Here is a 72,089-nt window from a genome sequence, read left to right as displayed (position 1 = left end):
AGAATGAATGTGAGCTTTGGGGTGGAGCAAGCATGTGGCTGGAGTGGAAAGATGTGGAAGTATTTGCCACTCCTCAAGGGATAACACTGTATCCCTTTTTCTTGAGGTTTTCTTTGTTCTTGCTGTTGTGATAATTCATGGCACATGGAGAATAAGCCATGACTTGACTCTTTTTTCATTAGAGTAGGAAACTTTATTATAGTAAATGCTGAGTTAAGAGTCCAGGCATTGGAGAAACTGGAATCCTGGTTTTACCTCTTGCTAACTGTGCAAATCCAGGCAAGTTCTTAACCTTATAAGCCTCAGTCTCTGCATCTGGGAAATGAGACTGCTCAGTATCTACATATAGAGAGCAAATAAAATGATGCCCTAAAATTCCTTTGTACAAGTACCAGACACTAAAGAAGGACTTAATAAATGTGAGTTGTCTATTTTATTTTAATAATTTTTATAAATTCTTTAAACTTTTTTAAGTTTAATTTAATTTGTTTTATTTTACTTTATTATTTTTTTCTTTTTTGAGACAGAGTCTTGCTCTGCCACCCAGGCTGGAGTGCAGTGGCACAACCTCGGCTCACTGCAACCTCCACCTCCCAGGTTCAAGCGATTTCTCCTCCCTCAGCCTCCCAAGTAGCTGGGACTACAGGCACGTGCCATCATGCCTGGCTCTTTTTTTGTTTTGTTTTGTTTTTGTATTTTTAGTAGAGACAGGGTTTCGCCATTTTAGCCAGGCTGGTCTCAACCTCCTGACCTCAGGTGATCTACCTTCCTTGGCCCCCAAAGTGCTGAGATTACAGGCGTGAGCCACTGTGCCTGGCCATTTTTTTTTTAAATTATGATATACCAAGTTTTTTCAGGTTTTTGCTCAGATATCTTTTCAGAGAGCCTTTTCCTGGCAGTAAAGACAGAGCTTAGGCAATGCCGACTGCATGCCTTCATTGGAGCTCAAAACATGTTGCTTTGCAATTTGTCTGTTTTCCTGTCTGTCATTTTTCAGTACCCTGAATTCTCTTGACCAGAGGGAATATTGTGAGTGTTGTTCATCTTGGTATGTGACTGACAAGTACCTAGCCCAATACCTACACATATTGTTTCTACTTGTTCCTGAGATATTTACTGAGTGCTTGCCATGACCAGATATTGTGCTAGAACCAGGCATACAATGGCATATAGACCCTATCTTTAAGCAGCTCACAGTCTAGTGATGGATATGGATAAACAGCCAATAAAAATATAGTGTAATAAAAGAGAAGTTTACTTACTTTTTTTATACTTAGAAGAGGTCAGAGAAGGCTTCCTGGAGGAAAAGCTAATATTTAAAACTATACATGGGTATCTATGAGAACTTGGGGGATATTGCTTTAAGTTTTTCCAAAAACAGAACCTGAGAAAAGGATTTGGGTATAAGTAATCTATTTAGGAGGTGCTCCCAGGAAGCAGAATTAAGAGAGTGAGGAGAGTAGGGAGGAAAGGAAGAAAAGCCAGGAAAAGGTGCATTGTTGATCTGGGTACTTTTGTTGTCAAATGGAAAGTAGAGCACCCTTTAAATGTTCCCTCTGAAACTCCAGAGACAGGGGCATTTATCTATTGACTGACTCTTCTATTGGAGGAGAGTTACTTGCAGCAGTATTAACCCTCTTACGTTCCTGGCTCTGCACAGAGGCTGAGCAAGCTGCCTTGGCTTCAGAAACAATTTAAGGCAGAAAGTAGGGGAATATGTGTGAAAGGAAAGAGGACGCCGTGGGAACTGTCCAGCAGAGCTTTGGCTGAAATCACTTCAAGCTGACCATGTACAACGTTGAGAGCCTTGGCCATCTCCCCATTAAGTTAAAAGAAATAAAGTGCCTCGCCCCTAAAACTCATGGGCAGACTTCTTGGATTCAAGACGTCTTAAGAGCCATGAAAACCATCTTAGAAATTCCTGCAGGCTCCCACAACTGCGTATTGTCAGGGCTCAGTGTGGTTTCCTTCTGTAATTACCTAACAATTATAATTGGGAAATAAAGCATCAGTAAAATAAATGTGTAATATATTCATTGAATGTGTTTCATTTAAAATTTTTCAGAATAAATTCTAGGACTTTGAAACTAAAACGTGTTTTATATTCTCTCAAAGCCTGATTTGTCTCTGCCTCTTACCATGCCTTATCAAATCATCAGCCCCCTGAGGAAGCAACTGATATTGCTTCCTGTAAAAATAACCGCTCTTTTCTTAGCAGGAGAGCAAGTAGTCTAAGGGAAAAAGGAATAAAATGCATATAAATTATGTGAAGCATGCACAATATTTGACGGCCACAGTTTCCTCCTGGAGATGCGGAGGGAAGGAAGTGTGCCTCTAAGATCCCTCCTGCTTAGGTGTCAGAAGAGATTGAACAAAATCCTCAGTTCCACAAATAATTATTTTCAAAAGAATGGCTAGCATTTATTTTTTTAGATGGACTCTCGCTCTGTCGCCCAGGCTGGTGTGCAATGGTGCGATCTTGGTTCACTGCAACCTCTGCCTCCCAGGTTCAAGCGATGCTCCTGTCTCAGCCTCCTGATAGCTGGGATTATGGGCATGTGCCACCACACCCAGCTTTTTTTTTTTTTTTTTGGTATTTTTAGTAGAGATAGGGTTTTGCCATTTTGGTCAGACTGGTCTTCAACTCCTGGCCTCGGGTGACCTGCCTGTTTCTGCCTCCCAAAGTGCTGGGATTACAGGCATGAGCCACTGCCCCTGGCCTATTCCTGTTAAGGTTTATAAACTTCCCCAAATAGGAATCTTCTCTTCAAACTACTTTATCCATAAGAATTGTGATTCTCTTGTGTGGTAGAAAGTGCCTGTGTTTTGGTGACAGGCAAACCTCCAAATTCTGGCTCTGTTAATTTGAAGCTCCTTGACCTCAGGCTAGACATTTAATCTCATCCTCAAAGAGAAAAAGGGAAATAATACATGTTTTCCTGTTTCATTGCAAGGATTAAATGAGGTAATATCTGTTAAATTCCAGTTGAACGGTAAATATTTACTAATGTCAGTTCCTTCCTTCTTCCCTTAGCTAAGGGGTCATGAAGCAGTGCTGAATTCCCCTTGCAAGCTGAGTGCACATCCTTTGGGGATAGCTCTCACCTATAGTATAGTCATCATGGTGGAGTCTCCAAAGCTTTGAGAAGGGGCATAAATTCATTTTATTTATTTACTGGGTTTTAAAAGTTATTTTACCTGCTAGACAATTTATTATTGACATATTAGACTTTTGTTAGTTAAATGTTCAATGGACTGTCCTCTCCTAAAATAAGTAAAACATGGGGCTGGGTGTGGTGGCTCATGCCTATAATCGCAGCACTTTGGGAGGCTGATGTGGGTGAATCACTTGAGGTCAGGAGTTTGAGACCAGCCTGGCCAACGTGGTGAAACCCTGTCTCTATTAAAATACAAAAATTAGCCAGGCATGATGGGGCATGCCTGTAATCCCAGCTACTCAGGAGGCTGAGGCAGGAGAATCACATGAACCTGAGAGGCAGAGGTTACAGTGAGCTGAGATTGCACCACTGCACTACAGCCTGGGCAACAAAGTAAAACTCTGTCTCAAAAAAAAAAAAAAAAAAAGAATATGGAAATAATTAGAAACAGAGCCTCCTAATGGTCACCCAGAAGAAAAGGAAACAAAGGTCTATGGACACACAACTGATGGAAGATAAAAGCCAAATGGTCAATAAATATATGAAAAGATGCTCAATTTTATAAGGAAAGAGGCTAGTGAAAATAAATATTAGGAGATATCACTTGAGATCCATCAATTTGCAAAATCTTATATAAGACTGACCATATTGAGAGATCAGAGGCAGAAGAGCAATGGAGTTCCCCATGCACTGCTGGTGGTTGTGCAAATCAGCACAACTGGAGAGCAGTTAGGCAGTGTGTGGAAAGTTGGAGGCACACCCACCATTTCATTGAGCGGTCATGATTTTAGATACATTCTCTGGAGAAACTCACATGTGTCCAAGGACACCTGTGAGCCTGTTGTTAGCAACACAAAATCAAGGGAGGGGCAATCTAAATGTCCAGCAAGAAACTCGGTTCAATAAATTTTAGTTCTTTTTCAAGCCAGAATACTGTTCAAATGTTAAAAGAATGAACTATAACAACATGTACCAGCATAAAAAATCTCTAAGGTGTACTGTTTTATTAAAAGCATGTCACAACATTTTCATGTGTATACAAGGACACAAGTCCAAGGATGTTCACGGATGTTTACTGCACCAGTATTACAATTGTGCAAAACTGGAGACAACTTAAATATCTGCCAACAGGAGAATTGATCCATAATTGTGGCAGATTCATAACACAGATTATTAAATGGCAGCTGAATTAAATTAGGACCGTTACATCCATACGGTTAAATATCAAATGCAGAAAGAAATACGTACATTTTTACAAAGTTAAGAGATGTAAAATAATACTAGGTATTGTTTAGCATATATATATGTATTTATATTAATGATATCTATCTATCTATGTAACTAATGGATAAGGAGAAACATTGATGAGTAAAACCAACATGGATTCTTTGTCTTGGAGAATGTAGAAAGGGAAGGGAATATAATGGGATTAGGACAGAAGCGTTTTACCTATCTGAAATATTTCTTACTGAAAAATGGAAAATAAGGGTCCTAATGTGAGAGAAATATAACTCTTCCAATTTAGATAGCATTTTATTTATAACATAAAATTACCATTTAAAAAGTAACTTTTCTTATATTTTTTCTTCCATTAGCTTGGCAAGAAATGTCAAACCTGGTGTTTCTTCACCTTGGACTTTTCTCGGTATCTCTGTGCCTGTTTCAGTCATGAGCAAAGTTCAATGACAAACCAAGGAAACAGGACAAGCTGGTCTGAAGACTGATGCTCCAAACAGCTGCCAGCACACATACCTCTCCTGTCTGCTCCAGTCACTCGATTCTCATTTCCCCATAAGCGCCTTCACCTCCCTCGGCAGCCCCAGGACTCCTCGTGACTCTGTGATCTCTACAATCACTAGTGAAGGCTAGGACAACAACAAGTTGTTCTCATCATATTCACCCGCTGTCAGCAAAGCTGAATGGTGCCGAATTCTTTGAAACTTCCTTTTAGTCCTTGATGCTGTGATGAATGAGCCTTCTCATCATGTGCTTTGTTTTAGGCTACAACGGATCCAAACACTAGTCTCCGCAGATGGAAAAAGACAGGGGCAAATATATTTACTTTATGGGGTTGTTCACAGTCCATAAAAGATTCAGTTGAAAAAGGATTTTTTTTTTTTTTTTCCAGACAGAGTCTTGCTCTGTCACCCAGGCTGGAGTGTAGTGGCACAATCTCGGCTGACTGCAACATCCACCTCCCAGGTTCAAGCAATTCTCCTGCCTCAGCCTCCTGTGCAGCTGAGATTACAGGTGCCTGCCACCACACCTGGCTAATTTTTGTATTTTTAGTAGAGATGGGGTTTTGCCATGTTGGCCAGGTTAGTCTCGAACTCCTGACCTCAGGCAATCCACCCACCTCAGCCTCCCAAAGTGCTGGGATTACAGGCATGAGCCACTGTGTTTGGCCATGAAGGATGTTTTTAATGAACGGAGACTCACTCCTCCACTGTGATGAATCCTCCTCATTCCTGGAATGAACCCTGATATGGGAGGTTTTCCTTTTATCTGCAGGGACTTCTCTCCACTGGGGAAAATACAGAATTCTAGACAAGATGCTGGGTAGGATCTTGTTTTTTGTTTCCTTGACAGTCTAAATTATGATTGATTTGGATGCATCCCACTGTGTTGACATCCTGCCCAACTGAGCACATGTTGAGGCCAAAGGAGAGCAGGTTGCATGAGTGGGTGCAAGAGAGACTTGCAGAGTTAGTCAATTCCCCAGGAGAGTAGAGTCCAATCCATGTCCAGAAGTGTTTTTTAACCTTGAATGGAAGCCATGGTTTCAGGCATGGAATCCTGGGTGAGTATAGTGTGGCTTGTTTGGACAGGTGAGTTTTCTGTCTTCACAGGCAGAGAATATAGAAGGCCAGATGAGGAAGTTTGTTTCAGATGGATCTGGACACAGATCTCCAGGCTCTTGGTTCTAATCGGGGAGGATTCCAGGTTCTGGATGCTTTTTCTTCTGGCTGGTACAATTTTTTTCTATTGCATATTAAAGCTGAAGGAAAGCTATCAGGAGGAAGACAAACTCTGCTGAGTGTGATTTGTCAGTTTGCTTGATGAAGTGATCCTGCTGTGGAATTAGTTTAACTCTGTGAGGTCTGGCCATTCATATGCGGGACTCTGGCTTTATAATTCAATCGACTGCTTAAATATCTAGAATAAGATGGAGTTTGGAACAGGAGAAAAACTCCAACTCTACTAACAACTGCATAATAAGCCTAATATATTCAATATATCCTTCCACACATCCTTCAAATCAGCATGACATTCTATGCTACAGGAAGGCTGCCTTATTCTTGGGGCAGAGGATATTAGCCCAGGGAATTAAGGCCATGGTGCTTGAACTTTCAGCTTGAACTTCTTGATGGAACAATGATCTATAATAAACCTTTAGGAAGTAGGATCATCAGTATGCCTACGGAGAGGTCTCATTGTTTATAACTGCCACGTGGTTTGCCACTCATGACTGACAGATGCTGTTACAGGCATGATGGATGTTCTACAGCAGACTTCTGTTCTTATCGGTTGTGTGCATTCTGATTTGTTTGTGACACTTTCATGCAGGTTGTTAAGTATAGTTAATTGTTACCCAAATTCCATTGTTCCATGAATATATCATTATTTATTTGATCTGTTCTATATTCATTAACAGTATTTTCCCAGTTGCATGCCCTTATGGGTAACACATCAATAAATATCACTGTACATATAGAATTTCACACATGTGCAAGAATATTCATTAGGCAAATCTCTACAATTAAAAGTTCTTGGTTAAGGGCATTTTTAATTTTGAAAGGTAGTGCTAAATCTCTCTCTGTGGAGGTTGCACTAAAGTCATGAGGCGGAAGGAGCAAAAGCGGGTGGGGAGCCCCTGTGTGTAGCCGACCCTTTTGTTGCTGTTCTTCCCATCCTCGAGATTTATCTCTGGCCTCAGCTGCAGCTGTGCTGTATAGCACAACTATCCAACACTTGGAGTGGTGGATGCTGCCTCCTATTTCTCATGCACTGAGAGACTCTTTGAGTTTCTGCTGCAGAACTTCTTTTGAGGATGTTTGAGCTGGCTCAGCTTGTATACAGTAGCATCCTCAAAGTGGGGTTGGGGTCAGCTAAGTGGGGTTGGCGATATCCGGCAGGGCAGCCCTGTGAGGGGAGAGAGGAGGCAGTGGACAAATGCCCTAGGGCTCAGTTGTGGGAGTATTCTGTAGATCCACAGGCAGTCTGCAGAGCACAATCTTCTTGCTTTCTGCAGCAACTTTGAAAATGTGCCCTCTACTGGCCTTTCCTCTTTCCTCTCTCATTCTGCTCCTTCACTCATGCACAGTCACGACCTCCCAAATTCCTCACTCAGGCTCTCTTTATGGGGAAATCCAAAATAAGGCAGTATGTAAGGTGCTAACCACTTGGCCACATGCAAAACATGATAGGTATTATTAGGTTTAAAATTTAAAAGTTATGCTGGATGAATAACCTCAACAATTGGCAAATCCATTCTGTTGCCCTGTACTTTGCATTCTCGCTTTGTGTGCCCTTACAACCTAGGACCTTTCTTGTCATTAACCAGCATTCACAATTCCATGTAGAAAACACTAATTTTGGAGATAATAAAAGGGCCATCCTTCTCCCTCTGAAAACCCCAGGCTCATGAAGGAGTAAGATCAGGGGAGGAGCTTGAAGGGGAGGAGAAAATCTCTACTTGCAATAATTTGGAAGGAAGAATTAATCCTTTATTTACTAAATCTCCTCAATTAAGTCTTCACTTCCCTTTTATCTCAGGAATGCCTGCTTGTCTCCACATATTCTAAGCTCTGGGGCTGATCCTTGTTTTTCAACATGGGAGTAAACCACATAGCCTGGGCAACTGAGACCTTTCCAGAACAATCATAAAATTTGAGACTCATCAAGTTGCATATTTCCTTTTGAATATTCTGCTATGGGAAGTCTTGGAGTTAGAGGCTGTTCCCCCCATGACAGGAAACTACTATAATATATAGGATTAATATTAATATATTCTATACACCCTTGCAATTCCTTGGCAAGGAAATGGATGATAGGTTAAAAATAACTTCAAATCAAAGTTAATAGCAGAAGATGAAGAGGAGAAGTTGGATATACTCTTCAAAGAAGCTCCTGGGATAAGGATTTTGGATTCAAAACTCTGTGCCTCTAGTGTTTTTCAAAATAGTAGACTTCCTTTTCTTAAATTATTCTTTGTTTTTACTTTCTTAAATTATTTCACCATTTTCCCCTCTAAAAAATAAGAATTGTAAAGAATGGAAAGAAAAGAGTCAAGAATAAGGAGAGTATGTCACATAGTAAGCCTGTATCAAAACATCTCATGTACCCCATAAATATGTATACCTGCTATGTACCCACAAAAATAAAAGTAAAATAAAATATAAAGAAAAAAAAAGGAGTGGAAGTAGAAATAAAACAAGCAGGAGAAATTAATTACCAACTTGGGATAAAATAGAAACCATGTGTAGAAGCAAGTTTCATGTTTGCCTTACTTGGTTTTCTTCTGTGGGAACAAGACAAATGTTGAAAAAGTTCCAGAGAATTCACCCTGGAAGTGAACATTCCCATCTTCTCTGAGAATTTATCTACAAATGGCTTTTACAGCCTTTTCCTGAGAATGTGGAGATCAATACTCCCAGAGGTAAGACCACGTTAGCAATGGAAGGGTAGGGGGAGTCACAGTGTTTAAAAAGTCCTTCTCTTACATTGATAGCACTTCAGTCCATTCTTAACCCTGCTTTTGCTTTGTCGGTGATGCTTTGGTTCTATGACCAAATGTAAATGTCCCCTCCAACCCCTTGCCTTCTGTTTGTAACATTCGTTCTCCAGCTGTTAGTGACAGACCTTGCTTTAATAGGAAGCAAGGGGTAGGGCAGGAATTTCTTATCACACTGAGGGTGCATATCTTGTGTGCATACGTGCAGAAGTATGTGCTTTGTTTGCTTCTGAGATTTTTGAGGGTGAGCCTATGATCAAAAGCCAGACATAAAAGTGTTAAAGTAAGTTGCCTGTGATTTTGAATTATCTCATGTCAGCTTTTCTCAAGGTACTGAAAGAAGACACGTTTCACTGCTTTCTAAAGAATTTCTGATTGGGCATGAAGGAGTGAACCAACTGATCAGGAAACTGCCAGTCTTCAAAGGGTCTCGTTGCCAGTGGAAAGAGGAGAAACAGAAAAAAATGACCCTGCAGAAAGCGAATGCTCTGATGATTTCATGCATTATTTGCAATTTTTTTGAAGAAGAACTAAAAACTAAACACTGCTTGAGGCTGGGAATTTCTCTGGGGGAAAGAATAAAGAGTTATTTCCCTCTCAGGACAACACCTAATATTTGCACAGCATGGTAAAGTAAATTTCACAAGTATTATTTTGTTTTTCTATTTTCATCCTCAGTCTGAATTAAGCCTCAGTTTTCGTTTTTGATCAAATCTGTCTTTGCTGACAGAAGTTTTCTGGGTGACCCTGACAGTCCTCAGTATGAGATAATCTGATGGAGGATGCAGTGAATCAATCGTGTCTCTGCTGGAATTGCTTTCTGGAGACTTTGAGATGTCAGGGTTGGAATGTCACACAGGAGGTCACTGGGCTGGTAGATAACTGGAGATATGACTCCATGAAGGCATTACTTATCCCTGTTCCAAGCATATCTGGCTGCTTTTGAGAAGTAAATAGGGATGGATGAAGAGGGGGAGAGTTTGTCCTGAATTGTACCCTTACTCTGCCACTTACCAGCTCTGCTGCTCTTGCTAGGGAGATCACGTTAACATATTAACACTAATAATAATCACTGAAGGTTATGAGTCCTATAAAGTAAGTAGCATTTGCCCCATTTTATAGAAGAGGATACAGCATCAGAAAAGTTAGTTGCTTTCCCTAAGTTCCCTGGGCACATTTATTTTTTTATTTTTATTTTTTATTATACTTTAAGTTCTGCTATGGGAAGTCTTGGAGTTAGAGGCTGTTCCCCCCATGACAGGAAACTACTACATGTGCACAACATGCAGGTTTGTTAAATATGTATACATGTGCCATGTTGGTGTGCTGCACCCATTAACTCATCATTTACATTAGGTATATCTCCTAATGCTGTCTCTCCCCACTCCCCCCACCCTGCAACAGGCCCCAGTGTGTGATGTTCCCCACCCTGTGTCCAAATGTTCTCATTGTTCAATTCCCACCTACGAGTGAGAACATGTGGTGTTTGGTTCTCTGTCCTTGCGATAGTTTGTTCAGAATGATGGTTTCCAGCTTCATCCATGTCCCTACAAAAGACATGAACTCATCCTTTTTTATGACTGCATAGTATTCCATGGTGTATATGTGCCACATTTTCTTAATCCAGTCTGTCATTGATGGACATTTGGGTTGCTGCCAAGTCTTTGCTATTGTCAATAGTGCCGTAATAAACATATGTGTGCATGTGTCTTTATAGCAGCATGATTTATAATCCTTTGGGTATATACCCAAAGGATATGTCAAATGGTATTTCTAGTTCTAGATCCTTGAGGAATCACCACACTGTCTTCCACAATGGTTGAACTAGTTTACAGTCCCACCAACAGTGTAAAAGTGTTCCATTTCTCCACATCATCTCCAGCATCTGTTGTTTCCTCACTTTTTAATGATCGCCATTCTAACTGGTGTGAGATGGTATCTCATTGTGGTTTTGATTTGCATTTCTCTGATGGTTGGTGATGATGAGCATTTTTTCATATGTCTGTTGGCTGCATAAATGTCTTCTTTTGAGAAGTGTTTGTTCATATCCTTCGCCCACTTTTTGTTGGTGTTATTCGATTTTTTCTTGTACATTTGTTTACGTTCTTTGTAGATTCTGGATATTAGCCCTTTGTCAGATAGGTAAATTGCAAAAATTTTCTCCCATTCTGTAGGTTGCCTGTTCACTCTGATGGTAGTTTCTTTTGCTGTGCAGAAGCTCTTTAGTTTAATTAGATCCCATTTGTCAATTTTGGCTTTTGTTGCCATTGCTTTTGGTGTTTTAGTCATGGAGTCATTGTTCCTGGGCACATTTATTACCTGGATGCAAACCCACATTTTGTGACGCCATGCCCTGTGAGGACTCCATCACATCATCACTGTCTTCCCCAAATGGGTGTGGCCATATAATTGAACGTGAGAGAGACACATTATTAAGGAATGATAGCCACATCAAGAAGTGGTTTGAACTCTCAGCATACTGCCCACAGGTAAAGCTCACAAGTATTCTGTTGAGTGGTTTGTATAACTAAAAAAGACTGGGTAATAGTGCTTTGATGCTGGCCAGTAACAAGACCTTCTGTTCTCTTTTGTCTTATGTTCCATCTCAGATTCTATACTCTGATGAATGACTGAATCTCTCATTTCTACCAAATGATTTAATTCATGTAAACAAGCATATTTGTATGTAGCATTGCCTCTGCCTATGAAAACTTAGGGAAGTAACATCATTCCAATTATTGATAAAAAAAAGTAGACCAGAGCCATCTCCCATAAGATTATTGGCGAGATTACTGTGACAATGTGTTTATAGTGCTTAACACAGTGCCTGGTAAAGAATAGCACCTGTTTTCAGTCATAACTATTATTAGTGCAGTTTTAAACTAGCTGTGCTTGCAAGTATATCACTTGGCCTCAAACTAGCTGCCGATGTATCTGCAGCAACATCCAGCTCCAATGCACACAATTTCTACAGTGTCTGATGTCAGGGTTTTGTATGTGAGGATTGCTCACTTCTTTCTCTTTCTCAGAATGGTCTCTGCTTTCTTTTCCCATGACTACTGATATTTTTAAGATAAACTAATTTAAAAATGCAAAGCACTCTTACCTCAAAAGTACTGTAAGTATAAAATAATAATGCCAGACTCATCTTGGGAACCTTATCATACCCTCTCTAAATCCAAATATCTGCTTATTCAGGTCCAACCCTCCACTGAGAGGCAATGAGAGTTAAGCCCCATGCCCATGTCTTGGGCCTGTTCAATCTTAGAAAACAACTTCTTCCCTGTGATTCCCAGGGCAGACAGTGCTTAATTAATTCTAATGAACATGGAACAGTCAGCCCCTGCTTGTCCCTGAGATGTGGCCCAGGGAGTTAATCTCCCATCTCCTAGTTAATTGCCTTCATCCTCAGGCTGAGTTAAGCCTCAATTTTCAATTTTGATTGAGTCAGTCTTTGTTGACAGAAGTTTTCTGGGTGACCCAGCAAGTCCTCAGTATGAGATAATATGATGGAAGATGCAGTGAATCCATGTCTCTGCTGGACTTTTGGAGACTTTGAGATGTCAGGGTCGAAATATCACAGGAAGTCACTGGGCAGGTAGATAACTGAAGAAATGGCTTCATGAAAGCATTGCTTATCTCTGTTCCAAATATATTTGGCTCCTTTTGAGAGATAAATAAGGATGGAGGAAGAGGAGGAGAGTTAGTCCTGAATTTATACCCTGGCTCTGCCACTTACTAGCTCTGCTGCTCTTGCTAGGGATATCATGTTAACATATTAACACCGATAATAATCACTGAAGGTTATGAGTTTTTTATATCCTCACTACCCAAAATGTGGTCCTTGGGCCAGCAGCATCGGTATTTCCTGGATGCTTGCAAGAAATGTAGACTCTCAGGCCACACCCCAAATTACTTAGAGATTCTGATTAAATGAACAAGAATATGCATTTAATCAAATTCTCTGAGTAATTTGTATGCTGTGGACAGTTTGAGAAGCACTTGCAATTATCTCATTTCTTCCTCAGTATGATACTGAAGATATTAGTTTTGTAAACTCTGTCTCCTGGTAGTACTAATCACTAACTTGCTTTACATGGAAGGAAAATGAGACTCAGAGAGGTCAAATGGCTTGCTCAATGTCATACAACCAGAAGAGAGTTTGAAGCTAGGCTCCTGCCAAAGCAGATGCAGTTGGAAGATTTAAATAAGATACTAAGTGTCTATCACTCAGCAGAATACCTGGCCCACCATAGATGGATGGTACATGCTGGTAACCTTCTCTGTTCCTTGTATTCTCTTTCTCTGTTCTGATTATTTTCAGACTTCCAGATGTTCCCTTGCCATGGCATATATGTTGGTCCACCCTAGATAGGATGGGACCTGTCTAAATTCCTGGCTCCCCCTTGACTAGTGCAGTGGTTCTTGATTGTACCTTGGAGGGAGTAATGTCTGTTTTCCCTCAGCATCCTAGAGTGTCTCCTGGAGGGTGTTGCCAGCCCCTCTTCTTCTTCATCTCCACTGCAAAGAACTTGATGATGTTTGCTCCTAGCCATGAAGCCTGGATAGAAAGCAATTCCCTGATAGGCTGGCTGGCATCTTTCCCTTCTTCTTGACAGGTATCATGGGTTTTCCTAGGGCCGGCATGGGATGAGTTCAGGATTTTTATCCCTTATTCCTTTTGGTCCAGGGAGTTGCATAAATGGACTAGTCTTTGGCAGGGGTGACTTGTGGTTTCACAATTTTATTTTGAAAAATAAAGGGTTCTGATTTATAGATACATTATTTCTAAAAAGGATGAGCACGTTTATAGTTAACCAGTTTCTATGGTTTTGGTTTCTCAGTAATAAGAATGTTAAATCATAGAGGAGAATGGTAGAAGGATTTAAAAAGAAAAACATGGAATCTGGATTAAATGAACAAGAGTATAATTGAGTTCCATGATCCCATCATTTCTAGATTCAATTTTTCAGCCAGATGTATCTCAGATCTTATTAGGAGTTCCTTAAAGGACAGAGCAGATATAGAGCCTGTGACATTCACACCACCTAGTCAAACCTTATCTCAGGCTTTCAACATCAGTATATGGTGAGAAAATTGCTTTGGGACAAGATGGAAAACTTCGGGGGCAGCTGGGTGAAGACCATAGTGAATCAGATTATTGAAGTAACTTCTCTCATTTGATTATTATCCTTGGCAATGAGTTTAGGGAACTGATGACAAGTGGATTTGTGACTATATTTAGCGAAAGAAACCTGAAATCAGGAGGAGAAAGGAGAATGCATGTATACCCTGGAGAGCCTACTGGCCATAACAGAAAATATGTTAGTTATTTATTGTTACATGACAAATCACCTCAAAAACTAAGTGACTTAAACAGCAACAAATGCTGATTATGACACCGTTTCTGTGTGTCAGGAATTCAGGAGTGATTTAGCTGAGTGGTTCAGGAGTGATTTAGCAGGGTGGTTCTGGCTCAGGGTCTGTCACAGAGTTATAGTCAAGATATTGGCAAGGACTGCAATCTCTGAAGGGTTAAATGAGATTTCTAATGGGACCGGAGGACCCATTGCTCATTCACATAGCTGGAAAGGTGGTACTGTCTCTTGGGAAGATGTCTCTGTTCCCTGGACACTGAAGAGCCCTTTGGAGTGTCTTGAGTGTCCTCATAATCATATGTCTGCCTTCCCTCAAAGCACATCTTTCAAGAGAGCAAGACAACAGCCGCAATGTCTTTTATGACCTAGCCTCAGAAGTCACAGATTGTCATTGCCACAATATCCTGTTGGTTATACAAGTCAGTCCACTTCAGTGTGAGAGGAAATTATACAAGAGTGTGAATACCGGTAGGTGGGGATCGCCGGGGGCCATCTTTGTGGATGGATATCACAAAATATAGTGTATAATCATCTAGGGACTGGGGCAAGTGGGGTGTTCTGGGTTCCTAACATTCTCCTTAATTGTGTAATCTTAGATCATTTGGAATCTCTTGCTCTCAGCTTCTTAACCTCTAAAGACATTAGAATGATCTCAAATATTCTAATGCAATGGGCTTTTGGTATGATGGAAAAATAGAAAATTTGCAGCTGAGGACCTCAATTTGAAGTCCAACTTCCTCTCACTTGCTGGAAGGTCTAAGGCAAGTCACTCCTGGCTCTGAAGAATGGATTTTTGATCTGCAAAGTGGGGATGGTCTTGAGGATTAAAAGAGATAATGGATGTGGAAGTGTTTTAAAAAATCTAAGTTCCATGCACTTGTAAGATGTTTTATTTCCTCATAAAAAAGCTGAAGTAGAGGAAGCCAGAAGGCGGTATCATTATCATGAAAATAAAATTACCTTCTACTCTTCAATGCATTATGAGCCCTGGAAACAGGCTCTTCTATCTTCCAGGGTAGGCTGTGATCTTTTGAGCTATGCCAGGTGGTTATTATAATAGAAGCTAAAAGCCATATTATTTCACATGTATGCTTTACAACTTATAAAGAGCTTTTACTGACATTATGTTATTTAGGCCTCATTTTTTTTTTTTGCCAGTACAAAATATCTTTTTTATGAAGGTACTTTTTAAACTAGTGTTTTTTAGAAATGTGAATGTATGATCTTAGAAAATTCATGCCGATCGTTAGTTTTAGGATTGCTTATCCCCCTCACCCACGAAGCAGCTAAAGTTGGTCAAGTGGGTCTCCTCCATATCTTTTAACACATGGGGAATTTGCATCTCAGAAAAGTTAAGTGGCTTATCAAAGACTCAGAGTCACTCAGAATGAATCTGTAAAGACACATTTATGTCTATGGCTTTTTTTTTACGTTAAAAACTGTGATTTAAACCACTGAGATGAAAATGACAATCAAACTAATCAAAATTAATATTATTATTAAATTCTACGAACCCATCTTATATTCTTTCCTCATGCCAAGTACTGGAGTCATAAAGATGCAGAAAATGTGGTTTCTAACCTTGTGTAGCCCACTCACTGGTGGAGATTGTGGGTCAGGCTAGACGTGCAGGTGAATGATTTCAATATAGTATGATACGTCTCACCATAGAAGTTTATTGAAAAGTATGTGCTGTGGGGAAAAAACTGGTGATCAAAACATGATCTTCTCATTAAGGTAGTAAGAAAGTGGAGGAGGTCTTAAGCTGTATGCTAGAGGCAGGAAGGGAGTTGCTGAGTAGATGAAGATGAAGGACATGGCACAGTGTGGGGAGCAGAGCTTCAGGAGGCTTGCTCCACAAGAGATGGGCACACGGGGGCTAGGTGTGAATGCTCTGGTATGCATATCACAACTATTGTGACTTTATTCTATGAATGACAGAGAAACATTGGTGTATTAAAAATATGTTTTTCTCTGATTATGAAAGTACAGTCATCCCTCAATATCCTTGGGGGATTTGTTCCAAGCCTCCCACAAATGCCAAAATTCATGGATGCTCAAGTCCCTGATATAAATGGCACAATATCTGCATGTAACCTATGTATATCTTCCTGTATGCTTTAAATCATCTCTAGATTACTTATAATACTTAATACAGTATAAATGCTATGGAAATAGTTGTTATACTGTATTGTTTAGGGAATAATGACAAGAATACTATACATGTTCTGTATACACACAATATTTTTGAATATTTTCTATTCACAGTTGGTTAAATCCACAGTGCAGAACCCACAGATATGGAGCCAATTGTATTTAGAAGGCTTTTGAACAGGGAGATGGCATGAAGACAGTTATAAATACATTTAGAAAATAGGCAGGAATGAGGCAATAAATTTGAAGGAGACTAAGGAGGTGTGTCAGGCTGGAATGAAAAGGAGTTTAGTGTTGCCTCACACTGAGAGGTAAGTGGACTTTGTAGCCTTTGCACAGTAATGTGCTGTAGTTCAGGGGCCAGCAAATGTTTTCTGTAAAGGGATAGATGGTAAAAATTTTAGGCTTTGTGGGCCATATGGTCTCTGTAGCAATTACTTAACTCTGCTGCTGTAGCAATGTATCAACAAATGAGTGGGGCTGTGTTCCAATAAATCTTTATTTATAGATACTACATTTTGATTTCATATAACTTTCACATATCATGGAATGTTATTCTTCTTTCGAATTTTTCAGTCATTTAATAATGGTCAAATCATTTTTAGTTCATGAACTTTCCCAAAACAGGCGTGGAACATATTTTACCCACAGACCATAGTTTGCTGACCCCTCTGGTAGCTTCTGGAAATCCCATTGCCATTTCTACCTGCATCAACTTGGCAAATTAACACACACCACAGTCATAGTAAACAGAAACGTCACAGAGCAGTCTCCTGCCACACAGCATTCTTCTCCAGGTCACATCTGGAATTGATACATACTCATAAATAGCAAACCTTAAAGTGTGAGCAAAGGAAGGCGAGTGTGCCTGTTCAGGTCATTTTTCATAACTGGCTGTTGAGATTCTGTGGGCAAGTCAGGACCTTGCTGAATTCCTGACCAAGACTGTTTTCACATGCCTCTGCCCTGGCCATCCAAGGCTGGTTACTCTGTGTCTGCTGTCAGGCCAGTGGTTGAAGTAACTTCTTTGTCTCCAAAGAAGACAAACATGCATGCTTCTTGGATGAATCTGGCACCACACTTAGCTGAGCGGTTTAAAGTCAAATCTTTAAAAAGACACATCTGGGACCTTTGTTCATGCATGCTAATGGATATTCACAGAGACATACAGAGTACTTGCATTATGTCATTGACAAAACTCATTGAAAATACTCATAGCCTTGGCTGGGCATGGTGGCTCACGTTTGTAATCCCAGCACTTTGGGAGGTCAAGAAGGGCAGATCACCTGAGGTCAGGAGTTCAAGACAAGCCTGGCCAACATGATGAAACCCCGTCTCTACTAAAAATATACACACACACACACACAAAATTAGCCAGGTGTGGTGGTGTGCGCCTGTAACTCCAGCTACTCAGGAGGCTGAGGTGGGAGAATCACTTGAACCGGGGAGGCGGAGGTTGCCATGAGCCAAGATGGCACCACTGCACTCCAGCCTGGGCAACAGAGCGAGACTTCATCTCAAAAAACAAAACAAAAAAAATACCATAGCCTATTTCATAGGTGAGAGGAAGGGTTCCATTTACAATCCCACAATTAATGGATGGTAGAAGTTGGGGCTCACATCCAGATCGTTTGACTTCATTTATCTTTCTCCTACCCCACCTTGCTTTGTATATGGTACATTTTGAATGAGGCTGGGGAGGCGTAGGTAGAGAAGGGAGGATAAATGGAACATCCAGGAGACTACCTTTTCCAGAGGAGCATGGCACAGATGTATTTGTTCAGTCTACGAAGAAGTGAGATCAGCTTCCTTAATCTAGTTTTATTTCCTGACTGCCTCCACTCTCCTCCCTACCCTTGCCTCTTCTCTTCATCTTTCTTGCTACTTTCTACCAGCAGGTGGAAGCAATTATTGCTATGCCTAGGCCAAGAGACATGGAAGCAAACAATATCTTAGCAAATATGATTTTAAAACACAACAATCTAAGCATTTGAACCTCAGCAAACATCTAGCTAATACAGATTCTGTTTCGTATCAGTTATATTTTTGGCAAAAAGCAAAGATGAGAACTCAGAGGATTTCATGATTTTCCAGTATGCCATAAGGAAATCCCTGGTTTGCTTATAATTAGGATGGTGAAAACCAATTAGGAACAATCATGAAAATTCTCCAGTTCTACCTCTGTCATCCTCCTTTCTAAACCATCCATGTTCCTCCAAAGATTATCAGGGAGTGTGTGCCTGTGTAATTCTCTTCTAGGCACTGGGGTAGGTTGGCCAGCCAGTTTTGTGAATGAATGATCTGCACCCACATTATAAGCTGGTTGTACTAAGAATGGCATCCTGGAAACCAAAACTGTTTCTTGGATTTTCTCAGATATGTGTAGAATTGTGTGATTTTTCTCTCCTACTCCCTCTTTTTGCCTCCAGCCACACCTAGTAAATACAACCTAATTCCCTAACACCTTTCCTTTCCCCCTCCCCCAACATACAGCATGGGGTCCATTGCTTTCCTGTGAGATGCCTAGTTGGCGGCTGCCCTTGTATGCACTGTTGCCCCCACTTACCATGTTTATATAGGGATTAGCTTTTTTTTTAGAGTCTGTAGACACACATGCATTTATATATAGTCTAGATTTTCATGATGATTCTGAAGGTCGAAGGAAGAGGGAGTTTGCATTGTGTACGGGAGCAAATTTCTCAAATCCCTTTGAACATATTCTCCTTCTCCCTTTCCCTTCCTCCTTCACTCACGCTTTCTCTGACCCTCCCCATGCGTACTTTATTTCTTTGCCCTTTCTTCTCACTTCTGAATCATCTTCAGGTCACGTGATCTCTCAGCCCTTTCTGATGAGCAGTTTGGCTTCTCCCCACTTCTACTTTCAGAATCCTCCAGCTACCAAGAGCCACCCTCCTCAGAGAGTTGCTGGAAATTTTAGTAACAAAAATTTGCCCTGTCACGTTTAGGACACTTGCTTTCTTATCTTTGTTCTATCATTTACAGGCTGTATAAAATTGCACAAAACACTTTATGTCTTGGAAGAAGTTTAGTCTCTGTAGAATGTAGCTAACCTCTATTCTGTGATCACAAGGATCATCAAAATAAAAAATAATCACAGCTAATATGTGTGGTATACCATGTACCAGGGACCATGTCAAGTGCTTTCTGCACATGGTTCCATTTATATTGTCACCCCTACTTCACAGGCTACTAAAGAGCGTTTGAACTGCTAAGTCACCTGCCCAAAGTTATTCAGCCAGTAAGCAACAGAACGGGGATCAGCATTTGAGATATGAATATTCTATACACAAAAGGTACCATTACAGAGAAACTAGAGTGGTATCGGCCCGGATAAGGGTTCACACCTGTTTGCTTATAGAATGAGTGGAACTACATTAAATGTTTTTAGGACAATGGGAGACATTGTTTGAATTTCCCAAAAAATCCAGAAGAACTCAAAATTACTGATTGTCTTGGCCTTATTGGTATTTGACTCTGCTATGAATACAATATATCTCACAGAAGCATGGTAGTCTAGTAGGGTGGCTTTGGAAAAAGTCTAGGATTTGGGAGCAGGTTTAAGCAACTTAAGCTTTCTCAGCTTCCATTTTCTCATCTGTACTGTCATAATTCTAATTTTTAAAAGCACCTATGTGGAAAGTAAAGGTTCAATGAAACAGCACAAATGAAGTGTTTAACATTTGGTCTGGCATGTAGCAGTTGCTCAACACGTCTTATTTATTAACGACAACTACAATCATAATAATGAAGTAATAGTGAATTTATATAATATTATTGTGAAAGTTCAAATGAGTTTTGATCTTGCCCCTCTCCTCTGTTCAGTGGCTGCATGGTTTTTATCATCTCCATTGTATGGTTTAATGTTGGCAGGTGGGAGATTTTGATAGACATATGATAGAATCGGGAGTCCCAAGACTTGTATTTTAGTCACAGAAATGTCTTAGTTCCTCGTGTTGTGAGCTTCAGCATGTTACTTTGCCTAAGTTAACCTTACTTGTAAAAATAATCATGAATATACCTGCCCTTTCTCCTCCCCTCAGCCTCTCCACACCCAGTGACAGGTGTGGAGGTGCTGTATACATGCTATTTTTTTCTCTCTTTCAATTGTGAGTGTGTTTTCCCATTCCCCTTAAATGACATAACACCACACTCCTGGTAAAATAAATGCATTTGTGCGTGAACATTTGGGAAGTAATGGGAGCTGCATTTGCAATAGATGTTTTCCTTTGAACAGCCAAGTGAGTCACTGTGAGTTGCACTGTAGCAGTGACATTTACAATAATCAGTTTAGAAGAGTAATTGCCCCCTTGACTATTTTCCTAGTATGGAGTACTAGAGACTATTTAGGGTGATTAGATCAGCAAACCAGCAATTTTGTAAAGCCATCAGAGGAGACGGTGAAAATAAATGAATATCTGAGATCCTGAATTTCCAGTCAGATCAAGAAAGAGAAGCATATAAGAATAGGTCCCACTTATTTGGGGGAGAACCATACACCACTTTGTATGGAGGTTTCACTTTCTAGGAACATTTTCTAGTGCTTTCAGCAACATGGTGATATAAGTAGGACGATTCCGATTTTACAGATGAGGAAACTGAGGTGCAGAGGTTTAAGTCACCAATCTGCTCCTCCTTACATTCTGTTTTTCGGAGAATGGTGCTGCCACCTATCCAGTCACACAAGCCAAAGTCCTATGAGTGAGCTCTGGTTTATCCCTTTCTCTCACCTCTCATATCCAACTTACCATTCAGGCCTGCTGATTTTAGTTCTTAAATATTATTTAGCTTCTGTTTTCTCTTTCCATTGAAATTCTCATTGCAGCCCTTGTATGGATTACCTCCTGGCCTTCTACCTGTGTGCCTGTGTTTGTGTTGTTCACCAGTCTGTCCTCTACCTAGGTCAGACCATGCCCCACACCTCCCAATCCTCCTTAGAATGAGGACAAACCTCCTCACCATGGCCACAGGCCCCTTTCCTTTTCTCTGACCTCACTGTGTGTCCCTCCTCTATGCTCTGCACTGCAAAGACTCAGAGTCTTGTACTGGCCAAGGTCAAGGTCCCCCTGCACCACACCTTTTCCTAGGATGCCCGATCCTCATTACTTTACCCAGTTACTGCCCACTTGTGCTTCTGATCTCAGCCCCAGCTGCCCTTCCTAGAGGAAGCCTTTCCTGATGTTTGTAACCAGAGCAAAGCCTTCCCTTGGGTGCTCTCATCATTCCAGGGACCTGCCTGCACAGCACTTGTACCCATCAATCCTTTACATTAACTTGAGTAATAGATGTGTTAGTGTCTGGATCTGCCTCCCAAGAGTGAAGCCAGGAAAGCTAAGGCCCTATCTGTTTGCATTCCTACAGTCTAGTGTGCTCAGTAAACTACTATTTAATGAGAATGAATTGGACACGGCAGCATGGCGACAAAGTGATGGATTTTGGATTTAAACATACTTCTTTCTGGTTCTAGAGACTTTGCTGTTAACACCATGCACTTTTGGGCAGTGTCATTTTAGCAGTAGCACTGATAAGGGTACTTTATACTAAGATCAAACATATTTTGGATCCATCAGATGAAGTTTGATAAAAATGGGTTATTATGAACCCACTGATAAGCAGAGCTACCTGACCAAGATTTCCAGATTTTGCATCAAAGAGAAATGTAATGAAAGTGAATCTACCTGGGCTGATAGGAGTGGGTGGAGGGCTGGAGAGTAAAGCAAGAAGGGCTACTTCTATAATGCCCTTGACCCTGCCTTTCTCTGTTCTTCACTCTGGCTGAAACTGACCACCCTAAGTGCATTCAGATAATGATAAATTATCTCTGTCAGACATTGTGTGTGTGTTGGGTCATGTACAAGAGAGGCAACTTCTGTGAATAAATGAAGCCCTGTAATTAAGGAATGTGTAGAAAATTGCAAGGATGCATTGGTGCTTTATCCTTAGTACTCATCCCTAATGCCACATGTCCTTGAACTGGCTTGTATTTGCCACTGACACTACTAGCAGCAGGATGGAGGGGAGGAAGAGAGAGGCCCAAGTGTTGCAATACTTAGCACCTAATTTCAGCCCTGCTACAAACTAAAAAACCAACTTTGGTTAACTCCCTAACTTCTTTGAGTCTCAGTTTCCTCATCTGAAAAGTCAGTAATGGTTTGAATTCCTTTAAAATCTGACATTCTATTATCTCTCTCTCTTCACTGTGGAAACACTGGGAGCTATTGTTCTTTTATTGTCTCTAGTGGACATTATGACTTCTGCATTACAGAGGTGCCCTTTCCAATCTAAATCACCCCTCAAAGAAATTAAGTCTGCAATCATTTCCACCTGGTAAGCGAAAAGGTAAGAGGAAAGAGCTAGTTGTCAATAGCTCTGTGGATGGCAACAAATTAATTCAGTGGAATGGGATCTGTGCAAACACGTGCATATATAGCCATAATTTGCCTTTCATTTTCCTTTGCAACTCAGAAGAAAGTGAATAATTTCCGATGAGTCTCTCATTTGAACATATTAAAAGAACATGTCATTGGCAAAAGGCATATTTGGTTGCTTGATTACCATATATCTCCGAGTATGGAGAACAGTTATTTTTCAGTTGGGGGTAATTAGCTGAGTAGAAAACTGCACAATCTTGGGGGGCAGAAAAATCTTTGTATGTCTTATAGTGGCATGGAGAAAGCAAAGTGAAAGGGCAAAGCATAGGAGGTCATTAAGTAACTAGGTAAGGGGTCAGCTGCATTCCCTCCGGTTACTCAGAGATGAGGCCCTAAAGCAATGGCGGAAAAATTGTGGGTGGGAATGTGTTTGTAAAGGGTCTAGATAGTTTACCCAAGAAAAGCACGAAAGGGAAAGGGCTAAAAAGACGTAGACTGTAAAATTCATGACTTCATTTGCTCTTCTGCCTTTGAAACCTTTTTGCTACCACTCTGTCATGTTCTCGACTTGTCTAAGGCCACCTTGGCTTATCAACTGCGAGGGAAAGTTGCTTAAACTCTCTAAGCCTCCTTTTTTTCCCACTGGTACACTAAGGAGCACTAATTCCTGACTTTTTGGCCTGAGTTATTGTTCAGATCCCATAATTGTTTGCATATGTGCCTTATAAGATGTGCCACCTAACGCACATTGTGGACAACCTCAGGTGGAGGAGTTCAGACATCTGTGCACCTGGATTTGGCTGTTACTAACTAGGTGGAGTGAGGAGGAAGGGCAGAGGAGAGCATTGTAGACTTTTTCTAGATTCTTTTTTTTTTCTCCAGAAAATGACATTACTCTTATATTTGAAGACAACTATCTGCCTAGGTATATGGAAATTCTAAGGTTACCAAAGCTTTGTATTGATTCTAGGGCAGCGTTTCAAAATTGCTGGAGCAGCAGCATCATTTTACTTTATAGATTTCAGTCAACAGGCTGGTCATGGCCTCCTCAATGTGCCAGAATCTTATAGATGGTGGGCGTCAGTGGGCTGGAATCACAGTTTCCATCTCTTAGGCTGGGCAGTCCCATGGGGGCAATGGTAATAATTTAATTGGAACATATATCAGAAGTAATGAGAAATCCATCTCCTTAAAGGCTTCCTAGGAGATTTCCTGAAGATTTATAAAAGACACTTCATTGATCAAATAACTCTGATGTTTCCCTCCTACTGGAAGCAATTCAGGTCACCAGGCCACTTATAACCGTTGTGTTCCCCTTTCTCAGTGACCTCTGCTCATAGAATTTATTTATGGCACAGCATATACTATTTAACTTAATATTCTGATGAGCAGAGCCAACAAACACACAGCATCAATATAAACTGTAGTATCATAACAGTCTTCCTTTAAAAATCTTCTAATTTTTCTTTAAAAACACTGATGTTTTTGTAACTTACTTCATCTTTAGGGATATGAACATTTTATAATGCTGGAAAAATTATTTGAATTTTTTTTCATTTAAAACCTATAGCTTTTTATTTATTCCAGCTTTCACAAATATTTTATTTTCCCACTATAGAAAAATTGAGGTTAGAGATAAACGTGAAGAAAAAAGTCACTCATAGCTCCATCCAAAAGTCAACAACTCTTAATATCCTGGTCTAGTTTTCATTCTTTTTGCTATGTTTCATATGGTTTCATCATATGTCATAAATAACTGTATATATATGAGTTTTAAAATAATATATTTTTATTGTCGTAAATGAAATATATATTTAATATGGTGTGATTAGGACATACAGAGAAATATAAAAAGGAAAATTAAAGTCATTTAAAATCTTACCAGAATTAATATCCATAAACATTTTGATGTATTTTCTCAGAATATTCTTTCCTATGCCTTTTATATTTTTCTTTATTATTAAATATTTCAAGCATATAGAAAAGACAGAAAATAATATGAGAAACACCCATATATCCACCATGAAAAAATTTTAAATATTAATATTTTCCTACATATATTTCAGATTCTTTACTTTTGCCCTCCCCCCTTTTGTTTTCTAGCAAAACAAAGCATTACAGATACAGTTGCAGCTTCCTATGTTCAATTTTACCTTTCTAAAATTTATTCATATAGAAATGTCTATCTCTGGTCTATTTACTTTCCCTGCTGAATAATACTTTACCATATGGAAATACCACGATGTACAATTACAAGCAATAGTGCTGTATACATTCCTGTATAGGCTTCTTGGGAAGAATCTCTCTTACTATATTCCTAGAAGTAGGATTTCTAAATTGTAGGGTAGGCTTGTCTTCATTTTTACTACGAATTGCCAATTGTTTGAAGTAGTTATAACAATCTGTATTCCCACAAGCAATACTGGGAAGCTTGTTTCGTGTTTGGCTTCACTTGATTTTGCTAGGCTTTAACATTTTTTTTTGCCAATCATATGAGTATAAATTGGTATCTTTTAATTTATATTGTGCACATACTTTATTACTGGGGACACACGTAACCTTTCTTTCTAATGCATGGCTGTCATGGATTTGTTTTCAATGTAACTCATTTATTAAGCACTGAAAATTGCAAGGCTTCTCGAAGTTGCTAATCGGGGCTGCAGACAGATTTGATACTTTAGGTCCATGTTCTGGAACTCTGCCTCTCTGATGTCAGTATTTCTGCCTTCTAGTTTTAGTGGTTCCCCTTTTCAGGGCCTGGGAACATTCTGGCTGCAGAAATCAGTTGCAGTAATGGGAAGGATTTTTACTAAAGCAACTCAATTGTCTTCTTACCTAGTAATTATGCAGACTTGAAAATATATTTATGAAAATGACTCGTTATATACAAAAATATACACTACCAAAGCATATGGAAAGTGCAAGTTTTCTTTCATTCTTCTCCTCTTCCTCCTCCAATAAATAACCACATGTAGAAAGCCTCTACTTTTTCCTTTGTATTTGTGTTTATGTACAAATGCAATGAATATTCTTGAACATGTCTCCTTGGGCCCATGAGCAGAAGGTGAATGTGATTTTTTAACTTAATTTTATCAATCTACATCAGCACTATATTCTATAATATGGAAGTATGAGAACTAATCTAACTCTTCTAATAATGGGCATTTAGGTTGCTTCTAGTTTTTCATTATTTTAAGCAATGTTGCGGAAAACATTCTTGTCAATGTCTTTGGACATCAATGTGAAAATTGTCTTAGGAGATATTTGTAGAAATGCTATTTACAAGCTATTTTTTGCCTACTTTATTAATTTTTATTTAAAACATTTTAAAGTACCTTAGGAATTGGTGACTTCTAAGTAGGTGTAGGACACAGTACCTAGATTCTCTGAGTTGATGTTCTATATAAAGTGGAGGAGTGACAGTAGCTGCCTGATAGGGTAATTTTGAGGATTAAATGAGATACGGTGTACAACGTTCATAGCATGGGGTTTGGATCACAGTAGAGACTAGAAAGTTCCCTTATGCCTCCTCTTAGTCCGTCCCCAACCCCAATACACCCTTAGATATTTTTCCATCACAGATTTTAGAACTTGATAGAAATGGAATCATATTATGATCACTCCATGTTATAAGGTTTCTTGCAGTCAAGAAAATGTTTTTGATATTCAACCATGTTGTTGCACATGTCAATAGTTCTTTACTTCTTTCTCTTCCTACCTCGGCTCTTAGAGAAGGAACAGTGTAAAAAAGAGAGAAATAAAACAATATATTTCCACTTATAACAGGTTTTGGTCTAGAGCTGGGATTGTTCTCAAATATCTCTAACAGGTTCCCGTGGAAAGAAAAATTTGTTTTCTATCCAGAACATAACAGGAAACAAAACAGAGGCAAAAGCCCTCCCCGTCCTCTGTGTGAAAAGCATCATGTTCACTGTATTTCTCAAATGGTAAATGCAGGCATAGGGCCAGCTCTCCTTATTTTCTCACTATCAGCCCCACCACTCCTATTTTTTCATCTGGGAAAAAGAATATTCATTGTAATAACAATGGAAAAACAATAACAAGGACAGTAGAAAAGGTTATTGAATGCACTGGCTGTGGCAGGGAGCAATCAGAAATGTTTGGTTTTTGTTCCCTTTACTTCTTCAAAGTTGCTATGTGGACTCATTCTTACCCACCCATTGGATAGAATCTTTGACATTTCATGTTCCACTGAGTAATTTAAGCTGTTAAGAAATCCTGTCTAATTTAACACAGGAACAGAAAACCAAACACCACATGTTCTCACTCATAAGCAGGAGTTGAACAATGAGAACACATGGACACAGGGAGGGGAACATCACACACTGGGGCCAGTCAGGGGGTGGGGGATGAGGGGAGGGAGAGCATTAGGACAAATAGCTAATTCATGTGGGGCTTAAAACCTAGATGATGGGTTGATAGGTGCAGCAAACCACCATGGCACACATAGACCTATATAACATACCTACATGTTCTGCACCTGTATCCTGGAACTTAAAGTAAAAAATAAAAAATAAATTAAAAGAAATCCTGTCTAGTTTAATTTCAAAATTCAAAAATCTCATCCAATTTAAAACTTCACCCTTCCTTGCACATTTTAATACATAAAATAACAACAAAAACTAATGAAAAGAGGCATAGGTTGAGCATCCCTAATCTATAAAACCTGAAATCCCAAATGCTCCAAAATCTGAAATCCATCCATATGGATGGCTGAGATAGTGACATGTGAGCTTTCTGATGGTTCAATGTATACAAACTTTGTTTCATGCACAAAATTGCTAAAAATATTATGTAACATTTCATTCGGCCTACATGTATGAGGTGTATATAAACATAAGTGAATTTTGTGTTTAGACTTTAATTCTATCCTTAAGAGATCTCTTTATGTATATATTAATATTCCAAAATCTGAAAAAATTCAAAATCCAAAACACTTCTCATCCCAAGGAATTCAGATAAGGGATTTTCAACCAGTATACCTAAAAAGTCAACGGATACTTTAAAATGAAATTCCAAAAACATTTAAGTTGTCCAAAAGACATCAGTAGAAAAGGAACAGGACAAAAAGTGGGGAGAGAGAGGGGTGTAAACAGAAAACAAACAAAATAGTAAAACAAATAATTAAATGGTAAGCCTAAATCCAGTTACATCATTCTACCACTAGTAAATCTATATTTAATAAAATTAAATGTTAATGAATCATACCACATGCTCCAATTAAAGTACAGAGATGGCCAGAATTGACTTAAAAAACCACAAGACCCAATTATGTGCTGTATATAAAATATGCACTTTAAATAGAAAAAAAGACAAATATAAGTAGGTCTAAATAAGTACATTTAATATCTTTCTTTTTTCTTTCTTCCTTTTTTTTTTTTTTTTTTTTGAGACAGTGTCTTGCTCTGGAGTTCAATGGCACAATATTTGCTTACTGCAACCTCCACCTCCCAGGTTCAAGCCATTCTCCTGCCTCAGCCTTCGGAGTAGCTAGGATTACAGGCACCCGCCACCATGCCCAGCTAATTGTTGTATTTTTAGTAGAGACAGGGTTTCACCATGTCGACCAGGCTGGTCTTGAACTCCTACCTCAAGCAATCTGCCTGCCTCAGCCTCCCAAAGTGCTGGGATTACAGGTGTGAGCCACTACACCTGTAATAAGTATAAATAAGTATCAAAAGATATACTATGCAAAGCATCAGTAATGTAAGTCTGAAGTAGCTATATTACTATCAAATAAAATACACTGTAAGTCAAAGAGTATTGTCAAAGATAAAGAGAGACATTTCATGATAACAGAAGAGTCGTTCATCAGGAAGATAGATTTAAAAAAATTAAGTACCTAAAATCAGAGCTTCAATTTGCACAAAACAAAAATAGAACTAAATGGATAAATAGACAATCCACAATTTTTATTGGTGATTTTAATACCCATCTCTCAAGCAATTGATACATAAGCTAGACAGAATCTTAGTAAAGATGCAGATGATCTGAACAACATTATCCACCATCTTGAACGAACCTATGGAAGGTTACACCCAATAACTGCAGAATACCTATACATTTCAAGTACATGCAGAGTTCACCAGGATAGGTCACATGCTAGGTTATTAAAAAAAAAAAGACTCAATAGATTAAATGAAATTGAATTAATGCAGTGTATGTTCCCTGACCACAATAGGATTAAAATAGAAATGAACAATAAGAGATCTAGGAAAGCCCCAAGTATTTGGAGATTAAACATAATCCACAAACCCAAGAAGAAATCACAAAGTGGAATAGAAAATATTTTACTCGGGGGATAATCAAAATATAACATGTCAACACTTGTGAATTACAGCCATGGTAGTGCCCAGAGGGAAATATAGCTGTATATGCTTATACTGAAGTAGAAAAAAAGAGAAAGGTCTAAAATAAATGACCTAAACGTCTATCTAAAGAAGATTGGAAATAAAAATTAAAAAAAAAAAAGCAAAGAAAACTTCAAGGAAGTAGTAAGAAGGAATCAATAAAGATAAAAGTGCAGGGATCAACCCAATTGAAGACGGACAAAATAATAGAGAAAATTAACAAGGCAAAAAAGTTGGCTCTTTGGAAAAATCAACACTAATAAACCTCTAGCTACTCTGATCATGACAAAGAGAGAAAATAGAAATTATCAACATCAGAAGTGAAAGAGAGAGAAGTGAAATTATCACTACAGATCCTACAGACATTGGGCCGGGCATGGTGACTCACACCTGTAATCCCAGCACTTTGGGAAGCCGAGGTAGGCGGATCACCTGAGGTTGGGAGTTTGAGACCAGCCTGATCAACACGGAGAATTCCCTGTCTCTACTAAAAATACAAAATTAGCTGGGGGTGGTGGCACATGCCTGTAATTCTAGCTACTTGGGAGGCTGAGGCAGGAGAATCGCTTGAACCCAGGAGGTGGAGGTTGTGGTGAGGCGAGATCACACCATTGCACTCCAGCCTGGGCAACAAGAGTGAAACACTGTCTCAAAACAAAATAAAACAAAACAAGTCAACAACAACAACAGCAAAAACACCATTTAAAAGCGGAAAAGATTTGAGGAACCACTTGGCAAAGATAATATTACAAGTGGGACAAAATGTTCCATATCAGTAAGCATCAAGGAAATGCAAATTAAAACTACAGTGAGATACCACTACTCACCCAACAAAAGGATTAAGTTTGGAAGGCCTAAACATGAAAATTTTTGTAAGAATATGGCATAACTGTAACTTTCCTATATTGCTAATAGGAATATAAAATAGTACAACCACAGTACCAAATTTCTGGAATTTTCTTATATAAGTAATATACATGTCATCTATAATAAATTTCCCTGTTAGGCATTTACCCCAAATTAGTGAAAATACATGTTAATAAAAATACTTATAGAATAACACAACAGCTTTATTCATAATAATCAAAAGTTGAAAATACTCCTGGTGACCATAAATAGAAGATCAAATAGCAAACTACGGTAATTCATATCATGAAATACTACTCAGCAATAAAAATGAAAGAGTTACTAATATGAGCAACCCATGGATGAATACAAAAATCCTTTTGCAGACTGAAGGAAGCCTTATGTATAGGGCTATCATAATATGATTCCATTTATGTGGAATTTCCAAAGTTGGCAAACTTAGTCTACACTGGAAAAAACCCAAGGGTGGGCCGGGCGCGGTGGCTCAAGCCTGTAATCCCAGCACTTTGGGAGGCCGAGACGGGCGGATCACGAGGTCAGGAGATCAAGACCATCCTGGCTAACACGGTGAAACCCCGTCTCTACTAAAAATACAAAAAACTAGCCGGGCGAGGTGGCGGGCGCCTGTAGTCCCAGCTACTCCGGAGGCTGAGGCAGGAGAATGGCGTAAACCCGGGAGGCGGAGCTTGCAGTGAGCTGAGATCTGGCCACTGCACTCCAGCCCGGGCTACAGAGCAAGACTCCGTCTCAAAAAAAAAAAAAAAAAAAACCCAAGGGTGTAGAGGTGGATATTGACTGAGACAGGTCATGAGGAAACTTTCTGGGGTTGTCTTTGTTCATTTTCCAATTGCTGATAAAGACATACCTGATACTGGGTACTTTATAAAGAAAAAGAAGTTTAATGGACTCACAGTTCCACGTGGCTGGGGAGGCCTCATAATCATGGCAGAAGGCAAAAGGCACATCTTGCACGGTGGCAGACAAGAAAGAAATGACAAACAAGCAAAAGGGCTTTCCCCTTATAAAATCATCAACTCTTGTGAGACTTATTCACTACCACAAGAATAGTATGGGGGAAACTGCCCAGATGATTCATTTCTCTTCCACTGGGTTCCTCCCACAACACTTGGGAACTCTGGGAGCTACAATTCAAGATGAGATTTGGGTGAGGACACAGCCAAACTGTATCAGGGATTATGCTAAAGTCCTTTATTTGATACAGTTTTGGGTTACACAAATGTATACTTTTGTCAAAATTCAGCAATACATACTTAAAATTTTTTCATTTCATCATTTGTAAATTTTACACCAAAAGGAAAAAAAAAAGACACCAAATTCTAGTTAATACATGTTGAGTTATTGATGTCTGCAATTTACTTGGAAATACCTAAAAACTACGATGGATTAGTGAATGGATAGAGAGATGGATCTGTGGATTGACATGAGATAAAACAAGAATCCAGGTTGGTGAAGATATAGTTGTTCACTGTAAAGCTTTTTCAACTTTGCTGTATGTTCGTAAATGGTCATAATAAAGTATCAGCAAAAAAACCCCTTCATCTCTCCTCCTCTTTGTGACAGCCCCAGCCTGAAAAACCCACAGTGGGAAGGGAGAGGAGGGCAGTGTATTTGGCTTCTGATTGTCCACCCCCACCCCCTCCTTAGCAGTGGTTTCTGACCCTTCTAGGGCTGACTAAGGGGGCAGGAAGAAAGGAGAGATAGAGGAACAGTTAGGGTCTTAATGAATTGTTCAGTTGTATTATGGTCTCACATTTTGGGTGCAGACATGCAGTTGTTGGCCATTTCTCGTGGGCTCCTCAGATATCCCCTGGTAGGGTTCTCTGACAGCAGTTCACTACCTCAGGCAATACATTTTCTGGGTGGCCACTAAGAGCCCTCCTACCACCTGCCTCTGGTGGTCCAGGGCAGCCTCCTCCTGCTGAAGTTGCCTCACCCCTGGCAGGAAGCTTTTTTGGTCAGAGTCTTCCTTAAAATCGATGGCTGATTCTCTATTATACAGTTCATATTTGACCCATAGAAAACATGCACACACCTTCGCCTGCTTTAACGTGAAGTATGGTCCACTCCCAATTCCAGTCTCTTCTGTCCGCCCTGTTATTCCAACTCGGCCACAGCCTTTTGTCTTTGGACTTTATTCAGATGTAATAGCGGTTTCCGAATTCTTCAAGCTTCAGGGACGTGGGCCAGTCTGTCTGAATGGTTAAAGTTCCTGTTCATGCAGCTCATTTGCCTTAAAATGAAGGAAAAGCATTTTCCCATCCATAAGTATTGGGTAAGGAGGGAGTTCATACAGCACACAACCCTTTGAAGGAGTCCTCAGTGTAATCTTCCAATGAAATTTTAGTCTTAAAAAAAAAAGAAATTTTAGTCCTGTCCTAGTTGGAGGTATCCAATAATCTATTCTGGCAAAATTGGCCACATCCTTTGCAAGTTTTGCCCACAAAGTCTAGAACCTGACTGTAAATGAGAGGATTCTTGACAACTACTGTTTGGCACTTACTCTTTGGTTCGAACGCCAAACTTGGAGAAGACAGCAAGTTTCTATTGTCCTGTAACAATAGCTAATCTGTGCTTCCCTTTGCTGTCTCACATATAGTAAAACATTTATGAGGTACCGATGCTTGCAGAAAAGTGTTTTAGAAGTGGAAGTCAGAACCCTACTGTGGAAAGGAGGCTGAGAGAACCACAAATCCTACTCCTTCCCTTCCCGGAGGAGACTCAGATTTGTGATGTGGTTTCTCTGGGGAAACATGAGTAAGTAACAGAAGAGATCAACTAAACTCTGGCTCACTGCTCAGAAATCAGTTCCCCCCACCCACCCCAGACAGAGTCTTGCTCTGTCTCCCAGAGCTGGAGTGCAATGGCACAATCTTGGCTCACTGCAACCTCTGCCTCCCGGGTTCAAGAGATTCTCCTGCCTCAGCCTCTTGAGTAGCTGGGATTACAGGCATGCGCCACCATGCCTGGCTAATTTTTGTATTTTTAGTAGAGATGGGGTTTCACCATGTTGGCCAGGCTGGTCCCAAACTCCTGACCTTGTGATCTGCCCGCTTTGGCCTCCCAAAGTGCTGGGACTACAGGCGTGAACCACTGCGCCCAGCCAGAAATCGGCTTTTTTTTAACCTCCCCTCTGCCTGGGAAATAAGAATTAAAACAGCACTTTTCCTCCCACTTTTTTTTTTTTTTTTTTTTTTTTTTTTTAACTAGAAGAGCCTGTGTTCTGTTGCTGCACTTGGTAAGCCTTTGAACTGAGAGTGGCTGAGCGCAAAGTACCCTGGTAGCACCCCCGGGCCACCTGAAACTGATTGTGCTGCCTTCTTTGGAGTGGCTGCCCCTTTAAAAGAAGACTTAACCTGGGGGGGCTTTATTTGGCTCTGTGAGTCAGCTGGAAGGAGACCTGAGCAAGGCCAAGGTAGGGTTGCAGAGCAAAGGGGCCGTTTGTCCCACAGCCTAAAAAAGGCAGAACCATGATGAAGCGGCATCATTGGTCTGGGTAATACGCGAAGTGCGTTGCCTCATGCCAAGGAAATCAAGGACATGGACACACATGCAGTGAGGTTAAGAGTGGAGGTTTAATATGCAAAAGAAAGAGAAAAGAGAACAGCTCTGTCTCCTGCAGAGAGACAGGGGCTCCTGAGTGGGTCTTCTGGTTTTGTGGTGAAGTGCACAGGTATTATAGACTGGCTTGAGGAGACAGCTTCTGATTTACTTAGGGCCCAAAGATCGGTTGGACCAGGTGAGACATTTACACAGCACTCGAAGAAGCTGGCCACCCCACCCTAATCTTATTATGCAAATGGGTTTTCTACTTGGCCAGTGCCATGTTGTCTGCTCCTTACTGTATATGGAGTTGATAAACCATCGTGACCAACATGGTGAAGCCCCATCTCTACTTAAATATAAAAATATTAGCCGGGCGTGGTGGCAGGCGCCTGTACTCCCAGCTACTCAGAGGCTGAGGCAGGTGAATCACTTGAACTCGGGAGGCAGAGATTGCAGTGAGCCGAGATAGCACCACTGCACACCAGCCTGGTGACAGAGCGAGACTCTTGTCTCACAAAAAAAAAAAAAAAAAAAAAAAAAAGGCAAAGACGGAGCCGTCATGTTGAACATACCTAGCCCCCAGGTAGCCTTCTTCTATTGTCACACCTGCAAGCATTCACCCGTGCAAGCTTCCAGCTTGCTTATCCATGTCTGCAGCTCGATTTTACAGGCTGCTCTTTGCTAGAAAAGAAATGATTTGGGGACTGCTTTTTATTAAAAGGAAAATCTTACCAAGGACTTCCTTACCCTCACTATCTGCCTAAATATTTCCTTTTTAACTCCTGTATCAATGGGACTTCTGGATTACAGTTGAATAACTAGTTGTGGCTGATCATGAACTCTGCTCATACTAAATAGTGGAATGCTTTTATTTTCTGTATTTCAAGGAGGGTCTCTTTGCTCCTTGTCCTTCTGAAGAGCAGGCTGGAAACTGCATTTAGAACACTTGCTGGGTGCAGTGACTCATGCCTGTAATCCTAGCAATTTAGAAGGCTAATATGGGAGGATTGCTTGAGGCCAGGAGTTTGAGACCAGTGTGAGCAACATAGCAAGACCTCATCTTTAAAAAAAATAACATAAAATAACAATTAGCCAGGTGTGGGGGTGCACACCTGTTGGCCTGTTGTCCTAGCTGCTCTCACAAGGCCAAGACAGGAGGGTCACTTGAGCTCAGGAGTTTGAGGCTGCAGTGAGCCATGATTATGCTACGGCACTCCAGCCTGGGTGACTCCATCTCTTAAAAACAAAAACAAAAACAAACAAAAAGCCCACTTCCTATCCAGGATGGGAACTGGTAAAGCCTTGTGGCGGTGAGTGACCCAGAGGCAGAGCAGCCATTTGGCCACGACTTTAATGGTGCAATTAAAACCTCGTGTTTGTCCTGCTGACCGAGGCTGTGGCTGTCTTGGGGTCCTCTATGTGATCTGGCCTTGGAGGAAAAGGAACTGTTATAAATTCAACACTTCCTGTGTGTGGAGCCCAAGATAAGAACTTTATGTTTGTTATTTTGTTTCAGCTTCCTGACAGCGTTCTGATACTGTATTTCCCTTTCACAGATGAGAGGAAAGGCTAAGTAGCTTGCCCAGAATCACACAACTCTTTTTTTTTTTTTTTTTTGAGACGGAGTCTCGCTCTGTCACCCAGACTGGAGTGTGGTGGCCATATCTGCTCACTGCAAGCTCCGCCTCCCGGGTTTACGCCATTCTCCTGCCTCAGTCTCCCGAGTCGCTGGGACTACAGGCGCTCGCCACCTCGCCCGGCTAGTTTTTTGTATTTTTTTAGTAGAGACGGGGTTTCACCTTGTTAGCCAGGATGGTCTTGTGATCCGCCCGTCTCGGCCTCCCAAAGTGCTGGGATTACAGGCTTGAGCCACCGCGCCCGGCCAACACAACTCAGAGGTAGGAGGGCCACGTTCTTTTTTTTTTTTTTTTTTTTAATTTATTTATTATTATTATACTTTAAGTTGTAGGGTACATGTGCATAACGTGCAGGTTTGTTACATATGTATACTTGTGCCATGTTGCTGTGCTGCACCCATCAACTCGTCATTTACATCAGGTATAACTCCCGATGCAATCCCTCCCCCCTTCCCCCTCCCCATGATAGGCCCCGGTGTGTGATGTTCCCCTTCCTGAGTCCAAGTGATCTCATTGTTCAGTTCCCACCTATGAGTGAGAACACGCGGTGTTTGGTTTTCTGTTCTTGTGATAGTTTGCTAAGAATGATGGTTTCCAGCTGCATCCATGTCCCTACAAAGGACACAAACTCATCCTTTTTTATGGCTGCATAGTATTCCATGGTGTATATGTGCCACATTTTCTTAATCCAATCTGTCACTGATGGACATTTGGGTTGATTCCAAGTCTTTGCTATTGTGAATAGTGCTGCAATAAACATACGTGTGCATGTGTCTTTATAGCAGCATAATTTATAATCCTTTGGGTATATACCCAGTAATGGGATGGCTGGGTCATATGGTACATCTAGTTCTAGATCCTTGAGGAATCGCCATACTGTTTTCCATAATGGTTGAACTAGTTTACAATCCCAGCAACAGTGTAAAAGTGTTCCTATTTCTCCACATCCTCTCCAGCACCTGTTGTTTCCTGACTTTTTAATGATCGCCATTCTAGCTGGTGTGAGATGGTATCTCATTGTGGTTTTGATTTGCATTTCTCTGATGGCCAGTGATGATGAGCATTTTTTCATGTGTCTGTTGGCTGTATGAATGTCTTCTTTTGAGAAATGTCTGTTCATATCCTTTGCCCACTTTTTGATAGGGTTGTTTGTTTTTTTCTTGTAAATTTGTTTGAGTTCTTTGTAGGTTCTGGATATTAGCCCTTTGTCAGATGAGTAGATTGCAAAAATTTTCTCCCATTCTGTAGGTTGCCTGTTCACTCTGATGGTAGTTTCTTTTGCTGTGCAGAAGCTCTTTAGTTTAATTAGATCCCATTTGTCAATTTTGGCTTTTGCTGCTGTTGCCTTTGGTGTTTTAGACATGAAGTCTTTGCCCATGCCTATGTCCTGAATGGTACTACCTAGGTTTTCCTCTAGGATTTTTATGGTATTAGGTCTAACATTTAAGTTTCTAATCCATCTTGAATTAATTTTCATATAAGGAGTAAGGAAAGGATCCAGTTTCAGCTTTCTAGTTATGGCTAGCCAATTTTCCCAGCACCATTTATTAAATAGGGAATCCTTTCCCCATTTCTTGTTTCTCTCAGGTTTGTCAAAGATCAGATGGCTGTAGATGTGTGGTATTATTTCTGAGGACTCTGTTCTGTTCCATTGGTCTATATCTCTGTTTTGGTACCAGTACCATGCTGTTTTGGTTACGCAATTAAAAATAATAAAGGGGATATCACCACCGACCCCACAGAAATACAAACTACCATCAGAGAATACTATAAACACCTCTACGCAAATAAACTGGAAAATCTAGAAGAGAGGGCCCGTTCTTTAACTAGTTTACAAGTAGACATCTTCCTAAGAACCCAGAGCTGATGGCATAGTGTTGACTTCACAACTAAGCTAATCAAATTGACATTTAATGAAAAACAATAGATTATCTCCTGTAGCCCCAGAAAGAGCAACTTGACTATAGCTAATCAGTGACAGAAATGCCTGTATCAAAAGAATACATGATCAGAATTCCTGGGCAGCAATGGGACATAGGAATGTGGGAATGAGAGGTGTGAGCTCCAGGGGTACTGGAGAGGGCTTCTCGCCCAGTGCTCCCTGACTGTGGAATGCTACTGCCTTTTAAATATGGATACAAACCCACTCTGTTGTTTTGTACTACTCCAAGGCCTGAATCTCTCTTTTGGTGGACTGTATCCTCCAATAACTTATTCAAGCAAGGATACACCGAAGCAAATTGTTCTGAAACATGATGTTATTCCTTATTACACTTACATGACTGGTTGGGCATAAAATTTTAGATTGGAAATAATTTCCCTTTCAAATTTTGAAGATATTACTCCATTATTTTCTGGCTTCTGGTAGTGCTGTTGAGAAGCCTAAAATCAATCTAATTTTTGATTCTTTGTAAATACTGTTTTTTAACCAACTTTTCTGAAAACTTTGGGGAGTTTTCTTTCTTTGTTATATATTCCAAATTTTCAAGATGTGCCTTGATGTGGGTTTGTTTTCATGTGTTTCAACCCGGGAAGTTATGTTGTTCACTTTGAGACATTTCTTTCTTTTTTTTTTTTTTAACTTTTATTTAAGTTCAGGGGTACAAGTGCAGGTTTGTTACTTGGGTAAACTTTCATCATGGGATTTTGTCGTACAGATTATTTCATTACTCAGATATTAAGCCTAGTGCCCATTAGTTGTTTTTCCTCATCCACTTCCTCCTCCCAGTCTCCACTCTCTGAAAGTCCCCAGTGTGTGTTGTTCCCCCACCTGCCATGTGTCCCTGTGTTCTCATCATTTAGCTCTCACTTATTTGGATTTTTTGTTCCTGCATTAGTTTGCTAAGGATAAAAGGACATGATCTCATTCTTTTTTATGGCTGCATAGTATTCCTTGGTGTACAGGTACCACATTTTCTTTTCTTTATCCAGTCTACCATTGATGGGTATTTAGGTTGACCCCATATCTTTGCTATTGTGAATAGCACTACAATGAATGTATGTGTGCACATGCCTTTATAACAGAATGATTTATATTCCTTTGGGTATATACCCAGTAACCCATTACTGGGTTTGCTGAGTCAAATGGTGTTTCTCTCTTTAGGTCTTTGAGGAATCACCACACTGTCTTTCAGAATGGCAGAACTAATTTGCACTCTCAAATACAGTGTATAAGTGTTCTTTTTTCTCCACAACCTTGCCAGCATGTGTTGTTTTTGACTTTTTAATAATAGTCATTCTGACTGGTGTGAGAAGGTATCTGATTGTGGTTTTGATTTGCATTTCTGTAATGATCAGTGATATTGAGCTTTTTTCATATGATTGTTGGTTGCATATATGTCTTCTTTTGAAAAGTGTCTGTTCATATCCTTTGCCCACTTTTTTATGAGGTTGTTTGTTTTCCTCTTATAAATTTGTTTAAGTTTCTTATAGATGCTGGATATTAGACCTTTGTGGGATGCATAATTTGCAAAAATTTTCTCCCATGCTGTAGGTTGTCTGTTTACTCTGTTGATAGTCTCTTTTGCTGTGCAGAAGATTTTTAGTTTCACTTGACCCCATTCATCAACTTTTGCTTTTGCTGCCATTGCTTTTGGCATCTTCATCACGAAATCTTTGCCTGTGCTCATGTCCGGAATGGCATTGCCTCAAGTGTCTTCCAGGGTTTCTATAGTTTTATAGTTTTAAACCTTTAATCTACCTTAAGTTAATTTTTGTCTGTGGTGTAAGGAAGGAGTCTAGTTTCAATCTTTTGCATATGGCTAGTTAGTTATTCCAGCACCATTTACTGAATAGGGAGACTCCTTTCCCTGTTGCTTGTTTTTGTCAAGTTTGCCAAAGATTCTGACTGGTGTGAAATGGTATCTCATTGTGGTTTTGATTTGCATTTCTGTAATGATCAGTGATGCTGACCTTTTTTCATCTGATTGTTGGTTGCATATATGTCTTTGGGTTTTACATTTAAGTCTTTAAGATAGCTGTAGATGTGTGGTCTTATTTCTGGGTCCTCTATTCTGTCACATTAGTCTATGTGTTTGTTTGTGTACCAGTGCCATGCTGTTTTGCTTACTGTAGCCATGTAGTATAGTTTGAAGTCTGGTAGCATGACGCTTCCAGCTTTGTTCTTTTTGCTTAGGATTGCCTTGACTGTTTGGGCTCATTTTTGGTTCCATATGAATTTTTTAAAAACTGGTTTTCTGAAAAAATTAATAAAACTCATAATCTATTTCTTAAAAATTTTCAGGAACCCAAACAAAATCATGACTGTTTTTGGAGATTGCTCATTGAAGGTTTTTAAAAATTTACTTCCCAGTAACTGGCCCATTGACATCTTATTGGTTAAAAAAAATAAAATAGATAGACTTGTAGCTAGACTAATAAAGGAGAAAGAGAGAAGATTCAAATAAACACAATCAGAAACAATAAGGGCAATATTACCACTGACCCCACAGAAATACAAACAACCATCAGAGAATATTATGAAGAACTCTATGCACTTAAACTAGACAATCTAAAAGAAATTGATAAATTCTGGGTCACATCCACCCTCCTTGGGATGCAAGGTTGGTTCAACATATACAAATCAATAAATGTGATTCATCACATAAACAAAACTAAAGAAAAAATCCACATGATTATCTTAATGGATACAGAAAAGGCTTTTCATAAAATTCAATATCCATTCATGTTAAAAACTCTCAATAAACTAGGTATTGAAGGAACATACCTCAAAATAATAAGAGCCATAAGTGATAAACCCACAGCCAACATCATACCGAATGGACAAAAGCTGCAAGCATTCCCCTTGAAAACTGGCATAAGACAAAGATGCCCTCTCTCCCCATTCCCATGTTAGCTTTGAGGGGTTTTTTTGCTCTTGAATTTCTAGTTCTTTTAGTTGTAATATTGGGTTGTTTACTTGAGATCTCACTTTTTGATGTGGTCATTTAGTACTATAAATTTCTCTCTTAACACTGCTTTACTAGCTGCATCCTGGAAACTCTGGTAAGTTGTATCTTTGTTCTCATTAGTTCCAAAGAACTTCTTGATTCCTACCTTAATTTCATTATTTACCCAGGAGTCATACAGGAGCAAGTTATTCAATCTCCATGTAATTTTATGGTTTTGAATGAATTTCTTAGTCCTTATTTCAAATGTGATTGCATTTGCTTTGTGACCTAACATATCTTCTATCCTTGAGAATGATCCATGTGCTGATAGAAGAATGTGTATTCTGTAGCCATTGGATGAAATGTTCCTTGAATATCTATTAGTTCCATTTGGTCTATAGTGCAGATTAAATTTGATGTTTCTGTGTTGATTTCCTGTGTGGAAGATCTGTTCAGTGCTGAAAGGGGGGTGTTGAAGTCTCCAGCTATTACTGTGTTAGGGTTTATCTCTCTCTCTTTTTTGGCACATGTGTCTGTTCTTATTTCTCTCTCTTTCTGTCTGTCTCTGTTTCTATCTCTGGAATTCTGATCATTTTAGTGTTGAACCTCTTAATTTTCTTCTGTCTTTCAACTTTTTTCTTTTAGCTCTATTTCTGGAGGACATAAGGGTCATCTACTCAACTTTGTCTTCTTAGCATTCTAATGATAATTTTTTAAACAAGTTTCGCTGTCATATTTTCAATTTCTAAGAGTTTCTTATTCTTTAAATTGGGTTCTTGTTTCATGAAAATGGTAACTGCTTTTTATCTCTTTGAGAACACTCATATGGGTTTCTGAAGGTCTTATCTTCTAGTTTAGCCCTTTCCATTCAGGCTGTTTTATTTGTCTGCTTGCTCTGGGCTCTGCCATTCATGTTAGAAGCTTTGCTCAGATGCCTGGTGACCCTTAGCTGTCCGTTTCTGTTAATAAAAGAAATGGAGCAGTGAAAAGCTAAAAGCTGATAGAAGCTCTCTGATTGTAAGCTTTCTTGGAAGGTGATCTTGCGGGGTCTGAGTTTTTCACTTGGGCTGGAGAGATTCTCTCCAGAGAAGAATCATCTTACCTTCTGACCAAGTGTCTGCCACCCTCATTGGAACTAAGTGGTAGGAAACCTGGAGGATCTCAGTATTCAGTGTGTACATTTAAGGACTTGGTGTCTGGAGAGCTCCTGCCTAGAGGCATCATATTTTACCCTGTAGAGAGGAAACCTCCAGCCTATTGCCACCGTGGGATGCAGTCATCCAGTCTAGGGAGAGGATCTGGGATCTACCTACTACTTAAATATAATTCAACCCTATTTTCACGCTTATGTTTGCTTCTGCCTCCCGAGGTAAATTATGTTGCCAACTCTTGAACTTTTGGGGATCCTGGTTGCCTTCCTACTGCTAGCTTGGGATTCAGCATCCCTGGGTCTGCTGTCAGGTGCCACTCACAGATTCTACTTTCCAGTTTCCTAAATGCTGAAGTGATTGTCTTTCTTTTCTTCTTATCTTTATTGGTTTATTTATTTATTTGTAATAATCTCATGTTAATGTGGTTTAACGATGGAGTGAAGGTATATGCATTTATTCAACCAAACATCTTAGCTGAAATCTATGTATTTATCTTAGAGTAAAATCTTAATCATTCCATATTTCAATTAATCAGAATTTTATATATGCATTCTGATTTGGGGGTGATGTGGGGGAAGGAAGAGAGAGAGAGAGAGAGAGAGTCAGAGAGAGCCAGAGAGAGGATACTGTGACAAACAAATCTGTGGGTCTATGTACTTGGAAGTCAATAGGAATTTAGCCCTGTTTCCTGTCTAAAAAGCAGTGATGTCCAGAAAATGGATCCTGAACTAGTCTAAGAATCCTTGAGGCAATGGGGCAGATCCAATTGTGTTCAATTTTTAGTCCTTAGGCTAAAAGGGAAAATACTGTAAAGCACATTTTTAAAAAAATTTCTGAAAGTGGAGTTTTCTGATTTGCCCTTAAATAATTGGATGTGGAAGGTAGCCATGCATTTTTGGCTAACTCAGCATTCATTGCTACATTCAGCGAGTTCATCTCTATATTCATGTCCTTTCTCTCCAGCTTAATATCAAAAATTTAAAAGTGAAGAATGTAGAATAGTTGAAATAAAAGAAACAGATCACCCATAACCTGCCTCTTCTCCCTCCCACCCAAAGACAACCATTGTTAACATTTTGCTATATTCTCTTCCTGTACTTTTTTCCAGGCACCTTTATTCAAAGATATTTTTGACCCTAAAATTGTCTTAGACAATGAATACGTTGTCAGAGAAAAACTCCCACTCTCCTCACACTCCAGACTCCCCAGCTTGAAGGTGATTGACTTGGGAATCCCATATCTTAACTTTATAATGTCGCTATAATGTCTTTTATCTGGGTATTCTGAGGTGTTCTCTCCTTATCACACTCTCCTTCATTCCCTTCCTCCCTGACATACACACACATACACACACACACACTCTCTCTCATACACACACACTTACATGCACAGACACACACGCACATACACATGTGCACACACACACATATGCATAAACAAGCAATGGGTCAGAGAAGGCCATGCGGAAAACCATCATTACTCTCCAAAAGGAAGGACGCCCTCACTTTTACAATGGACAAAAAAAAGCTCTGTTTTTGTGAAAAATGAATTTTCTATTAGGCCTCGAAGAAACTAAAAAGTGTTTCTCCCTCTATCCAATGGGAACTTGTGTGTGTGCACACGCCCGTGTGACAGAAACAGTGAGGGAGAGAGGGAGGGAGAGAAGAAGGGAGGGAAGAAGGGAGAGAGATTAAATGGCAAATGTACTGTGGCAAGCTCATCCTGACTGAGTGAGAAGCAGGCAGCTGTGGTGCTGAGATAGGCGCTTGAAACCCTTCATGGTGCCAAGACTGTCATAAATGGCTCCTGGGGTCTGAAAAAACGACAGCAGTATTCAGCGTTCCTCTGACAACCACTCAGAAAATAGAATGTGAAGAAGAAGGAGGAAGGGAAGATGTGGGGCCAGCCATCAGAATGTTCCCTGTGGCTCCATGGATGCCTAGAAATGCTGGTCACTTAAAGGGCACAGGTGAGGGGAGGTTTGGACAGGTGGCCACAGTGCTGCCAAGCTACATAGCCTGCTCTCCCAATGGTGAATGTTCTTGCATAAGTAGTGGGGAAGATAGTCGCCTAGTTAACATAGGCCCTCTTGTCCTAGACATACATTTTAATTTTTTCGGGTGATTACTTGTTTGATTGTCTGTGTAAAAGGTCAGCAATGCTTTTTTCTGTAAAGGTCTAGGTAGTAATAGTTTAGGCTTGGCGGCCAATATGGTCTGTGTCACAGCTGTTCACCTCTGCTGTGGTGGTGTGAAAGCAGCCATATAAATACGTAATAAAGGAGTGGGGCTGAGCTCCAAAGTAACTTTATGAGCACTGAAAAATTGCATTTTATATAATTTTTACATGTCCCAAAATCTTATTATTCTTTTGAATTCTTTCAACCATGTAAAAATGTAAAAATCATTCTCGGCTCATGAGCTGTATAATAAGAGACCACAGGCTGGAACTGGTGCATGGGCCATGGTTGCCCAAACCCTGTGTCCAAACTATGGCATTGTAGAGGCGGCAGGGATCTCTGACCCTCTTTGTCTTTTTCTCTTTCCTTCTCTTCAGTTTCCCATTGTGCTGATTTGGAAACCAGGATCAAAAGCTCAGGGAAGTGAAAGATTTCTGACTTAACCCGTTAGTGGCAGTGTTAGGAAAAAAACCGAAGTCTCAAGGAGCAGTTCTTATAGCCCAGACCAAGACTGAAGGCTGCTATTGTGATCGCAGAGGGCATGCCATCCTGTGATACACTAGCTTCTTAGGGTTACACTGAATCTGAAACTTACTTCTTTTTAAAATCTTTCTGTTTTATGATTCTTCAATGCATAATTTGTTAATTTGTGCCAGTTACTCTGCTTAACACAACTGGGATATAGAGATAAGCAAGGTTCAACCCTGCCCTCTAGGAACTAATTTCTTCAGGGTCTGATTTTGATAATCCAGACAAATCTACTTATGTGTAGTTTCATCCTTAAAAATAAAATCCAGTACACTTATGTAAGTTATAATAATAATTAGAATTTGGAGGAAATCTGTTCTTGGAGCAAGAAGGCAAAAGAGAATAAAAAGTAAATGTAGAAGTCACCCTCTTACTGTGTGTTTAAAACAACGAGACTATTATTTTAAATGAATACACAGAAATTTTGCTACCAAACGAGTACAATTTCTAATAGGAGATATGTCGATTTCTCTGATTCCAGGCATTTCTGGAAGTGTCCTTACTACCTACATTACTTCCTTCTGTAAAGCTCTACTGGTCAAGTCTTTACCTTTTGTGGTTGGATTTTTGCTTTTGGAAATTACAACCTGCTTTTCAAGTCTCATTTTGTAAATTAGTTGAGGCGTCTTGCTGAGTGATAATGTTTGAGTCAAAAACGTCATGAAAAGCACGCTATGAATGGTGAGTTGTCATGGCAAAGATCCCAATTGTTGGACTGAGGCAGAGAGGTAGAAAGAACACAGACTTTAAGGTCTGATAGATGTAAGTGTAGCTCCCGCCTCCACCACGTATTAGATGTGTGCTATTAAAAGAGATATTATACCTCTTTGAGTGTCAGTTTTCCTATCTGTAAAAAGAAGATGGTAATCCTTTTTTTTTGCACTATGGTTGTAAGGATTAGAGATGACGTAAATTAAAATGTTTCCAGCATGCTCCGTATTCAACATACATTGGATACACTTATTTGGCCAGTTCACTGCAAAGGATAGTATACAGGAGTAAGAATTTTTTTTTTTTCAGAATAGACTTTTTTTGGGATTAAACTCTGAAGTAGTGTTAAATGAATGAAACAAGATATTTTTCACTTCTGTTGTTGAAGTATGTGCCTTCTTACGTTTGGTAATGTTGCAGTTTTCCACAGAAGAAGTTGACACTTCACTTCTGAATCATACTAGAAATACCATGTTTCGACGTTAGTTACTATTTTCTTTTTTAAAAAGTGACATTTGTCTGGCTTCCCTTGAAAGATCAGCTAAACGTCACATTATCCCTGCTTCTGCTCATCTTTCAGAATGCTCACCACAATAGTCATAACGATTTCTTCATGCTCAAGTTTATTTAAAAAATCTAAAGATAGTGTTACTGAATTTGTATTTGTTTAATAACAATCAGGTTTATTTTTTCCATATAAAAATACAGATTCATTGTAAAACATCTAGAAAACAAAGAAAAGTATATCTAAAAAATATCTTACTCTAATCACACAAAGCTAGCCACAGTTAAATTACTGTTTCCATTTTGGTATATTTTATTTTAATCTTTTTACTATATTTACTATCCTTCCTTGTATCTATAATGGTGGTAATATGATCTATATATGAATGTGTATATATTACATAAATATATGAAATATATGTGTCTTTTTAAAATGGTATCTGTTTATTGTTTTATATATATATAAACATGATGTATATATCTGATGATATGTGTGTGTGTATATATATATCTCCATGATAGAAGTTGAAAACTACTGAAAACTGTATAGAAGTTATGAGAAACTACCTCTAATCTCATTATATAGAAATAACTTTTTTCCCCATTGCTTCTCCACATTTTGGCTTAGATCAAATTTAGAAATAATTTTCTTAACATTTTTTTCTATTGTATTTTTAGAGTGTCTCGATATTGCTGCATATTATTATTATTTTTCTGTATAGTTGTTACAGGATAATTGTTCTGGAAAAGAATTTGGTAACAAATATTTTCTGCCAGAAAGTGGTATATTAGCCTTTTCCAGTGAAAAAGATCACCACTGATGACCCAGGTTATTCAATATGGGTTTTAAAAGATAAATTCCTGGACATGAAAGTAGACATTGGTTTTATATCAACAGCTCAATCTTGTTTAAAAAAATAAACTTTAGTTTTAAAGCAGTTTTAAGTTAATAGCAAAGTATAGTGGAAAGTACAGAGAGTTCCTACATGCCCCACCTCCCCAATTGCACACCCTTCCCCACTATCAGCATTGTTCACTAGAGAGGTACGTTTGTTACAATGAATAAACCAACATTGACGTGTTACTGTCACCCAAAGTCTATAATTTACATTAGGGTCCATTCTTGCTGTTGTACATTCAATGGGTTTTGACAAGTGTGTAATGGCATGTGTCTACAATTATAGTAACACACAGAGTAGTTTCATTGCCCTAAACATCCTCTATGCTCTGCCTTCTCATCCCCGTCCCTACTTCCCAACCCCAGGAATCACTGAACATTTTACTGTCTCTATAGTTTTGCCTTTTCCAGAATGTCATATAGTTGGAGTCATATAGTAAGTGGTCTTTTCAGATTGGTTTCTTTAACTTAGTAATAGGTATTTCAGTTTCGTGTATGTCTTTTAGTGGTTTCATAGCTCATTTGTTTTTTTCTTTTTTTCTGCAACAAAAGCCATAGTCAAAGCTTATTTGTTTTTATTACTGAATAATAGTCCATCGTATAGATGTACCAGTTTATTTATCCATGCACTTACTGAAGGACATCTTGGTTGCTTTCAAGTTTTGGCAATTATGAATAAAGCTGTTATAAACATGTATGTGCAGGTTTCCGTGTGGACACAAGTTTTCAATTCATTTGGGCAAGTACTAGCAACTGTGACTGCTACATCATATGGTAAGAGCACGTTTGGCTTTGCAGGGAATTGCCAAACTATCTTCCAAAGTGGCTGTCATTTTGCATTCCTAATAGCGATGAATGAGAGTTCCTGTTGCCCCACATCCTTGCCAGCAGTTGGCATTGTCAGTGTGAAGGATTTTGGCTACTCTAATATGTATGTATTGGCATTCATTTTAATTTGCATTTCCTTAATTATATATGATGTGGAGCATCGTTTCATATGTTTATTTACCGTCTTTGTCTCTTCTTTGGTGAAGTGTTTGTTCAGGTCTTTTGCCCATTTTTTAATCATGTTGTTCATTTTCTTATTGTTGAGTTCCTGGTATGTTTTTGATAATAGTTCTTTATCAAATAGAAAAATACTGATAAAGATTTTAATCTAATATCAAATAGAAAAATATTATTTTTTGCAATTATTTTTCCCAGTCTGTTGCTTGTCTTCTGATTCTCTTGGCAGTGTCTTTCATAGAGTAGAAGTTTTTAATTTTAATGAAGTCCAGCTTATCAAATCACATCTTTCATGGATTGTGCCTTTGATGTTGTATTTAAAAAGTCATGTCACACTCATGGTCATATAGATTTTGCTCTACTGTATCTTTAAGGAATTCTATGTATTTTCTGTTTGGATCTATAATCCAATTTGAGTTAATTTTTATAAAGGGCATAAGTTTTGTATCTAGATTCACTTTTTTTTTTTTTTTTTTTTTTTTTTTGCATGTGGATGCCCCATTGCTCTAGTACCATTTGCTGAAAAGACTATCTTTTCTCTATTGTATTTCCATTGCTCCTTTGTTAAAGTTCATTGAATGTATCTGTGTGGGGTATACTACTGGGCTTTCTATTCTGTTACATTGATCTATTTGTTTATTCTTTTACCAATACCATGCTATCCTGTTTATTGTTACTTTATAGAAAGTATTGAAGTCAGGTAGTGTCAGTCCTCTGACTTTCTTCTTCTCTTTCATTATTGTATTGATTATTATGGATCTTTTGCCTCTGCACATAAACTTTAGAATCAGTTTGTCAGTACCCACAGAACAACTTGCTGAAGTTGTATTCAATTTACAGATCAAGTTGGGAAGAACTGACATCTTGACAATATTGACTCTTCCTGTTCATGAACATGGAACATCTCTCCATTTATTTAGTTCTTGTATTTCTTTCATTAGAGTTTTGTAGTTTTATTCATGTAGAGCTTGTGCATTTTAAAAGGATTTATACCTAAGTTTTTCATTTTTTGCAATCTACCCATGCTGTCACATGGCTTCCCCAAAATTCCATTGGCCAGAAATTAGTCACACGGTCCCTAAGCTATGAGGAAGTCATGTGCCCAAGTAAAAATTCTCTTTTTATGGAAGAGGGAAGAAATGATTTTGGGGGGAATCCAGCAGCCCCTGCTGCAGCCAAGAAATTAGCTTTCCTGTGTGACTTACAATCTACTTTAAAACTAGATCTAAAACAGTTTATTTTTAATTTTTGTGGTACATGGTAGGTGTATAAATTTATGGGGTACATGAGATATTTTGATACAGGCAGTCAGTGGGTAATAATCACATCATGAAAAATAGGGTAATCATTCCCTCAAATATTTATCCTTTATGTTACAATTCAATTATACTATTTTAGTTATTTTAAAATGTACAATTAAATTGTTATTGACAATAGTCACTCTGTTGTACTGTCGAACACCAGGTATTATTCATTCTTTCTAACTGTTTTTTTGCACCCATTAATAATCCCCACCTCTCCTGAATCCCTCGTACTACCTACCCTTCCCAAACTCTGATAACCTTTCTTCTACTCTCTACCTCCATGAGTTCAATTGTTTTGGTTTTTAGATCTCACAAATAACTGAGAACATGCAATGTTTGTCTTTCTGTGCCTGACTTGATTCACAACATAATGATCTCCAGTTTCACCCCTGCTGTTGCAAATGACAGGATCTCCTTCATTTTTATGGCTGAATAATACTCCATTATGCCTAAGTATCATCTTTTCTTTATTTATCTCTTGATGGACACTTACGTTGTTTCCAAATCTTGGTCATTGTGAACAGTTCTGCAACAAACGTGGGACTGCAGATATCTCTTCAATATACTTATTTCCTCTCTTTGTGTATTTACCCAGCAGTGGGATTGCTGGATCACATGGCAGTTCTATTTTTAGTTTTGGAGAAACTTCCAAACTGTTCTCCATAGGGATTGTACTAATTTACATCCCCACCAATAGTGTATGAAGATTCCCTTTTCTTCACATACTTGCTAGCATTTGTTATTGCCTGTCTTTTTGATAAAAGTAATTTAAACTGGGGTGAGATGATATCTCATTGTGGTTTTGATTTGCATTTCTATGATAATCAGTGGTGTTGAGTACCTTTTGATATTACTGCTTGCCATTTGTATGTCTTCTTTTGAGAATGTCTATTCAGATCTTTTGCCCATTTTAAAATTGGATTATTAGATATTTTCCTATGAAGTTGTTTGAGCTTACATATTCTGGCTATTAATTCGTTGTCAGATGGATAGTTGCAAATATTTTCTCCCATTCTGTGGGTTGTCTCTTCACTTTGTTGATTGTTTCCTTTGCTGTGCAAAAGCATTTTAATTTGAGGTCATCCCATTTGTTCAGTTTTGCTTTAGTTGCCTGTACTTGTGGGGTATTACTCAGGAAATCTCTGTCCAGTCCAATGTCCTGGAGAGTTTCCTCAATGTTTCCTTGTAGTAGTTTCATGATTTGAAGTCTTAGAGTTAAGTCTTCAATCCATTTGATTTGATTTTAGTATATGATGAGAGATAGGGGGCTAGTTTCATTCTTTTGCTTATTGATATTCAGTTTCTCCAGCACCATTTATTGAAGACACTGTCTTTTTTGCATGTTCTTGGCACCTTTGTTGAAAGAGTTCACTGTAGGTGTGTGGATTTCTTTCTGGGTTCTCTATGCTGTTCCATTGGTCTCTCTGTTTTTATGCCAGCACTACACTGTTTTGTTTACTTTAGTTCTGTAAGATAATTTGAAGTAATGTGATTCCTCCAGTTTTGTCCTTTTTGCTTAGGATAACTTGGCTATTCTGTGTCTTTTGCAGTTCCATATAAATTCTGGGGTTGTTTTTTTAAATTTCTATTAAGAATGTCATCGGTATTTTGATAGGGATTGCAATGGATCTGTAGATTGCTTTGGGTTGCATGGACATTTTAATAATATTGATTCTTCCAGTCAATGAACATGGAATATCTTTCCATTTGTGTGTGTGTGTCTGTCCTCTTCAATTTTTTTCATCAGTGTTTTACTGTTTGCATTGTAGAGATCTTTCACTTTTTTGGTTATTTTCCAGATATTTAATTTTATTTGTGGCTACTATAAATTGGATTACTTTTTTATTTCCTTTTCAGTTTGTTTGCTGTTGGCATATAGAAATGCTACTGATTTTTGTGTGTTGATTTTGTATCCTGCAACTTTACTGAATTTGTTTATCAGCTCTTTTTTTCTTTTTTTGAGATGGAGTCTTGCTCCATCACTCAGGCTGGGGTGCAGTGGTGCAATCTCAGCTCATTGCAACTTCCACCTCCCAGGCTCAAGTGATTCTTACCTCAGCCTCCCAGGTAGCTGGGACTACAGGCATGGGCCATCACACCCAACTAATCTTTGTATTTTTAGTAGAGACAGGGTTTGCCATGTTGGTCAGGCTGGTCTCAATCTCCTGGCCTCATGCAATCTACCTGCCTTGACCTCCCAAAGTGCTGGGATTACAGGTGTGAGCTACCATGCCAGAGTATTTATCAGTTCTAATAGTTTTTTTTTTTTCTGGAATTTTTAGGTTATCCCAAATATAAGATTATATCTCCTGCAAACTAGGATTTCACTTCTTCCTTTCCAATTTGGATGCCTTTTCTTTCTCTTGTTTAATCGTTCAAGCTAGGACTTTCAATACCATGTTGAACAGCGGTGGTGAAAATGGTCTTTCCTGTCTTCTTCCAGATCTTAGAAGAAAGGCATTCAGCAGTTTTTATCTTATTCAGTGTGATACTGACTGTGGGTCTGCCACATATGGCTTTTATTGTGTTGAGGTATGTTCCATCAATATCCAGTTTTTTGAGGGTTTTTATCATGAAGCGATGTTAAATTTTATCAAATGCTTTTCAGCATCCATTGAAATGATCATGTGGTTGTTAGCCTTTATTTTGCTGATTTATAAGCTATCACATTGATTGATTTGTGTATCCTGAACCACTCTTGCATCCCTGGGATAAATTCCATTTGGTCATGATGAACGGTCTTTCTAATGTGTTGTTAAATTTGATTTGCTAGTATTTTGTTCACTATTTTTATATCAACATGTATCATGAATATTGGCCTGTAGTTTTTATTTTTTTATTTTTATTTTTTTCTGATGTGTCTTTGTCTGGTTTTGGTATCAGGGTAATACTGGCCTCACAGAATAAGTTTGGAAGTATTCTTTCTCTTTCTATTTTTTGGAATAGTTTGAGTAGGATTGGTATTAGTTCTTTAAATGTTTGGTAGAATTCAGCAATGAAGCTATTAGATCCTGAGCTTTTCGTTACTGGGAGATTTTCATTACGGCTTCAATCTTCTTACATGTTACTGGTTTATTTAGGTTTTGGATTTCCTCATGGTTCAATTTTGGTAGGTTGTATGTGTCTAGGAATTTGTCTATTGCCTCTAGATTTTCCAATTTATTGGCATGTAGTTGCTTATAGTAGCCACTGATGTTCCTTTGAATTTTTTTCATATCAGCTGTAATGTCTCCTTTTTCACCTTTAATTTTGTTTATTTGGGTCTTCTCTCCTTTTTTCTTAGACTGGCTAAAAATTTGTCAATTTTGTTTATCTTCTCAAAAACCAATTTTTTGTTTCTTTGATCTTTTGTATTGTTTTCTTTATTTCAAATTCATTTATTTCTGCTCTGATCTTTATTTCTCTTGTTCTACTGATTTTGGGTTTGGTTCGCTCTTTCCTTTCTAGTTCCTTAAGATTATTGTTAGGTTATTTGTTTGAAATTTTTTTTTCTTTTTTGATGTAGGCACGTATGGCTGTAAATTTTCCTCATAGTGTTGCTTTATTTGTACCCCATAGGTTTTACTATGTTGTGTTTTCAATATTTGTTTTAAAACCATTTTTTATAAAGACAGCATCCCTAAGCAGGTTTCTGGCCTGACTTGAAAAGTAATTATTTTCTTGGGTATGAGGTTTTTTTGTTTCTTCGTTCTTGAAAGCTATATTAGCATTTAGAAAGTTATATCAATTTTGTTATGTTCTCTTCTAAGCTGTCTATTTTACCATTTGACAAATGACATTATTCTGTGTAAGAAATATTCTAACACCAATCTTGGAAGCCTTTCACAGAATAACAGTAACCACTCTCCATTGGAAAGTGAACTGAAATATTTAGGTCTGAAGTAATGCTCTTGGACTATGCTAGAGGCTGCAGGAAACAAATAGACCTGGGGGAATTCAGGACAGGTGTTTGGGTTGGTGACTCTTGCTGCTCTCACTCCACAGCTCTGCTATGATGCTCTCTCACAAATAGGAACCCAAGTGGACAAATAGGAACCCCAGTGTCCCACTCAGTGGACAAAGATCAAAATCAAAATCATAGAGCAGGATTCACCCCCAAGCTCCTTTATTGCTTCTAAGATGCTAATAGTAGGAAAAAGTTTGCTGGAGGCAAAAACTCCACTATTTATCTGCTGCTGCCATTTGGGTCTATTGTAGAGCCAGATCAGAATAAATGGAATTTTCTTTACTTGATAAAATTTTATTGAGGGCTCATCATGTGACAGACACTGTCCTGAAATTTCAAAAACAACAGTGAAGAAATTTACCAGTCATTTGACATTTTGATACTGACCCAATCTCTGATGAGAAACTACATTTCTCAGGCTTCCTTGCCAACTGGCTCCTGGTTATGTTCAGCCAATGGGAGGAAATCAATGGTGGATGGAGTGGAGAAGTCTGAGTATTTCTCATTCATCCCTTCCAACTCTGCCCCTGGGCCTTAGGTGGTATCTCCATCAGGGACTGTGTTTCCTTAGTGGTTTCAGATCTTCTGGAAGCTATCACTCCAAGGCCTCAGGCAGCCTCACCATGGTTTCACTTACTTCCAGGTGACCCCAGCTTCATGTCCCTGGTAATACCACTCTCCAGACCTAGGGATAGGAGTTTCTGGCTCATCATCTGTTTTTTGCTTTTTCATTGTTACCATTTAACACCTTTATATTAGTTCCCATTATTAAATGTTGCATGGACCTCTGGCAAGCTTTAATAGGAGAATCCCATGCAGATTCTTAGGGGTTTACACCTATCCTCTGTTGATAACTATTCTTATTCAGGGATACAATCCCAGGCAGAGACAAGATGTTTGCCCCTTTAAAATGAAATGACTGAAATGAGTATAAGACTTGACCTGTCAGTTGCAAACTGGATATTATCTAGTCTACAAAGCTATGGGTTTGCCTATATGTAACAATGCTGTATCATTAAATGGAAATGGTAAATGTGAGATTAGGTTCTAAAAGTTTCAAAAGATACAAGTGAGGTGTATGAGTGACTCAGATCTCCAGGGCTTCTACTTTTGTAGCTTTGTCATCTGTCCTTCAAGCCACTCCTATGCCTAATGGAGAGTTTCCTATGGCTAGCTGATGGAGGAAGAATGAACTTGGATCCAAGGAATCAATTTGTGTGTGTGACAGGCTGGCAATAGCAGGAAGTGGATTGCTTGTGTCTTACAGCTCCATTCAGGGGTGATAAGGGGACTTCTGCAACTAGGTAGAACTTCTGGCAATATATCTGGCTACCTCCTTCATAAGAAAGGAGATATAACCATAAGTATGTATCTACACTGATTCATGGTAGTGGCTTAATATTTGGTTGGTTAGTCAGGGTCTGTGAATGAATCATACTGAAATATTGGTGACAAGAAAGCCTGGAGAAGACAAATGTGAATGGACTTCATGGAGAAGACAAATGTGAATAGCATTTCCTCACGAATATGGGAACCATAGGGCACCCACTGAAGTGGAGACCTTCAATAATCAGGAGAACAAGATGGCCTGTTCTGTAGACAGCAGCCAGCTTCTTCCCAAATGACCTCAAAGCCTGCATAATGGTCTCATGTACAAAGGGACCATACCAGTAGTGATAAAGGTCATCTATAACCTCAACTAAGTGGACTTCCCCTCACTAAGGCTGATCTGGCTACTGGCCCTGCTGTGTGTCCAAGCTGCCAGCCATAGGATTTGTGCTGTGCAATATAATAGCAGGTTGATTACACTGAACTCTTTCCATACAAAGGGGCAGAGATGTATCCTTCCTGAAATAAGCTCTTATTCTGAAAATTAATTTGTCTTCCCTGCTCCCAGAGTTTCTGTCAAATGCCATATTCACCATCATGGTATCCCATTTAATCTTGCTACTGGTTGCAGAATTCATTTTATAGTGGGATCAGTTGACATGAGACTCAGCATAAATTTCAGTGTCTTGCTACATGACACTGCTGTCCTATGGAATAAAGTACATGCTTTGAAAATCAATAGAGGTAAGTTATTCTTTTTTCTTTTTAGTCAGAAATGATGGGTCTGGGAATACAGGGTGGAAGTGGAAGTTATTATCACTATTAAGTTTAACAACCCACTTCCAATTGTTTTTTTCATCCTGTATGAGCGACTGCTGTTTAGAGGTCTTCATTCCCCAAAGAGGAATGCTTCTCCCGGGGGCACATAACAATGGTGTTCTATCAGACTGGAAGCTGAGAATGTCACCTGGATATTTTTGAGTTCCTTGTGCTCTACACTAAGCAGAGAAGAGATTCCAGAACTTACCCAGGAAATCCTGGATTGCTGCTATGTGATGTTGGCAAGGAGGACTATGTTTGGGACCCAGGAAATTCATGGAGGTGTTTCTTAATACTACCATATTCAGCTTTAAAATTAATAGAAGTCTAGAGCAACCTTATAAAGGGAAGACCACTAAGAACTCAGGTCTAATAGAAATGAATCTTTGGGTTACTCCACCAGAAAAAGAACTTTAACCATATTCTGTATATGCCATATGTACACATAAACACATACATATATGCATGTATACCAATTATTTCTTTCTCTGTGTTTCTGCTTGTACTATTTTTTATACAAAAAGGTGGTATCACTTCACTTTATGATTTATTTTCTAGGTTACAGAATGTCAGATGACTGAAGTAAAAGAGGAAGTAACATTGCTCAGAGATGGAGCTTTGTGGCTTCTCTCTTTGGAAAGATGGTGAGTTTGATTTAGATTCCACATATAAATGAGACCATGCAGTATTTGTCTATGTCTGGCTGATTTCACTTAGCATAATGTCCTCTAACTTCATCCATCTTGTTGCAAATGACAGGATTTCCATCTTTTTTTTATAAGGCTGAATACTATTCTATTGTGGATATATACTACATTTCCTCATCCATTCGTCTGTTGATGGACACTTAGATTGTTTCCATATCTTGGCTATTGTGAATAATGCTGCAATGAACAAGAGAGTGCAGATAGCTCTTGGAGATACTGATTTCATTTCTTTGTATATATTCCCAGAAGTGGATTGCTGGATCATATGTTAGTTTTATTTTTAACTTTTTAAGGAATCTCTGTACTCTTTTCCATAATTGCTGTACCAATTTACATATCACCAACAGTGTACAAGAGTTCCCTTTTGCCACACGCTTGCTTACATTTGTTATCTTTTTTCTTTTGATAATAAACATTCTAACAGGTGTGATGATACTTTTACTGTAGTTTTGGTTATATTTCCATGATGATTCATAATGTTGAGAATTTTTTCCATATGCTTGTTAGACATTTTTACATCTCCTTTTGAGAAAAGGCTACTTAAAGTTTTATTTTTTTTTTTTGCCCATTTTTAAATTAGGTAATTTTTTTCTTGCTATTGAGTTGTTTGAATTCCTTATATATTTTGGATATTAACCCCTTATCAGATGTATGGTTTGCAGATATTTTCTCCCATTCTGTAGTGAAGACTGTTGAGTATTTCCTTTGTGGGTTTTTAGTTTGCTGCAATCCCATTTATCTATTTTTGTTTTTGTTGTCTGTGCTTTGGGGTCATATAAAAAATCATTGGCAAGATTAATATCAAGAAGGTTTTTCCCTGTTTTCTTCTACTAGTTTTACAATTTCAGTTCTTACATTTAAGCGTTTAATTAATTTTGAGTTGATTTGTGTGTATATGGTGTGAGATAAGGATGCAGTGTTATTCTTCTGCATGTGGATATACACATTTCTTAACACCAATTGTTAATCAGACCATCCTTTCCTCATTGTGTATTATTGGCAACATTGTTGAAAATGAATTAATTGTAAGTTTATTTCTGGGTTCTCTATTATGTTCCATTGGTCTATGTATTTGTTTTTGTGCCAGTACCATACCATTTTGTTTACTATAACTTGGTAGTATATTTTGAAATGAGGTAGTGTGAGACCTCCAGCTTTGTTCTTTTTGCTCAAGATTGCTTTGGCTATTTGAATCTTTTGTGGGTCCATAAGAATTTTAGGATAGTTTTTTTCTATTTCTGTGAAAAATGTTATTGGAATTTTGATTGAATTTGTAGATCAGTTTGAGTAGTATGGAGATTTTAACAATATTAATTCTTCCCATCCATATACACAGGATATCTTTTCATTTATTTTTGTCTTTTTCAACCTCTTTTATCAATGTCCTATAGTTTTCAATGTACAGATCTTTCCCTCTTTGGTTAGGTTTAATCATAAGTATTTTTTGATGTTATTCTAAATGAAATTGTTTCCTTGATTTCCTTTTTGTTTAGCTAGTTGTTAGTGTTTAAAAATGCAACCGATTTTTTATGTTAATTTTGTATATTGCCAAACTGAATTTGTTTGTTAGTTCTAACAGATTTTTTTTGGCAGTCCTTAGGATTTCCTATATATAAGATTATTTCATAAGCAAACAAAGATAATTTTAATTATTTCCTTCTTATTTGGATGCCTTTTATTTCTTTTTATTGACTAATTGCTCTGTCTAGGACTTCCAGTACTATATCAAATGTAAGTGATGAGAATGGGTATCTTTGTCTTAGTCCTGATCTTAGAGAAAAAGCTTTCAACTTTTTACCATTGAATAGGATATAAGCTCTGGATTTGTCATATATGCCCTTTTTTATGTTGAGGTATATTTCTTCCATACCTAATTTGTTGAGAATTTTTAACACAAAAGGATGTTGAAGTTTTTCAAATGCTTTTTCTGCATCTCTTGAGATGATCATATGATTTTTATCTTTCATTCTGTTAATGTGATATAAGATGATAATAAGACTTTTATCCTTCATTCAGTTCATGCGTTATGTCATATTGATTGATTTATATATGTTGAAACATCCTTGCATCCCAGGAATAAATCCCACTTGATCAACTTGATCGTGGTGAATGATTCTTTTAATGTGTTATTGAATTCAATTTTTGAGTATTTTGTTCAAGATTTTTTGCATCTACATTCATCAGAGGAATTGGTCTATAACTTTCTTTGCTTATAGTGTCCTTATCTGGCTTTGGTATCAGTATAATGTTGGTCTTGTAAAATGAGTTTGGAAATATTCTCTCCTCTTCAGTTTTGTGGAAGAATTTGAGAAGAATTGGTGTTAGTTCTTTACATTTTTGGTAGAATCACCAGTGAAGCCATCAGGTCCTGGACTTTTCTTTGTTGAGAGGTTTTGAATTATTAATTCAGTCTCCTTACTCATGATAGGTCTATTCAGGTTTTTTTTTTTATTTATTTAGCCTGGGTCTCAGGATTATTGCTCAGGCAGGAGTGTAGCAGTGCAGTTGTGGCTCACTGAAGCCTTGATGTCCAGGGCTCAGGTGATTCTCCCACCTCAGCCTCCTGAGTAGCTGGGACTACAGGTGTGCACCACTACATCCAGCATTTTTTTTTTTTTAATTTTTAATAGAGACAGGGTTTCTCCATGCTGCCCAGATTGGTCTCAAACTCCTGAACTCAAGCTCTCCACCCACCTCGGCCCCCCAAAGTGCTGGGATTACAGACATGAGCCACCGTGCCCAGTCTCTATTTCTTCTTTGTTGAGTCTTTGTAGGTTGTATGCTTCTAGGAATTTATTCATTTCCTCTAAGTCATCCAATTTATTGGTATATAATTGTTCACAGTAGTCCCTTATAATCTTATGTATTTTTGTAGTATCAATTGGAATGTCTCCTTTTTCTTTTTTTTTTTTTTTTTTTTTTTTTTTTTTTTTTTTTTTTTGAGACGGAGTCTCGCTCTGTCGCCCAGGCTGGAGTGCAGTGGCGCGATCTCGGCTCACTGCAAGCTCCGCCTCCCGGGTTCACGCCATTCTCCTGCCTCAGCCTCCCGAGTAGCTGGGACTACAGGCGCCCACAACCGCGCCCGGCTAATTTTTTGTATTTTTAGTAGAGACGGGGTTTCACCGTGGTCTCGATCTCCTGACCTTGTGATCCGCCCGCCTCGGCCTCCCAAAGTGCTGGGGGAATGTCTCCTTTTTCATTTCTGTTACCTAGTTGAGTCTTCTTTCTGTTTTTTTTTTTTTGTTTGTTTGTTTGTTTGTTTTTTAGTCTAGCTAAAGATGTGTCAGTTTTGCTTATCTTTTCAAGAAACCAGCTCTTAAGTTTTGTTGCTCTTTTCTGTTGTTTTTTAAAAATCTCTGCTTTATTTTTGCTCTGATCTTTATTATTTCCTTCCTTCTGCTGACTTTGGGCTTAGTTTATTCATCTGTTTTTAGTTCCTGATGTATAAAGTTAGGTTGTTTATTTGAGATTATTTTTTTCTTAATGTAGGTGTTTATTGCTATAATGTTTCCTCTTAGAATTGCTTTTGCTGTGTCCCATAAATTTTGGTATGTTGTTTCCGTTTTCATTTGTCTTAAGATTTTTTTTCTGATTCTTTTTGATTTCTTCTTTGACCCATTGGTTCAGGAGTTTGTGTTTAATTTTTCACATATTTGCAAATTATCCAATTGTTCCCTGTTACTGATTTCTATTTTCATCAGAAAAGGCACTTGACATGATTTTAATCTTCTTACATTTTCTGAGACTTGTTTTGTGGCTTCACTTGATTTATCCTGAAGAATATTTAATGTGAACTTGAAAAAAAATGCATATTCTGTTGCTTTTGGGTGGAATGTCATACTCAAGGGTGAAAAGTTCAAAGCTTTCCTCTAAAGTCAAGAGTAAGACAAGGATGCCAATTGTGTCACTTCTATTTAACATAGTACTAAAAGTCATAGTCCAAGCAACTAGTAGAGAAAAAGAAATAAAGGAATCCACATAAAAAAATTAAAATTATCTTTATTTACATATAACATGATCTTATACATAAAAAATTGTAAAGACTCCACCGAAAAACTTTTAGAACTAATAAACAAATTTAGTAAATTTGCAGGATACATATGTCTATTAGGTTCACTTGATATATAGTGTCCTTCAGGTCAGCTGTTTCCTCATTGATTTTCTATCTGTATCATCTATCTATCGTTAAAAGTGGGGTGTTGAAGTCCCCTACTATTATCTTACTATTTCTCCTTTCAGTTCTGCTAATATTTGCTTTGTATGTTTAGGTGCTTCAGTGTTGGGTATGTATATATTTACAATTGTTAATTTCTCCTGATGAATTGACCCCTTTATAATCACTTCTGTGTCTCTTGTGACAATTTTTGATTTAAAGTCTATCTGTATAACATAACTGCTCTTGTTCTCTTTTCATTACCATTTGCATAGAATCTTTTCTCAGCCCTTTACTTTCAGCCTTTGATGTCCTTAGAGCTACAGTGAATCTCTTATAGGTAGCGTATAGTTGGATCTTATTGTTTTTAAATTCATTGAGCCATTCTATGTCTTTTGATTGGATAATGTAACACATTTATGCTCAAAGTATACTGTTTCCATTTTGTTAATTGTTTTCTTACTATTTTGTAGTTTCTTTGTCCTGTTATTCCTCTCTTTCTGGTCTTCCTTTCTGATTTGATAAATTTTTTGTAATGGTATGCTTTGAGTTATTTCTCTTTATCTTTTGTGTTTCTACTACAGGCTTTTTCCTTTGTGCTTACCATAAAGGTTACATAAAACATCTTATAGTTATAACAATCTGTTTTAAACTCATAACAACTTAACTTCAACTACATATAAAAAATCTACATGTTAACTTTTCCTCCTTCCACATTTTATGTTATTGAGGTCACAATTTACATCTTTTTATATAGTGTATTCATTAACAAACTATTGTAGCTATAGTTTTTTTGTGACTTTGTCTTTTAGTTTTTATACTAGACTTAGAAGGGATTTATATACTACCATTACCATATCAGAGTGTTATGAATTTGAGTATATTCTTATCTTTACAGTGAGTATTATACTTTTATATGCTTTCATGTTGTTTGTTAGAATCCTTTTGTTTCAACTTTAAGAACTCTCTTTAACATTTCTCATAAAGCAGGTCTAGTGTTAACAAACCACATCAACTTTTGTTTGTCTGAGAAAGTCCTTATCTCTCCTTCATTTCTGAAGGACAGCTTTGCTGGGTATTCATTTTTTTTCTTTCACTATTTTAATATATATTATTCCAATTTCTCCTGGATGCAAGGTTTCAGCTGCAAAATCCACTGATAATCTTATGACGGCTTTCCTTTTATGTGATGAGTAACTTTTCTCTTAGTGCTTTCAAAATTCTTTGTCTTTGGGTTTTGAGAATTTGATTATATAATATGTCTTGGCAAAAATTATTTTATGTTTATTTTTTTAAGGTTCTTTGAGCTTCATGGATCTGTATGTTTCTTTCCCTCTTTAGATTTGAAAAATTTTATACTCATTATAGAAGTTCCTTTCTCTGCTCCTTCTGGAACTTCTATAATGAGTATATTACCATAATTTCCATATTATTTCTTCAATTTTTAAGTTTTTTCCTTATTATTTCTCTGAGTACTTTTGAGTGACTTATCATTGAGTTCATTGATTCTACCTTTTGATTGGTCGAGTCTGAAGTTGAAGCTCTACGTGAAATTTTTAAGTTCATTCGTTGTGTTCTTCAGGTCCAGAATTTCTATTCTTTTCAATGGTTCCTATATTTTTGTTGAATTTTAAAGTTTGTTTATGTATTACTTTTCTGGCTTCATGTAGTTGTCTACCTGTATTCTCTTATAGCTCCCTGAAATTTTTTGAGATGATTATTTTGAATTATTTGTTAGGCAGTTCATACATCTCTATTTTTTAAGGGTTGATTACTGGTGCTTACTTTTTTTCCTTTGATAGGGTCATGTTTCTCTGATTATTTGTGGTGCTTATAGCCTCGTACTGGTGCCTGTACATTTGAAGAAGTAGTCACCTTTTTCATTCTTGACAGACTGATTTTGGCAGGGAAAACCCTTCACCAGTCAGCACTTCCAGAGATTCAGGGTTCATGTGTGAGCTTGCTGCTGAAGTCCTTGTGCATGTTGGTCTGGTACCTAGGTCCACGGGGTCTGACCTGTTAACTGAGTCTGTGGGGTTGTGCCTATAGAGCTTGGGTCCATGGGTATAGGCCTGGGTTCTGGATCCATGAAGTCTGGTATGGCACTGGGAACTCTTGAGGTAGACCTGATGACTGAGTCCATGGGAACAGGCCTGGAACCTAAGTCTGTGTGGATGGCTCTGGGAGCTGGGACCATGAGGGCCAGCCTGGCATTGGGGTTTGCCTGGGGCCTGGCTGGGGCTGCAGGGACCAGCCAGGTGCTGAAGTGAGTTTGGATCCTGGGCTGCAGGGGGTGGCGCAGTACTGAGTTGGGCCTGGAGACTGGAGCCATGGATATTGACTTCATGCTAGGGTTCACTGTGGTGGGCTTGGTGCTGAGTCCATGAAGACAGGTCCAGAGCCTGAGTCTATAGTGACCACTGTGGAGCCTGGGACAGCCATAAATGGCCTGGTTCTGGGGAAGGCCTGGAGCCTATGTTCATAGGAGCCATGGAGATTGGAGCCGTTGGGTCTTAGAGACATAGTGGAGCTTGGGTTTAAGGGGACTGTCCTGTAGCCTATGGCTATAGGAACCTGCCTGGGTGCTGAGTTCACTGAATTGTGCCTGGCATTGGAGTCCATGAAGTCAGGTGTTAACTTTACTGTCCTTCCCCCACATATATAGTATCTGTTTCCATGTTGCACTGCCCAGGTTTGGGGGCAGGGTAATGCAGATAATATGAAACTTTCTTTTCTATTCTCTTTAATGCACTTTTTCTTATTTCTCTGCTCCACAAAGGTGCTGTAACCTCTCATCTGGATTCCTTGTCTCTTATGAAGATATTTTCATTCACAGATGGTTGTTCAAATTGATGTTTCTGTGAAGGGATAAATACTGAAAACTTCTATGTTGCCATTTTGCTCATGTCATTCTCCTCTGTTAACTTAAAAATATTTTTTGCTGCACTTCTTGAATAACACATTGTTGAAAATTAGCAGACTCTTGGCTTGGTTGTTGAAGTTCCTCCTTTAGAGCAAGTTCCTCTTACGTTCTCTGTAGATACACTATAGTTGTAAAATGTTTGTAGAGATAATATTTTGTGTGTAGAATTAAGGACAAATTAAACACAAATGTTTAGGGGGCAATATTGGTAAGAAGATCTATTGCATTAGAAAAGGGAGAAGTATCAAGTTTATTTAGGAGAAATAAAATGAGTTGAGAAAATTTAAGGGAAAATGTATAGTCCAATGAGACCTTGTGGAGAAAAACAAAATAAGAAGAAAGACATGGAAGAATATTTACATTCTTGAAACAACAAGAGTGAGGAAAGCCAAGAGCACAGTTGGAGTTGCACCAGATCAAGCAGAAGTTCCGCTGGAGCCTGAACTGAGAATGCGCCATTCCTAGTTACCTTGATAACAGCCCCACTTTCTGTTAATAATACTCTAATGAGAAAAATCTTGCAAAAATAGTCAGAAAAGGCAGAGTCAAATATGGTTCAATGTGTTCCACCTTAGTAGAAAGTCTCAGGAGGAGTTTGGGGAGGATGGTGCTGCAGGCAATGGAGGAGATAACGATGAGAAAATTTTCAGCTCTGTATAAAAAGGCAAGTGAAATACATGCTTGTGAATTTCTGGGTGCTTTGCCATGTTGTATTTCCCGATAAATTTTATCCCAGTTAGTATGAAGAATAAACTCTGATTATTATGGTTATCACTTGCTGGGTGTCTATTATTTTTCAGAAACTGTTTCAGGAACTTTATATAAGTTCCTCATTTAATTACACATTTCCAAACTGCAAATGAATTAGTTATTATTATAATCATTTTATAGATGAAGAAAATGAGACTCAGAGCAATTAATAAGTTGCCCAAAGTCAGATAGCAAGTAAGTACTAGAAATAAAATCCAGATTAATCTAATTCCCATACCCTTGCTCTTTCAATTATGTTTCAGAATTGATCACAAAAGGAACCACACTGTGTGCTTAGGATGATTTACTACCTACTAAATTTAACCATGGGGCAATCTAATAAACTGGGTAGAATATATGGTTAAGATAAAATTTGAGAAGAAAAGATTAAATGAAAATAGTTGGTACATACCAATGGTCAGAATATTCTGTCAGTATTCTAGAAATTTATGTAAGAATAAATTGTATGCTGACAAAATTTTATTACATTAAAAAATTCACATTCTTCATACACAAGTCTTGTAAATAGCTACTGTTAAAGAAAGGATATTTACCTAGAAAAATCTGGAGTGGTCAACCAGTATATAACCATTCCTGGGGTGAAATGTCCCTTTCATCTTAGGCCTCTGGCCAATTTATCCAAGGAGTAGATACCTGACTTTAAAATATTCTCTTTTATAGGCAATTACAACTTGCAAGGGAATATACAGAGGTCACAGTGTAGTAGAGTTGAGTTATATTAACAGCAATTCTTTGGAGAGAAAAAACCACCTTATACTACCATGCTCAAAGGCAAAGATTAACAGCAACATTATATAAGTTGAAACACTAAGGGCCTAGACCAGTTAGGAATGCATTATTGGGTAACTTCACTGGGCAAATAATCCTGAGTAGCTGGCTAATGGTAAGAATAACGTGGAAGTCATAAATACTAGCTATAACCTTTCTATAGTCCGAATGTTTGTGTGCCCCCAAATTCATATGCTGAAACCGAATCACCAATATCATGGTTTTAGGAGGTGGGGCCTTTGGGGAGTGCTTAGGTCATGCAGTCAGGGCCCTCAAAAGTGGGATTAATGCTCTTATAAAAAAGACCCCAGATAGTTAACTCTTTCCTTCCACCACATGAGGACAGTGAGAAGGTACAATCTATGAACCAGAAAGCAGATCCTCTCTAGGCACCGAATCTGCTGTCACCATGAGCTTGTACTTCCCAGTCTCCAGAACCATGAGAAATAAATTTCTATTGTTTATAAGCTATTGAGTTTATGGTGTTTTCTTGTAGCAACCTAAATGGACTACAATAAACCTCATGACCAGTTTCAGCAGCAAATACAAAAATATACACTTGTATTTCTTTGCATACTAAACCTATACTAGGTCTATAGTTATGTTAGTATTGATTCCCTAACTTTTTTCCCCTTCATAGGCTGTGTAGTTACAGAATGCCCAAATGAAATTATTACAAATCTATAATACAAATGGATATCATCCAGGGAGTCTGATTTCAAAAAAATGTGGTATCATGACATCGTACCTTGTTTAATAGCTGGGCATGAATTTAGGTCATTTCCTATTTTAGAAGAAGATGAGAGTGTTAGTTATTATATATGGATTAATTACTTTTAGTTGAATTGAGGCATTTATGGATATATGGAGAAAAATATATATGTTTTGGGTATAGAGAGGTGAAAGAGAGAGAAGAGAGAGAAAGAGAGAGTGTGTGTGTGTCTGTGTGTATGTTTGTGTGTGTGTACACAACCACGGCAGCCAACAGATGGAATGTAGGAGACACAAATTGCGACAGTTGCTCAGCTCCATGTAGTTTCCCCAAGGATAAGCCTACATGTTCTACTCTGTCCCCTGGACATAGCTATATGTTCTCAAAATAGAGATATCTGACCCAAGTTGTTTCAGTTAGATTAACTCTTCTAATAATTAGAAAACCTGAATTGAGATACATAGAAACAGAGAGTGTTAGAGTTGCATGAAGCTAGGCAGTGCTATAGAAAGCATGTTTCCATTCCCCAGCTTCTGGAGGTCTTGGAACTTCTGTGTTTCAGTTCTTCCCATAGCTTAATTGTTCAGCCCTTCCTTTATTCCTTTATTACATGCTATTCTCCAAAATCTTCTTTGTAATACATGCTTTGCTTCATGTTTATAAGAATGGGAAAAACTAAGGCATATAATCTAATTTTAAAATTAAGTAGAACAGAGGTGGCTAATGAAAATGCATATATTTGTTTAGGGGCTGTGCTCATATATCACAGAAATAAGATGGAGATATACTATGGTTATATTTCAGATGCAACTAATCTGATATCAGCCTTCTGAAATTGATTCTTTCTTTATCTTCCACATCACTCATGAACTTCCTTCTCTGAAACACCAGTTATTTAACTTGATTCTTCTTTATATAATTAAATATTGATTTTGGCTATAACTAAAAGAAAAATATAATAGAAAGTGCTACACAATAGGGAATTCATTTTTTTTTAATGGGACAAGAGATACAGAGGTAGCTCTCGGGAGACAGCTCACTGATATCATTGAAACCCAAGCATTTTCTTTCTTTCTTCTTCAGTGTCCCAAGCATGTGGGCTTCTTTCTCCTGATTGTAAAATGGTTGTTGGAATTCTAGGCATCAAGTCAGGATGACAGACAGAAGAATAAAACAGAAGGGGTGGCACCAACAGCTTTCTGTGGATGTCACAATGACTATAACTGTTGTATGGTCACCTCTGGCTATAAGGAAGGCTGGAAAATCAATTTTTTGTGAAGTAGAAAAAACAAGAAGCAATAGGGTTGACATAGGTGCTGAGTGAATCAACTAACAGTATCTTCCATAGCTTCTAGAATAATCAATCTTAATGAATTTTCTTAGGTATGATGATATTTAGAAATAGAAGTTAAAGAAAGCTCCTTAGTACAGTTTGCTGGTTTCCTGGACAGAAGTACAACTTTATGCTGAAGTCCACGTTCACTCATACCTGTTGCTAATAGACTTAGTTCCTAAATCTGCATCACTTATCCACTCAGCATGTGTGCGCATGTGCCTCTGTGTGTATTCCATCTTTCATTTTTATTTTTTAAATTGAGACAGAGTCTCACTCTGTCGCCTAGGCTGGAGTGCAGTGATGCGATCTCAGCTCACTGCAACCTCTGCCTCCTGGGTTCAAGCGATTCTCCCACCTCAACCTCCTGAGTAGCTGGGACTACAGGTGTGTACCGACAAGCCCTGCTAATTTTTCTATTTTTATTAGAGATGGGGTTTCCCCATGTTGGCCAGGCTGGTCTCAAACAACTGCCCTCAGGTGATCTGCCTGCTGTGGCCTCCCAAAGTGCTGGGACTACAGGCATGAGCCACTGTGGCCTGGCCCTGTAATTCCATGTTTTTAATGAGCAAAATATGTACATCAAAAAGAATCCAGATATACAAAAGTTTTTCTCTTATCCTTGTTCCTTACTCATTCATTAACCTGTCTTAATGCCATCAGTGTTTTCAACTTACTGGGTATTCTTCCAGAGAGAGCTTATATATTCATATGAATTGCACAATCCTCTCTTAAAACCACTGGTTCCATCTTTGCACACTTCACAAGCAAGTGACTATGCCAATGTCTTCACCAAGGGAAGAAAAAGGGGGAAACCAATCTTCATTCAACTATTATGTGCCAGCTGCCTCAATACATCCTATCTCATTTAATCTTCATAATGCCTCGCTGAAGTTGATACCTGCATGTTCAACGTGGGAATCTGAGGGTCAGAATATGTCTCAGTCCATTCACATTGCTGTAAAAAAAGTCTTAGATCAAGTAACTTATGAAGAGTAGAGGCCTATTTTTCACAGCTCCGGAGGCTAGGAAGTCCAAGATCAAGGGACTAGCAGATTTGGTGTCTGGTGAAGGCTGGCTCTCTGCTTCACAGATTGTACCTCTTGCTGTGTTCTCACAAGGTGAAAGGATGGAAAGAGCAAACACACTCCCTCAAGCCCTTTTATAAGGGCACTAATCCTATCTATGAGGGTGGAACCCTTACAGACCAATCACTTCCCAAAGGTCCCATATCTTAATACCACCATCTTGAGGTTTAAGTTCTACCATGAGTTTTGGAGGGACACAAACATTCAAACCATAGCAGGGTAGTTAGATGACACATATTAGGCCAAAGAGCTAATCAAGGTTTGAAAGTGGAATTTAAATCTATGTGCTTTGGTTTGCCTGCCTTTGAAACATCTATTTTTTTTTTTTTAAAAGAAAATGATGTTTATTTGGAAATAGAGCATTGCAATGGGAATACACATGCCATCGTAAACTATGTGTGTATTCAGGGAGGTAAAAGAAGACACAGGTGTTTTTGTTTGTTTGTTAGTTTTTTGAGACAGAGTCTGTTTCACACTGTTGCCTGGGCTGGTGTGCAGTGGTGCAATCTCAGCTCACTGCTACCTCCGCCCCCCAGGTTCAAGCAGTTCTCCTGCCTCAGCCTCCCGAGTAGCTAGGATTACAGGCACCCACCACCATGCCTGGCTAATTTTGTGTGTGTGTGTGTGTGTATTTTTAGTAGAGATGGGGTTTCACTATGTTGGCCAGGCTAGTCTCGAACTCCTGACCTTGTTATCCACCCACCTTGGCCTCCCAAAGTGCTAGGATTACAAGGAGACACATGTTTTTTAAAGGAAAAAAAGAAAGATTACATAGTTGTTTTTAAAAGAAATAGCCTTGGCTACAGAGATGAGTAGCAAGGGTTATGGCAATCTGAAGTTGGACAGGCGGTTGCTGGGCAGATAAAGCATCTATTTGTTGAGTTCTATAGTTCTATTCATGTGTATCTGAGCCCTTGATGCAGCAGGTTTCTGCTGGATGATTGGCTCTTGCTGCCACAGTGGACTACTACACAGGTCTTCCTCCTCTGCTGCTCTGTCTTCTAGCTGATTCTTTTTTTTTTTTTTTTTTTTTTTGCTATACTTTAAGTTCTAGGGTACATGTGCATAACGTGCAGGTTTGTTACATATGTATACTTGTGCCATGTTGGCGTGCTGCACCCATCAACTCGTCATTTACATCAGGTATACCCCCAATGCAATCCGTCCCCCTCCCCCTCCCCATGATAGGCCCTGGTGTATGATGTTCCCCTTCCTGAGTCCAAGTGATCTCATTGTTCAGTTCCCACCTATGAGTGAGAACATGCGGTGTTTGGTTTTCTGTTCTTGCGATAGTTTGCTGAGAATGATGGTTTCCAGCTGCATCTATGTCCCTACAAAGGACACAAACTCATCCTTTTTTATGGCTGTATAGTATTCCATGGTGTATATGTGCCACATTTTCTTATGCTCAAGGTTGTGAAAGCTTGGCCTCTTTCCTTGTGGCACTTAGAGCAATGATTTGAAGTGAGTTGATTGTCAATAAATGTCCATTAATTAAATTACTTGGCACTCCCCCTGACCTCAGCCTAGAGCCCTTGCTATTGCTTCCTCTGCTCCTAACACTCCTGCAGCTTTGTTCAATTGCTTTTCTTTTAGGATTTATCCTTTTACCATACTTATCTCTCTAGAGACTTGTTTCTTGATGTGTGGACCGTGGACCAACAGCATCAACATCACCTAGGAGCTTATTAGAAATACAGATTCTCAGGCCCCACCCTAGACCTACCAGACCAGAATCTATTTTCACAACATCATCTGGTGGTTACTATGCATATTAATGTTTGAAAAACACTGTTCTAGATGTGCCCACAGGTCAAGTGTAGTCAGCTGCCTGTGGTCACATTTGAAATAGTTTTATGAGTACCTATACAATATACATAATTTATCCTATGCTCCTGAAAAACCTAGGAAACTTACTATATGTTCATTAAGAACAAATCTGCTGACCTCTGCTGTAGAATCTATGCGTTACTGTACTTGAATGTGGGGTGGATATTTAATCTTGCTTTTCCCCATGTACCATGGGCATGGAGTTGAGTGCTGATTCTGCCACGCTTCTTCTGTGTACTTCTGGTGTTTTGTACATTCATATTCATGACTTCACATTATGATTTACATTTTGTTTGTATGTTTACAGGTATGGCTCTCTACTAGGCAGAAAGCTCCTTGAAGACAGATGAGGCCAGGCTCCCTAGAAGCAGAGCCTGGAATGGGGATTGTTGTTGAGTGAGTCATTGAAGGAGTGCTCTCAGGGAGAACCTGGAAGGAAAGGAGGAAAGCAGGACAGGCTAGAGTAAGAAGCTAAGCAAAGATGTTGTGGCTGCACTGGAGTCTAACTTCACTGTGATTTTTGGGGAGTACTCTGAAATGTAAATAACACTGTAGACTTACCCCACCTTGAGGCAAGGGGCTAAGCTTTTTGTACCACGTCATTGTCCTGGGCTGGCCATGGAGGAAGGCATGACCTCACAGGCTTTTCTGGATGAGGCTGCTTCCCTTGGCTGAACCCACCTGTGCGCCTTTGGCAGCCTCTATTCAAGCAGCTGGGGTGGGGGAGAGTGAGTTCCCTTGTGGCTTTTTATTTTAATCTCTGTATCCTTGGTTTCTAGTACAGTTTCTGGCACTCAGTGAGCATACAATAAATCTTTGCTACATGGGTGAGTCTCTTCCTAATATAATACTTACTCACTTGTCAGTTAAAATAGACAGTACTCATTGTCTTTGTTTATGTTCATGCAATTAATAAAGCAAATATTCTTCTGACTAGTTAAACAAGACTAAATGAGATCATCCAGATGAAGGTACCTAGCAAACTGCCTGACATATAATAGGCAACAATAAATGTTAATTTCCTCTTGAGATTAAATAGGCTAAATATGTTTTATTAGGGAGAGTGTTTCCTGTTTATGGCTTATAACAAATTTTAATGAATCAAGAGAGATTTCTGCTCTTATTATCTGTGTAATCTCTACTTGAGGTAGAGACCTCTACTTGAGGTCTACCTCAGCTGTGAAGAGGTATAATGATGGTTATAATCTGAGATGTTGTATTAACAGTATATTAGAGAGTGAAGGAAGTATCAGAGAAAAATATGGTTAGCTGTTAAAATTATCTACAAAAAAAAAAATAATGATTCCTGCCAGATATTCAGTGCCTAATTATAGGACAGGCACTGTCTTAGGAGCTTTATGTACTTTATTATCAGTCCCCCAAACAACCCTATAAGGTGGGTGCTATAATAGGTTGGTACACAATAGGTAGACAAATTAGGATATTAGCAAAACAAGGCACCAATATGTATATATTTTTTGATGTTTTAAAAATAGCATTAAAATAGTCATTCTGTTAAAAATCAGAATTTTATGGATTTTTTACATTTATTAGTTTTTAAAATTTGAATTACATAAGGGATTACTACCACCTTTCTAGTGCAGATGATTTCTATAAGTTTTAATTTCATACCCTTTTACCCCTATGTATTAATTAACCCATTTTCAGAACTGAGGAACCTGCAACTCAGAAAGGTTAGATAGCCACTGGCTCCATCAAGAGTCAGGAAGCTGGTAACAAAGAAATTGGAGGGCTGGAGGGTAAAAGCAGGAGAAGGGGATACTCAGAGGAGAAGGACACTAGAGAAGTCAGTCCTGAATCCACCAATGAGGTACCGCTGCAACTATGTCTGGAATTGGCTCAGGCTGGCAGATTCCAGAATGACCCAGATGAAACCGCTTTAGCAATCTCCAGCAACTGCCATTCTGTCAGAGTCAGAAGCAGAAATCTCTTTTTCCAGTCTTCTTATCTCTTGCCAGTGCCTCCTGTTGGTAGAATCGACCAGGAAGTAAACAGGCGAGGGAGTCTCAGAAATGGAGTTTGCACATACCTAGCCTAGTAGAGGAGAATAGAGAAGTTGGGTATGGGTTAGAGAGATGACATGCAAATAACCAGGAGACCTATACAGCTGGAATGTGGTATGGCCAGGCTATTTCTCTGTAGAATGCATATATTTTACAACAAAGCTGTACTAGTGAGCTAATCTACGCACTTCACTTGAAAATTCATGTTTGAGTTAATTTAACTTACTTTACTTGAAATTTCATGTTTCTTAGGATTGAAAACTAGTCATTTGTCCTCTGGTTTTGGCTTTTTATTCAGCTTTGAATATGATCTTTCAAAACAGAGAAGAAATTTTCTCATATTGGTGACTTTATTAATATTGGCATTGGTGCCCGTGGGTTGAAATCTCAGCATTTTGGAACCCTGCTGGGACGTTCTGCTTCTACTCGTTATGACATTTTCTCATCCCCCAGAGATAGCAGGTTTGAAACTGAAATAGAAATTTATATTCCTACTTACAATATCCAAGTTATTTGGTAGCAATTCTTAAAGTGGTCTACAACCAAATGGCATTGAATTTTTCCATTACTGATACCCTTTTAATCATGATAATTTATGGAACACCACTGAATTAGGTAGTGGGGATGCTAGATTAGATAAGATAAAATTCCTGTTAATGGGATGCTCATACCATAATACTTTACCCAAGCTGAGATAGTTTCTATTAGTTCCTTAGCAAGCACTTTTTTTCATAGAGAAAAATGTAAACTTAGGTTGCACAGTTTCTTTTCTTTTAAAAGATACCTATTCTCCATTTTAATCTAAGGAATTCAATACAGAGGAGGGACATTAAAGAGGGTAAATTTTGTATCCTACTATATTCCTGCAATGCTCACTAGTTTAGCTGGATAGTCCTGTTTTATAACATTGGTCCTCTATTTCTTGCTGGAGTAATAATGGTTGAGAAGTAACTGTTGTCTAATGAAGAAGGACATACAGGAATACTGTGACCTGGCCTCATTTTGTTTTTGCTGGCACACAAAGATTATGGGTGTGAGAAGCAGCAAATTATAAGGGAGAGTGATTCCATAGCTCCAGATCGTAGAATATTCTCCAGCAAGAAAGTATTGGACATGACCAACTGCGAGGCACTTTTCTCTATTTTACACCTTTATTTAAAAAATAATGCTACTCATTACCTACGAAATCAATCAAGAATCCATGGCATGACATTTAAGGCCATTAAACAAAATTCCTGTTAATGGGAAGCTCATACCCTAATATT

General features: G+C 38.6%; 1 long non-coding RNA gene across 1 annotated transcript; it reads left to right on the top strand.

Annotated features, from left to right (window-relative positions):
* Positions 1-14,488: 14,488 nt before the first annotated feature.
* LOC139358876 (uncharacterized) lies at positions 14,489-69,316 on the top strand. Its single transcript, XR_011614385.1, has 3 exons — positions 14,489-14,738; positions 55,074-55,159; positions 69,108-69,316. It is a non-coding gene; the product is annotated as an uncharacterized lncRNA (long non-coding RNA).
* Positions 69,317-72,089: the final 2,773 nt, after the last annotated feature.

Source organism: Macaca nemestrina, chromosome 15 (genome assembly GCF_043159975.1).
Source record: "Macaca nemestrina isolate mMacNem1 chromosome 15, mMacNem.hap1, whole genome shotgun sequence".
NCBI lineage: Eukaryota > Metazoa > Chordata > Mammalia > Primates > Cercopithecidae > Macaca > Macaca nemestrina.
The sequence above is the reverse complement of the archived record's forward strand: the minus strand, read 5'-3'. Positions and strand labels throughout refer to the sequence as shown.